The 51,186-nt window shown below is 40.8% G+C and overlaps 2 protein-coding genes across 3 annotated transcripts; one reads left to right on the plus strand and one right to left on the minus strand.

The window, feature by feature from the left end:
- Window positions 1-278: 278 nt before the first annotated feature.
- Gtf2e2 (general transcription factor IIE subunit 2) lies at window positions 279-49,821 on the minus strand. Of its 2 annotated transcripts, none has more exons than XM_041673488.1 (8): window positions 49,734-49,821; window positions 44,338-44,507; window positions 25,676-25,767; window positions 19,534-19,641; window positions 16,027-16,209; window positions 15,126-15,219; window positions 2,646-2,761; window positions 279-972 (listed from the first exon to the last, which is right to left on the minus strand). In XM_041673488.1, the coding sequence occupies exons 2-8, from the start codon at window positions 44,501-44,503 to the stop codon at window positions 853-855; spliced, it is 879 nt and encodes a 292-aa protein (XP_041529422.1). In that variant the 5' UTR covers window positions 44,504-44,507; window positions 49,734-49,821; the 3' UTR covers window positions 279-852. The 2 variants fall into 2 exon arrangements, with proteins under 2 accessions (XP_041529422.1, XP_041529423.1); XM_041673489.1 differs by lacking the exon at window positions 49,734-49,821 and adding an exon at window positions 49,577-49,697.
- On the plus strand, window positions 30,623-38,097 carry Smim18 (small integral membrane protein 18). The gene is made up of 2 exons (XM_041673490.1): window positions 30,623-30,728; window positions 37,504-38,097. Exon 2 carries the CDS (start codon window positions 37,535-37,537, stop codon window positions 37,820-37,822), a length of 288 nt encoding a protein of 95 aa, XP_041529424.1. The 5' UTR covers window positions 30,623-30,728; window positions 37,504-37,534; the 3' UTR covers window positions 37,823-38,097.
- Window positions 49,822-51,186: the final 1,365 nt, after the last annotated feature.

Here is a 51,186-nt window from a genome sequence, read left to right on the forward strand (position 1 = left end):
GCAAGTCATAGCAAAGGGCGCAAGAAAATGCCTTCTTTAGGAGTGAAAACCCTAAAACTGCACACATGCTTGATAATAAGGGTTCTCACTGAACTGGACCAGTAACAGGACAGAGGGTCCCTCCACCAGAATGGCCAGGAAAGCCACCTGAGAGCTGGGCTATGGTGAAGCTCATGTTCAGGCTGGCAAGAAGAGTCTCCTCATCCTTGTTCAAGATAGTAGCAAATCATGAATTCAACTTACTACTTATTTAGCCTTTTTAAAGAAAGCATTAACAATTATGTTTAGTGTAATTTTATTGCTTAGCTTATTCACCAGAGTCATACCCTGTGTTCCAAAGAGGATTCACACACTTGCCAGCAGTACTGACACCACTCTGAGACATCCCAAATGCCCACCCTAGCAATCAGTGACTGTGGCTGTTCCCTGCTATTTTCGCAAATTAAGAGAGACAAACTGAATTTCCTAACTTCTTAAAGATCCTCCTACAAACAAACTTTTATTATAAATATTTTCTCTTGGAATAAAGAAATATTGCATTCAGCACTACCTGCCAACTTGTTCTAAAGCAACAGAAAACATGGAGTCAAGATAAATAGCAAAGACACCCGCGTGCCATGCTAAGTGTCTTTCTAGAAAAATAAAACCAACCAACCCAGGAGTTAACAGGAACCGTTCCCACTAGCCTGCTGGGTGACAATAGCTGGGTTTGGTAATCTGCTCCTGTTGTGTAAACTGAACTGCTCCTCTCAGTCCCGAGGAGCAGATGAGAAGGCAGAAAGTCTTCAGATCCCAAGCATCACAAAAGATCTTGACTGTATCTGTAACCTTGTTTGAGGATAAAAACGTTCCCTATTTGCCAGGGGTAGTAATGTCCGAGTAATCCTTCAGCACTCCAGCCAAATGATCATTATGTGTCTTAAACCGTCGCTTCTTCTGTGAAGCAGGCTTTTTCCTTCTCTGAATAGAGGCCTGCAGAAAAAGGTAAGAGAGTAAACAACAGTGACTCCAGGAGACATGATGGTTAGGACTTACTGAACAAGTTCAGAGACCAGCAGCAAAGACCTATTCCTCACACACCCCAATCACAGCACTCCGAGTCTGATGCCCTCTGCAATGAACAGGCAGGGACCTAAAGTGTAACACAAGTATGGTGGCCATTAAGTCATTAAAATCAGAGGCAAGGAATGTCTGTACTTTGTCTCCACTACCATGTCTAAAAAGGACTTGCCACTTAGCGGTTTAAAAAATGAGCTTTAGAAAATATGGCAAAATATTGAAAAATGACAAAACTAGAAAAAGCATAGGCACAATGAAGTTTGCAATATTCTCTATTCTGTATACCTGAAACACTACGTTTTGAAAATTCAAAATTAGGGCTGGAGAGATGGCTCAGTGGTTAAGAGCATTGCCTGCTCTTCCAAAGGTCCTGAGTTCAATTCCCAGCAACCACATGGTGGCTCACAACCATCTATAATAAGGTCTTGTGCCCTCTTCTGGCCTGCAGGCATACATGTAGACAGAATATTGTATACATAATAAGTAAATAAATAAATATTTAAAAAAAAAAAGAAAAGAAAATTCAAAATTAACAATAATCAAGTATTAGGGGGTGGGGTGTGTGTGTGTGTGTGTGTGTGTGTGTGTGGTGTGTGTGTGTGTGTGTGTCCCCTCCCCACTACCCTGAGACAAGGTTTCTCTGTGTAGCCCTGGCTGTCATGGAACTCACTCTGTAGACCAGGCTGGCGTCAAATTCACATAGATTTGCCTGCTTCTGTCTCCCAAGTGATGGGATTATAGACATGTGCCACCACTGTCCAGCAACAATAAATCTTTTTATTCACTGACCCTTAGAGAGTCACTGTTTTTTTTTTAAAAAAAAAAAAAAAGGAAAAAAGCTACAAAGCATGCATGGCATGGGAAGGGGAGCGAGCAGAGCCCTAGAGCCCTAAGTCTAGAGTGCTGGTAATTCTGTCCTGGCTGTTCTTAGACTAAATTTAGTAGTTAACAGGTACAGGGGGATTTACCAGCCTTCATTTTAATATCCACTATGAGTAGAATTTAAGCACTATAAAGACTGTACATGGTTGCTAAAAAGGACAGTTCAGTATCATCAGGATATGATAGATCCATCTGGGCACAAACATGAAAGAACAGGGGAGGGACAACGAAGTCTAAGAAAGACCAACCAGATGAAGATGAAGCTCCCCTTTGAAATCAGGGACAGGACTGGGAGGTGGTGGTGCACACCTTTAATCCCAGGACTCGGGAGGCAGAGACAGGCGGATCTCTGAGCTGGAGGCCAGCCAAACACACAGGGTTTCTCTGTGTAACCCTCCAGGTCAGCCAGAGCTACACAGAGAAACCCTGTAGGGGGAGGAGGGGAGAAACCAGAGAAAGTGTATGGAGAATCAGAGATGAGAAATGTGGCTGGAACTCAAGTTGCTCTGCTGGGACGGCTGCAGGATGATGAGAAAGCTCTCCCATGCTGGGGCATCCCTATGGGTGGGTTCACTGGCTCTATCTGGCCAAGTCAATACATTAGGCCCAGAGAAAACCTGGCAGAGGTAACCAGTGCCTCATTTGTCAGAGAGCAGGATGAGGAGCAGAGAAGGGACTGAACTGCATGTCTAAAGATGACATACCACTTTCTTTGGTCCAGATTCCTGCATGGAAGAAATACCCTGTCGTTTCAGATACTCTTCAATTTTTTCCTCATCCATTGAATCCACAGTGACACTCCTCCACAGTTTCTGGAACTCTATAACAACAAGACAGTAGTTATTGTAGTCACTATCCATTTGACCATAGACATTTTATAGACCACTGCATCTTGGTAGGCAAAGCTCAGAGAGAGAGACAGAGAAGGCAAGACTACTCCAGTGCTGGGCACAGCAACAGAAGGGTCTGACCTGAAGGCAGCAGGACAGTCACCAGTGAGTCCAATCTCTTAGAACAGTAAGAGAAGCAGTAACACTCTTTAGTCCTAAACTCAGTTCCTCCTTTTGGGGCAAATTCTTCAAATACTGGCTCAAGGCCCTGAGCTCAATGTATTCCACCGCTGTACTGATATGAAAGAAGCATTTGGGGAGATGGGGCCCCCAAGCTTTACAACATCTTGTTTAAAAGTTTTCTTTTTTATTTTTTTTTAAATCTGCTAACTGAGGCATTGGTAAGTGACAAAAAGGAAAAGAAAAAAAAAAAAAACAAATCTAGGGTAGGTTGAGAAATAGCCCTTATGAAACAAAGGAGAAAGGCAGGTGACTAGCCTCAGTATCTTGTTCTTGTATTGAACATGTGTAAAACAAATTCTTTGCATCTTTAATTCCCCTTCTAAAGACAGCTTTAATACAAGCTTGGTAACAGCCGTGTCAGCATTCCTTTCATACACACAACCTGAGACGGTCAAGTCTTCCAGCGCGTACTCCGGGATCTAAGAAAGATTCCTTTCTGAATGCCGAGGTGGTTCACTAGGCTTCCCGCTCACCATGACACAGAGGCTGCTGTGCAGGCCTGACTGCCATCCCAATCCCTACACCAACATGCCTCTTCCGAGTCTTTCCATTAGCCTTCCCATAGGTTGTCACATGCTCCATCTGCAGGCTATATGACAGATCAGTAGGGAAGGCTATTCTTTCAGAAAAAACATGATTTCATTCCCAGTACCCACATGGCAGCTCACAACCATCTATAATTCAAATTCTGGGGACTCTGATGCCCTCTTCTGGCCTCCATGGCCCTGCCCAAATATGATGCATAGACATACATGTAGGCAAAACACCCATACAACAAAAACAGAACTGTGAAAAAATTCAATGTACAAGTAGAAAAGGCAGGCTCATCTCTTACCATATGCAACAGTCATTCAACATGGATTAAACACACATACACGCATGCATGCACACACATGCACATAGTTTATGGAACTCTGCTGTAATTATTTGTTCCTTTGTAATGACTCTTTCCCCTCACGGTCTTCAATATTTTCTCTTCACCTTCGGTCTGAACTATGTTGGATGTTTATTTTTTTTGCTTGTTTGGAGAGGGATGATATACCTTGTGTTCTCATGATTTAAATCCATCCTGGTTCGATGCTATTAATTCTGGAAAATCTTGGCCACTGATCTTAAAGTATTTCTTCCCTTCTCTCCTTCAGATGTAAATTATACATTAGGACCATCTGAGATTGTCCTACAACTCAGGGGTGCTCGTTTTTTGTGGGTCTTTGTTGCTGTTGTTTGGTCTCTTTCCTCCACTCTCTTCTGTTTCTATGTCAGCTTTCACCTCCCTTGGTCGCCGTGCACACTGACAGCCTAGCGGAGCCTCTCTTCAGCTGTCGCCACACTTCTCATTTGATGCTCTTAGTCTTTTCTACTAGACAGCATTAGCAGTTACTAAGGTTATCAGCTATTTTAAGTTATGTATCTTCTAGTTCAAATATGGGATCTTAAGAATTTGGTTCTAGCCAGTAAGTGGTAGTCCATGCCTTCAATCCCAGCACTCAGGAGGCGGAGGCCAGAGATTTCTTCATTTAAGGCCAGCTTGCTTTATATACTGAGCTCCAAGACAGCCAGAACTACACAGAGAAACTGTCTAGAAAGAAGGAAGGAGGAGGAAGAAAAGGATTCTGTCCTAGTTCTCAACAGTGTATTGATTTCTTTTGTCTTGTTATGGTTTTGTTGGTTTTTTTGTTTTTTGTTGTTTTTTTTTTTTTTTTATTAAGCAGGACATCCTCTGTGAGACAGTTGGAATCATAGATGAATAGGCTGTATGCCTGGAAATGGGAACGCCTTTCCTCCTGCCAAGCATGCAGAGATTGAGTCAATCTAGTCAGGATGTGAGCTTGGTCAGCAAACTCTTCTGCTACCATAATAAACCACTAGCTTCCAATTCCTTAAGCCATTCCGTGGGTTGCAGACAGTCTGGTTTTCCAGCAGTATCTGTCGGTGGCTGCTGATCTCCAATCCTAGAGCCTCCTTGCATATTCCTGAAACTCTCACAGAACTCAGTCACACTACCCCACTGTGGGAGGGGGTTGGGGGGGGCTAAGCCTCTGTTTTGGGCAAACACTGATTTCCAGAATGTCCTTCTCTGCTACTTCCTTTCCTCAAAGGTTAGGAACACACCATAATTCTTGTTCCTCCCTGAGGGTTAGGTTTCCTTGTGGTTCCATTCCCACACAATGTTTAAGGCTTTTGTCTGACAGAAAGGAGGAGGCTCTAGGTGTGGTGGTACACTCCCATAATCCCAGCCCGAGGACAGAGGAGGATATGAGAGGAGGGTTCCCAGATCAAGACCATCTATGGGTATACAGAGCTGAGATACAGTCTTAAAAATGATTAAGTAATAAAATAATCCAGACAGGGCTCTGGGCTTCCTAGCTTTCCTTAGCGGCTACTGTTCCTCTCCTCCAAGGCTATCCAATGAAGGAAGACATTTTCCCAGTATCTCCACACTGGCTCAACCTTCAGCCCTCAAACTCTGATGGAGTCTATGGAAAAGAGCTTGTCGGCGGGTAACTTGTACCCCTAAATCCACAACTCTTAAAAAGTCTATGACTTCATACTAATCTGAGCCAGGCCTTCGGCAATACGTTTACAATTTCAACTGCATTCACTGATTGGTGCTCATTTTGTCTGTCTTAGGTAAGCAAGTATTCATGCACACAGGAAAAAACTTACCCTGTACTGGTTAGTTTTATGTCAGCTTCACACAAGCTAGAGTCCTCTAAAAGGACAGAACCTCAACTGAGAAAATGCCTCCCTAACTGCCCAAGTGTAGGGAATTTTCTCAAGTAGTGATTTGGGGAAGTGTAAAGTCTACTGTTGGTGGTACCATCTTCGGCTGGTGGTCCTGGATTCTATAAGAAAGCAGGCTGAACAAGCCAGAGGAGCAAGTAAGTGTGAGCAGCACCCCTCCATGGCCTCTGCATCAGCCTCTGCCTCCAACTTCCTGCCCTGTTTGAGTTCCTGTCCTAACTGCCTTCAATGATAAACAGTGATACATAAGTATAAATAAGCTAAATAAACCCTTTCTTCCCCAACTTGCTTCGGTCATGGTGTTTCACTACAGCAACAGCTAAATAATCCTAAGACACACACTATAACTTTCATTCATTAAAACAAACAAAAAACCCAACTATTCCCTTTTTCTTATTTTATTTTGTTTTTGAGACATCATTCCTGTGTAGTCCTGGCTCTCCTGGAACTTGCTCTGCAGACCAGGCTGGCCTCTAACTCAGAGATCTGCTTCCAAGGTATGCACCACCACCACCTGACCCCATTCCCTTTTACTAAAAACAAGATACTAAACTATTTTCAAAGAAAGTTCATGACTTCTTTTTGCTCATTTACCTACTTTTTTAGCAGTACTAGTGATCAATCCCAGGGCCTTGCAGACTCTACAACTTAGCTGTATCTCCAGCTACTTTGTGCTTTAACCCAAGGTCTGCCTATCGAACTCATAAGCTGGCCTTAAGCTTTTAAGATCTCAATCCTCCTGCTGCCTCCCATGTGTCAGAATTACATGTACCAACAATGTCCAGTAATTTTTTAAATAAAATGTTTCTCTTGAAGCTTTGAGTTGCCCTGCAGCTGTTACAGGATTTGTTATCTACATAACTCTACAGATATAGTACAGCTACACATATATTTAAGATGAACATTAGATCACAAGGCAAAATTTCAATAGGGTTTGGAATGATCCCAAATTTAATTGTTTTTTAACTATGTGAGGAAGAAAACTATTCAACAAACAAGGGTACAAAGTGAAATAAACTTTTTAATTTTATAAAACTGATCTAAGAAACTACAATTAAAAGTAAAATAATCTTTATTTTCTTCTTGTTATTTAGTTTGGTCTGATTTCCTCCCAACAGACAGGTTTTCTCTCTCTGTAACCCTGGCTGTCCTGGAACTTTGTAAGTCAGGGTAGCCTTGAACTCACAAATACACTTGTCTACTCCAAGTGCTGGGACTAATGGCATGCACCACCACACCTTGCTTATTCTTTATTTTCTTTAATATTGTCAAGTCACTTAAAAACTCATTAAGCTGTATACAGTATTTCATCATCATAATACTGGGATTCGGGAGACTAAGTGCAGACCAGCCTGGGATACTGAGTTATACCCTTCTCTCAGATAGGTAAGTAGGTGGACAATCTGCACTGTCGGTCTGACTAAGGTTGGAGTCATCTATAAAACAGACCTCTGGTCATACTGTGAAGGCGTTTCTAAAGAAAAGGTATTCTGGTTTGCTTTCTGTTACTGTGATGAACACTGTCAGGGAGGAAAGATTTATTTCTGCTTACAGGTTACAGTTCAACAACTGTGGGAAGCCAAGGCAAGACTCTGCTTACTGGCTTGCTCCCTGCCACTTATGTTCAACTAGCTTTCTTATACAACCCAGGAATACAACCCAGGACCACCACCTGGATCCAAGGATGACAGTGCTCACAGCAAGCGACTCTCTCCTCCAGCAATCACTGACGTGCAATCCCTCAAACTGAAGTGCCCTTTCTCAGTGTGTCAAGGTGACAGCTGAGACCGGCTACAAGGTAAGACCCACACTGAATGTAGACAGTTCCTTATCTTGAAGGGCTGAGGTAAGAGGTTGAATAACAAAGCCTTTTTCTGCTTCCTAGCTGCTAGCAGGACGTGACAAGCTGTCTCCAAGTCCTGGTGTGCTGCCTCCCCTGTCATGATGGCCTTCAACTATCTGCCTGTCTGTGCCTGTCTCTTTCTTAATTTGTGAACCAAAATAAATCCTTCCTAAACTGCTTCTAGCTGCTGTTAGGTGTCTGGTCACAGCAAAGAAAGAGGAACTGGTGCAGGTGGAATGCAGGTAGACAAACACCACCTACTATTGATGAAATACAAGGAAATGGATGTCTTCTTACAAATGCTACAAATATCTACGTCTGTCCAAAGTTCACCATGGACATTTTGCAAGATATTGAGATTGAGATCTGTTCACGTAGGCCTTTTGACATAGTAAGATTCCTTTTCAAGAAAATGGGCATATGTAAGTCAGGCACTGGGCACACACTTTTAACCTCAGAACTCAAGAGAGAAGCAGGTGGATCTCTGAGTTCCAGGTCAGCCAGGGCTATGAAGAGTGTCTGTCTCAAACAAACAAAATGGGCATGTGTGTGCATGACACCAAATATCACTTATAATAAATAGCACATGACAAAGTAAGTTAAACTTTCTATCTGCAGAGATACATAAAAATTGTGCTGAAGTACGTGCATGAAACAAAATGCTACCAAGCCATCGAAAATAGTGCTCTGGTCTGGGGATGACGTTTTGTGGCAAAAAAACAAACAAACAAACAAAAAACCCTACCCAGCATGCTCAAGCCCTTAGGTTCCATCCACAGCACTGTAAAATAAAACTAACCACTGAAAAGAACAACAGAGTCCAAAAGTAAGGACTCAAAAGTGACAGCTATTAGAAGGAATACTGAACTCTTAAGAAGAAACAGTTTAAGCTTCCAATTAAAAACAAAAATTACCAGTTGTGCTAGTTTGAATGTGATTGGCCCCATAATCTCATAGGGAGTGGCACTATTAGGAGGTGTGTCTTTGTTGGAGTGGGTGTGATCTTGTTGGAGGAAGTGTGTTACTGTGAGGGAGGGCTTTGAGGTTTCCTAAGCTCAGGATACCAGCCAGCATCTCAATCAACTTCCTAATGCCTTCTGCCCACATCTGCCTGCACACCACCACGCTCTCTGCCATGATAATGGACTGAACCTCTGAAGCTGTGAGGCACCCCAATTAAATGTTTTTCTTACAAGATTTTCAGTGGTCATGGTGTCTTTTCACAGCAATAAAAACCTTAATAAAAATAAAAACTAATAAAATAAAAACCCTACTAAAGACACCAGCAATGGAAAGAGTCCGTCAGATACTGGGATTCTCATCAGGAACACTATGCCACTATGCTATGTAGCTGCAGAAGATGGTTGTGACTGCATCCACAGACTACTACAATTGATCTATTACTTTCCTGACTAACCAAACACAAAACTAAAAACACTGAGTCAAGATAACAAGTGGACAGATAGATATGACTAAACAACCTGTATCTTAGACACTGAAATTTTCAGTATGACTACTAGCAGCTAGCAATCCCTATGTGCTACCTGGGTGCCAGGTTCCCTTTTATTTACTTAATACATTAACCTTCATACAGTCACAGCTTACAGAGAGGGGAGCTTCCCTAAGCTACAGTTTGATTCCTTGGACTGTTCTCTTGACCACTGACATTCATATTACATCTAAATGAGTAAGAGCCTGGTTTAAGGAAATAAATGCCTTTAGGAAATAAATTACATGCTTTGGTCCAAATGCTGTTTACTTTTCTGATTAAGACAATTACTACAGAACAAACTATAGGACATGTGCTTTTATCAGGCAAAATGAAGGGTGATCTTTATCTTGCTTGAAACTTTTCATTCAAGAGCATTTCTGCTCTACATCGGAGGCTGACATCTAGTGGGCTAAAGCAAACATCACCATTGATGCAACCATATCAAAGACAGTATCAAAATGTGCCATGAATGAGGAGTGGGTACAGGCTAGGCTTTGAACTCAGAGCTAGCAAACACTTTATTACTATACCCCAGATCCAAAATCTACAGATTTTCAATTGGTTTTACATGGAAATACACATTTACATCATCAACAAAAACTGTTTTTCAAAATAATTTTACATCATTGATTCACACTGACCTTAACCGAAAACCAGTCTGTTATCCTTGGGGCTCCTGTCCATGACTGCCCCTACAATGTCTCCAGAGCACTGTGTGACTAAACTATACTGCATCATGCTACACCTATAGACGTCTGACTCAGAGTGGGGTTATGTCTTGATAAGCCCATTGTACGTTCAACACATAAATCAAAATACACCTTATCTACTGAACAGCACAGCTCAGAAAAATGGTATTATGTATTGTCGTGTATAGGCTCGATGGCAAAGACCTTATTTACTCTATCCCAACAGCACTGTGCTAAATGACTGAACCCATGAAAAAGGGAGCTAAAGGTAATGAACACATCTCAATCTACTTTTCTCTTTTATAAACATGAACTGAACCTTTAACCCAGTCTTCAACCAGAGTAAGTCTGTCTCCCGAAGGACATTTGGTAATGTATGAGGGCAGCTATGGCTTCACACCATAGGGAAGCTGTGTATCTGAAAGCTACACAGCCAGAAATGCTGATAAATGTTCTACACTGCATAGCAACAACAAAAATTTCGGTCTCCAATGTCAATACTGCCAAAATTGAAAATTCTGCTGCCAGTATCTTTCCTAGGTGTTATTGACTGAAAAATACCAGTTTATATTAAACTGCATTTATAATCCAATACTGTCCACAAGTATTTTGTGTTGCTTTAATACTTCATCCTCTACATTGTATATTGTGTATAGAATGGCTTACCTTTGTAAACCACAGAAAAGCTGCACTTTTCACTTTCGAGAACCTCACAAATATTCTGAAGCACTTAAGGAAACCACAAGTTACAGCACAAATGCCTGCCCAGGCATCAAACATCTACTGCTTATTTATAAGTATCATGATCATGGTGACTCCGCATTTAAAGGCATAAACATATTACATTTCTGGCATAACTATGCCTGATTACTTATAAATATTCGAAGAAAAAATTTAAATATGGTAATTTACATTTAGGGTATTCTACTGACTTGGAAAGAAATTATACATTTATGCTGGGGCTAGAGAAACGACCCAGTAGTTAGGAGCACCGACTGCTCTTCCAGAGAACTAACCCACGTGATAGCTCATCTGAGACTCTACTTCCAGGACATCCAAAGCCGCCTTCTGGCCTCCATGGGTACCACAAATTCATGTGATACAGACCAAACAACCATATACATATGTTTTAAAAAGAAGCTCAAATAATGTTATGCATAAATTTCCAAACAGAAAAAGGATTACAAAACCTATCATAAAGAGTTCACTGACTCTGACTAGAAAAGCACCATTAGCATTAGACTAGCGTTTCTCTGCACAATAGGAAACATGGACGCCACTCAAGGCTGGCTCCATCTAGCTCAGGTTTTCAGCTTGACCTCATCTTTTCTCACAGAAGTCATCTCAACACTTCACCTGCCCCCTTAAACAAGCGTAACAAAAACTTGTTTATGGCCTTCCTTGTATTTTAAAAACTATAGTCTTCTCTCTCAGAATGTAAACTTCGTGGGCTGAAAAAGACCCGAGGTGGCTCAGCTTACCAATAAAACAAGCCTGATGACCTGCGTTCCATTTTCAGGACCCACATAGTAAAAGGAAAGAACTGACTCCTGCAGCGCCACTACACTGCAAATAATGTATAAAAAGAAAGAAAACAGCTTCATACACACACACACGAGAATGTAAGCTTCATGAAAATACAGTGGTCCATATTGTTCACGTCTGAATCCCCTACAATTAGCAAAATGACTGCAGCACATACAGCAAATTATTTAGTAGGGTCTGTAAATAAGCGTTTATAGAGGCAAACCCCCAGAACCTGTCAAAAACAGAATATAAAGTTAGAAGAAGGCTGGGTGTGCTGGCATATGCCTTTTATCCTAACACACTTCAAGAAACCATGAGTTAAGAGGTCAGCCTGATCTACACATCCAGGGAGCCAGGACAACATTTTGAGACTCTTGACACACAAAAAAAGTCTTAAAAGCTAAGGATAACCATAGGCCACCACAAAAGAAATATCTAAAAACACATGGATACAAGTGAAAGTGAAAGATGGGCAAAAGTGTATCCGGCAAATAAAGGGGGAAGAGTTATTACACAGGATCTGGACTGCAGTGAGTGAGGTAACAAGGCAACCGAGGGGACCCTCTATGGTGAGTATGAATATAGTCTTTTACTGTGACAGTCGGGGACATATGCAGATGAACTGCATGAAAACATGTAACAACAATTACACAAAGCACTGAAGGAAACCATTAAAACCTTAATGCCTGCTTAGTTCAGATTAAGAGGTCAAAAGTTTAATAGGGGGCTGGAGAGATAGCTCAGAGGTTAAGAGCACTGACTGTTCTTCCAGAGGTCCTGAGTTCAATTCCCAGCAACCACATGGTGGCTCACAGTCATCTGCAATGAGATCTGGTGCCCACTTCTGGCCTGCAAGCATACAGACAGACAGAACACTGTATAGATAATAAATAAATAAATCTAAAAAAAAAATAAAGGTCTTACGAACTTTAAAAAAAAAAAAGCTTAATAGGTAGCAAATGATCTGATAGATTATATGTTACAAAAATAAAAACACTGCCAGGCAGTGGTAGCACATGCCTTTTATTGCAGCACTCAGGAGACAGAGGCAGGCAGATAGAACTCTGTGAGTTCAAGACCAGCCTGGTCTACAGAGTGAGTTCCAAAACACCCAGGATGGTTGTTACACAGAGAAATTCTGTCTCTAAAAACCAAAATTAAATAAAAATAAAAACAAAACACAATAAGCAACAAAAGTAAAATAATAGTTTGGTAAAGAAGAAAACACCGGGCGGTGGTGGCGCACACCTTTAATCCCAGCACTCGGGAGGCAGAGGCAGGCAGGTGGATCTGAGTACGAGGCCAGCCTGGTCTACAAGAGCTAGTACCAGGACAGAAACCTAAAAAGCTACGGAGAAACCCTGTCTCGAAAAATCAAGAAAAAAAAAAAAAAAAAAAAGAAGAAAACCATACCAAGTATAAGTTGGCAATTAAGAAGTGAAATAACAAAAAAATTAAAAGGGTTCTTCTAGAAACCATCTTCTGCAAAGCTGTCTGCCATTATATATGCGATCTGTGAATGGATGACTTTGAAAGAAATGAGTTTATTGGGACTGACTCACTAGGCAGAAAACTTAAAGCCAAAGATGCTGCTAAGAATAGAATAACAGTAAAAAGCAGCCAGTCCAATACCCTTAGTGAATGCTTTCAAGTATTCAGGGAATCTAATACTTTAATAAAAGAAGGAGAAAAGGGCAGGGAAGAACCAACACTTTTACTTTTTATGAATCCAGCAAAACACCCATCAACAACACCCCACAAAGCACCAAGAAGAAAATTGAGCAAACTGAAGTAGAAATCTGAGCAATAGGTCTGGAGAGATGGCCCCGTGGTTAAGAGTGCACACTGCTCTTGCAGAGAACCCAGGTAGGTTCCCAATACCCATTATCAGGTATCTCACACCACCGGCACCTCCAGCTCCAGGGGAACAGATACCTCTGGCTTCCTAACATACCTGCACTCACGTCCACAGGTATAAGCCCACAGGCACATACATATTAAAAATCTGAGCTATGTCACTATGAAGAATCCAGAAATAGGCAGTTGTTTCCAGATCTTAACCTCTAAACCTGCCTGCCTACCTTCCTAAATACTAATTCAAAAGCATAATTTTGCTTGTCTCTTTCCTAGCTTACAGAACTGTAAGCATGCTTGCTAGCCCTGATACTCTGGGCTTTCTCACTGTTTTTGTTGTTGTTTGGTTGGTTTTTGGTTTTTTTTGTGTGTGTGTGTGTGTGTGTGTGTGTGTGTGTGTTTTGAGACAGGGTTTCTCAGTAGTTATGAAGCCAGTCCCGAAACTCGCTCTGTAGACCAGACTGGCCTCAAACTCTCAGAGATTCACCTGCCTCTGCCTCCCGAGCCCTGGGATTAAAGGCGTGCGCCACATTCTCACTGTTTTCCTTAGACTGCTCCCAAGCCCATACAGACACCTGAGCAGTGGTTCAGCTGCGCAGGATCATACTCCAGCTCTGGGAGACAAAAAGACAGAGACAAATACCTGACAGCAATCAAAGGTTAATCCATTCTAGAAGTGGTAAGCACGGCTCAGTACTAAGAAATCTAGGGAAACATTTCACAGTATATCGAATAAATAAGCAATAGCAAAGATCTTAAAAGAAGCAAATCTTTTTCTCAGTCTGCCTCTTGTTTTTAATAAAATCTCAGTCGTTTGATTTTACCAATAAAGACTCGGGAGGCAGATGCTGGGGTGAAAGCCAGCTATCTCAGAGAGGCAGACAAAAAAAGACTCCTCAAAACTCAATGTTCCTCTCTTCGCATCTGTGAATCTCCCTCCAACCTCCCGACTCTTATTCTCTATAGTTTTCTCTTGTTCTCTTCCTGTCAACTGGCTGCTTGCTCTGCCTCTTGGCCTATGGTTGATTTTATTTAATCCTCTTTACAATAAGCAGAAAGCTCTTGGATTATATGTGTATGCAAGGGCTGAACCACCAACTAGAAAACAGGTTTTTCCAGTAAATACCATCTTCTGGACTCAGACATACAAGTGATGCAAAACCATACATGTCAGCAAAAACATTGAAAATAAAAAAATTTTAAAAATTAAATATAAATCACAAGCTGCTACATTGTAATTTCATATACAAATGACATAAAACCTTTCAAGACAGCATAAGATGTGACATAATAGATGTGAGTCTTTTAGCTATGAGCTAAGAGGTGCTAAATACCAACACAACATTAAATTACAACTAAGTATTGCAAGCTTTATCACCTTTAAACTGTGATATACTGAGCCAGGTGGTTGATGTGTGATTCCCCTTTATATACTGTGAATACCATTTGGTTAATAAAGAAGCTGCTTTCGGCCAATGGCTTAGTAAAATAAAGCGAGACTGGAAATCCAAACAGATATATAGAGAGAGTAGGCGGAGTCAGAGAGAGGCCATGTAGCTGCCAGAGGGGAAAGACGCCAGATGTCACCTGGAACCTTGCTGGTAGGCCTCAACCTCGTGGTGATGCACAAATTAATAGAGATGGGTTAATTTAAGATGTAAGAGCTAGCTAGAAATATGCTTAAACTACTAGCCAAACAGTACTGCAATTAATGTAGTTTCTGTGTAATCATTTCGGGTCTGGGCAGCTGGAAACAAACAAGCAGCCTCTGCCAAGTAGTGGTGGTGGCACACATCTTTAATCCCAGCACTTAGGAGAGAGGCAGGCATATTTCTGTGAGTTCAAGGCCAGACTGGTCTACAGATCAAGGTCCAGAACATCCACGGAGAAATCTTGTCTCAACAAACAAACAACAACAAAAACTTCGATATACTTAGAAGCATCTGCACAAAATGGCTCACCTTCATCCACAGAAAACTGACAGCTTTTATCATTGAAGAAAAGTATTTTCTTCTTATCAGGACGATTTACGAAAAGTATCTGGTCCCCTAAAGCCTTAAAGAAAAAAATTACCATCAAATTACTCATTTAAAATATATACTGTATATATGATACATATGCTACACACACGAGGGAGGGAGAGAACAAGGCTTCTTGTCTTTATCCTACAATGTATCACTAGAGTCTACAATGCCTCCCACGTTTCAGCTGAATTTTTTTTTTCAGCAATCCTATCTTTAAGGATACTTTCAGACTTAAGACTTCTGTCAAAGAACACAAAGGGGTGTGTGTGTGTGTGACACAGCACTGACTGCCTAACATACAATGGCAACAAGCAGTTTTTGCAAAAGATTCTCAAAATTAATGGGAAAATGTAACAAATTTCATGACCATAACTTTACTGCAAACTCCTTCATGTATATACATGTATATAATTCAATTTTGTTTTTTAAATGTTTAAAATTTCAAAGAGGTACTGGAGATGACTCAGTGGGTAAGAGCCCTTGCTGCTCTTCCAAAGGATCCAAGTTCAGTTCCCTGCACCAACATCAGGCAGCTCACACTGCCTGTAGCAGCTTCAGCTCCACAGCATCCAACGCCATCTTTTCTTCTTGAGCACCCACACATACGTGGGCAGATACACACAGACACATGCATAAAAACATAAGAAACAAGGCATGGTGGCACATTTTAGTCCCAGCGTTCAGGATGTGGAGGCAGACAGATTTCTGTGAGTTCAGGACAACCAGGACTACACAGTGAGACCATGTCTCAAAAAAAAAAAAAAAAAAGAGAGAGAGAGAGACAACATTATTAATTCAAATTGTAGTAACAATATAGGAGTAAAAAGAGAAAGATTACCTTGACAGCTTTCTGGGAATTAGGAAGCCCTTCTTCTATGTCTTCTAATAGGATCCCTCCTAACCCTCGCTGGTCATGGTTATCCAGAAGCCTGAGGAGGGCCTTCTTATCTTTCAGGTTGTACTTTGGCTTGAAAGCGTATTTCCCATCTATTACTTCAATTTTGGGATTGTTGACTAAAGCCTGTAATAACACCACTGTCAGGTTATATTTACTAAAGGAAACCTCATGCGTATGTTCTTAAATTCTAACACTACCCTACACAGGGGCAAACTGAATTATCTTCAGAACATAAACTAGCACCTAAAATAGACATCTAGGATCCCAGAACAGGTCATCAGCATAGTGCTTACTTCTTATTTATTTATTTATTTAATTTGTGGTTTTTCGAGACAGGGTTTCTCTGTGGTTTTGGAGCCTGTCCTGGAACTAGCTCTTGTAGACCAGGCTGGTCTCGAACTCACAGAGATCCGCCTCCCTCTGCCTCCCGAGTGCTGGGATTAAAGGCATGCGCCACCACCGCCCGGCTTACTTCTTATTTAAGAACACACAAAAAAAGCTGTGCTGTTGTGGGATATTTGTACACCGTGTGAAGACACACTGCTGTGATTGGTGTGAACAGAAAGCAGCTAGGCAGAAGGATGGGTGGGATTCCTGGGAGAAAGAGGAGGAGGAATCTGCGAGTGCTAACGAGACACGGGAGTTGGATGTACAGAATAGAAGAAAGGTAAAAAGCCACGTGGTAAACGTAGATTAGTAGGAGCAGGGAATTTTAAGTTGTAAGAGCTAGTGGGCAAGCCTTAGCTAAGGTCAAACTCATGAGTCGTTATTTGTGAGCTGGCGCCCCAAAGAAAAATCCCACTACACTGGACATTATTTGCATACTTTTTTAAAGAGAGAAACACACTTTATCACAACTGCTTTGAAGAACCTTTATTCTTTTAGAAGACAAACTGGTAAGAATCAGTAAGATGGCCTATTAATAGACACTTGGTTTGCCCATCCCTCCTCTATGATATACTGGCTCTATAATGGGAGAATCCTCCTCTCCTGGTATCATCTGGCTAGAGCGGCTGTGGAAAGAACTCAAGAGGACCATTCTAAAGCACATGGGAACTTCCCTGGATCATCAAGAGAACAGAGAATGAACTCAAGTTTTGTTGTGCAGCTAATAGAAGGAAAGCATGGTGGTAGGCCTGCAATCCCAGCTACCTGAGAAGTTGAGGCAGGAAGATTACACACTCGGACTACCTAGGTTACAGAGGTAGCTCGGGCCAGCATGTGCACTACGTGAGAACTGTCTGGCTCAAAGCAAACAGGAAAACTACACAGGCAGCTCAGTGAGTGCTCGTCTCACGTCTCACATGTTTACGTCTTTCTTCAGTGCCAAGGCACATGAGCGCTTTATCTCTAATGTAAAAGAGGTCAGAGGATGAAGAATAGAAATAGTCTTTGGCTGGCAACAAGGTTCAGAGGTTAAAGGCACTGGCCACAAAAGCTTCATGACCCAAGTTTAATCCCTGGTAAAGGTGGGAAGTAGATAACAAACTCTACCCAACCTATACTAATAATAATGATAGATAGAATTTTTAAAAATTAAAAACTTTAATGTTGCTAAATATATAAAATATGAATATTACATACACCAGCATATTTAAATGTGAATTATTATCTGTGTATCACTAAGATTTAATACCTGCAACATCTATGTTTAAACATTTTCAAGTTAAAAATCTTAGGTATAAACTGGCTGTGGTGACCTATACCTGAGGCAGAAGACTGCTGCCAATGTGAGCCCAGCCTGTACTACAGAGTAAGATTTAAACCAGAGTAGTCACACACCCTTGATTCCAGTACTCAGGAGACAGAGACATTCTGGTCTACACAGTTGAGTTCCAAGATAGTTAGGGCTACACAGTGATACCCTGTCTCAATAAAACAAACAACAAAAACATCCAAAAAAACAAGATAAAACCCAATGATCTTATGCAGGTTCTGCTCTAGCAACTGCCAAGTAACTGATAGAAGACCATGACCTTCAATGATTCAGGCTCAAGTTCCAATCATTTTATAGTCCAAAAATCAAGAACTCCACCCTGCTTGGTAAAATAAATTAACTAAATTAGGCCAGTCATGGTGCCACCTACCTTTAATTCCAGTATTTGGAAGCAAAGGCAGGAGGACCACTGCGAATGTGACTCTTCCTCAAATCAATGAGATTACTACATCTAGTGATTTAGGGGGTATTCTGTGCGAGTTTGTTTATGTGTTTTTTATTTTAGCTGTAGCCTAGACCACGCTCTGACCTCACTGCGGAGTTAATGATGCCCTTCAACGTTTGGTCCTCCTGCCTTTACCTCTCAAGTGCTCAGAATACAGGCGTGTGCCACTACATCCTGGCTCACATCTGATCCTCAGATTCATCACGGGCCCTGAAAAGTAGTAGTCTTCAGCATCCATTTAAAGAAGCACACCCCCAAATAGATGAGATGCCATTCATTTGCAAACTGGCATGGTCGGTGACTGTTTCAGACTTTCTTTACATGGTACGTATTTAAGCATAACATTTGTGATCATTTTTCTAAGAAACTAGAGATAACTCACTTATCAAACTGTACAGTGATAATAATGCAATAAGATGTTTTATTGTCCCTAACATTATAGGCTTTTAAATTTTCTAAAGGATGTATACAATATATAATTTATGAGCACATAAAGTTTTGAGTTTAACAATTCAAAATACTATTTATAAAAACAAAATTTGGTACACTGACTTCACAACTTTAATGTAGTCTTAAAAGACATTTTAAAGCCAGGTGGTGGTGATGCATGCCTTTAATCCCAGCACTTGGGAGGCAGAGGCAGGTAGATCTGAGTTTAAGGACTAGTCTACAAAGTGAATTCCAGTGTGTACTATTACACAGAGAGATCCTGCCTCAAAAAAAAAAAGACATTTTAAAACAATATTATAAAAACTGTATCAAAATAGCTAAACAAATTATAGGAATGTGTATGTTTAAATTAAACAAAGGCTCTACATCAAGTCTTTTAAGAAAAATTAAAATATTATCAGATCACAGTATTTATTAAAAAAAAAAAAAAAAAAAAAACTCTGAGCCAGGCATGATAACTCATGAAGCTAAAGCAGGAAAACTGTCCTGAGTTTGAAGTCAGCTTGGACTTCAAAAATTAGACCCTGACTCCTGCCCATCTTTCTCCCTGCTCTCTCTCACACACACTTATCCCCCAGTCTTCCTCTCCAAAAACAAAACAAAACAAAACAAAAACCCAATAAAACATGTCTACGGTTGGAGATGACACAATGGTAGAGTATTCTATCAGTAGTGGAATGTCCCGACACATGCTGGCCCTGGGCCCCTTCTCCAGCACCACCCCCACCATGCAAAAAAAAAAAAAAAAGAAGAAGAAGAAGAAGAAGAAGCAACTCTAGATAGCTGCAGCACATATCCCTTTTTGTAATTAACTATTTTTAAAGTCTGTTCTTACCTCAGTCATTAGCCATTGTTTCTGCTTTAGTCCAATATCTAAGTGTTGTGTCTCATCCAAAATCTCTTCTAAAGTTAAAGGATGTGTGTCTCCTCGCTGATGCCGGGTCTATTGAGGGAAGTTTTCAAGTGTTAAGTGCATGAAGTCAAAGTCACAAATCTTTTCATAAACTATCTTTTCAGGAACGTAAGCACATATTCTCTGCAGTAGTTAAGTATGTATACCAGGATCAAGAACATGAAATCATACAAAACCAGAATAATAAAAATCAAATGATAAACTGAGACGGAAAACAAAAACCACAAACTAACCATAAACCATGAGTGGGGACACACACCTGTAACACCAGCAAGTAGAAAGCTGAGGCAGGAGAATCACAAGTTCAAGACCATCCTAGGCTACATGACGAGTTCAAGTTCAGCCTGATCTACATAATGAATTCAAAACTAATAGAGGCTACACAAGATGAAATGTGTTCAGATGGGGGAGGACAACAGCAACAAATTCTTGTAGTCACTGCAAGAAAAAAAACTTGTAGGGAAACACAGATTAAGAGAAAAAGAAATTCAAATGTCCTAAAATATGCAAAGACACTCAACTGCCACCAGGATGCTTCTCACCTATCAGATCAGCAGAGTGCAAATGTCCTGTCACTGGTAAAGAAACACGGAAACAGGCCTTCTCACTGACAGAACATAAAGTGTTGTAACCCTTGAAGACAAGATGCACTTTAACGGCCTGACCAGCAGTAAGAACTAGTTAAACTGCAGCACAATACAAGGTATATACAGATGTTTTCTGTTAAGCAAAAAGTTCTCTATGCAGCCCTTTCACCGCTGGACCACAGTCATACATATGCTCACACTTCAAAAATGGTTGCCTCTAGTGTCCTCCACTGTGGCAAAAAAGGTCAGGGTGAACACAAACAATATCACCACCAACTCAGAGATATGCTGATACCTGAAAACTTGTCTATTCTGGGGTTTGATGTCAAAAAACACCTACACTTATTAAAGGAGCAGGTACAGGGACATGGGTAAGGAGAAGGGTACTGCAGATTCATGAATGCCAAAGGAGGTGGCCCAGTGGCAGATGTGGCTCCTGAACAGGCTTCTCAGAAGATACTGTGATTCTAAGATTAACGACCACATTCACGGCAGTGTGTACCTAGAGATGAAAAAGATGTGTTAAAAGGTGGCTTCTCATGGAACGTCCACGATCTAAAGGTGGACAGGGTACCACTAGGGAGGGTTAAGACAGTAGGATTAGGAATGAGAATGACCTCTGTGTGTGAACCTCTCTATACTCTAGATTTTATATTGAAAGATATATTTATTATTCAAAACAAAAATAACTACAAGACTCTACCTCAAGTAGGCAACAGAACTTCTTTGATCCTGTAAAACTCGAATTCGCAACTTTCAAAACTAAGATGGGATGGGGGGGGTGGGGGCATAAAATCCAACGTATCACAAACAGAAAGCATTTCCTGAGCATTTGCTCTTCATTCATTCATCTTTAGTACTGACTACTACAGGCTAAAGATGCAGAGACGACACAATGAAATGCAAACTATACCTACATTTTCACAAGCTCCCAATTGTGGGGCCAAGTTAGACACGTATCTATAAAATTTAGGTTAAAGAACATTTCCTAAAGGTTTTTTTTTTTTTTTTTTTTTTTAATTTGAGACAGGGTTTCTCCGCAGCTTTTTGGTTCCTGTCCTGGAACTAGCTCTTGCCAGGCTGGCCTCGAACTCACAGAGATCCGCTTCCCTCTGCCTCCCGAGTGCTGGGATTAAAGGCGTGCGCCACCACCGCCCGGCTAGAACATTTCTTTTTTTTGTTTTGTTTTGTTTTTTTTTTTTTTTTCGAGACAGGGTTTCTCTGTGGTTTTGGAGCCTGTCCTGGAACTAGCTCTGTAGACCAGGCTGGTCTCGAAGTCACAGAGATCCGCCTGCCTCTGCCTCCCGAGTGCTGGGATTAAAGGCGTGCGCCACCACCGCCCGGCTTAGAACATTTCTTAAAAGACAAAATCGGGGCTGGAACAATGGCTCAGAGGTCAGGAGCACTGTCTGTTCTTTAGAAGGTCCTGAGTTTAATTCCCAGCAACCACATGGTGGCTCACAACCATCTATAATGAGATCTGGTGCCCTCTTCTGGCCTGAAGGCATACATGCAGGCAGAACACAGTATACATAATATATAAATCTTAAAAAAAAAAAAAAAGACAAATTCAAGGGGCTAAAGAAAAGGCTAAGAGGTTAAGAGCTCTCCCAGAGGTCCTGAGTTCAATTCCCAGCAAATACATGATGGCTCACACTCATCTATAATGACATCTGATTCCCTCTTCTGGTGTGCAAGCAAACATGCAGACAGAATACTGCATAAATAAATAAATCTTGAATTAAAAAAAAAAAAGACAAATTTAAGCCAGGCTTGCTGGTATAAGCCTACCATAGGTACTTGGTAGGCTAAAGCGGGAGAATCAGGTTCAATGCTAGTCTGGACAACTTAATTGAGACCTTATAATAAAAGGTAGAAAGTGTGGAGATACAGCTCAGTGTAGAAGTGCTTTCTGCTCAATCCCCAGACCTGGGCAGACACAGATACAGACAAGCAGGATGACAGGCAGACACACAGACACGTCTTTTAGTCAGAAAAAAATCAAAGAGAAAGCTGCATATGGGCAGTCCTTGTACTGCTCACTAGTTTGGGAGAGAGATTCAGCAGCTGAAGAACAGCAGTGGCCTTTAGGGTACCCGGAATCTCATGGAGAGGGCATCCTTCAGGATACCCGGGATCTCATGGAGTAGGCATCCTTCAGGGTACCCAGAATGAAGAATGTATCCTTCACAGCACCCAGAATCTCATGGAGAAGACATCCTTCACAAGGCAATCTTCAGAAAAGCTCCAAGTACTTTTAAGACTTACTTAAACAATAAAAATGTTTCATATTTACTACCTTTTTGATTCTTCTAAAATGGGTCACAAAGTTCCTCTATTTTCATAAGCAGCTCCAATAATAGTGTAACCCTCTTGTCTCAGTTTTTATCTTAAATACCAGGTTATGACATAATAAACACATCTAGATCTCATATACTTGACAGTCTAACCCTATGCTTCATGCTCTTAGGTTATGATCTCAAAGTTCTCATATATGTCTTTATGGTATCTTTTATGTGTGCGCACATGTGTGTGTGCACATGCATGTACTTAGCGGTTTTCATTTGCTGTAAAATCGCTATGTCTATCTCAGTTTTTTAAATCTCCTTGAACTTTTCCACAATTTCTGGTGAGCAACTAAAGATGTCCATTGTAAGTATTTCTGTTGTTGTCCTTGGTTTCTGAAGACAGGGTTTCTTTGTGTGGCCCTGGAATTAGCTCTTGTTGACCAGGCTGGCCTGGAACTCAGAAATCCTCCTGTCTCTGCCTCCCGAGTGCTGGGATTATAGGTGTGCACCACCACTGCTCGGCAATTACAAGTATTTTTGATATTATGTTTACTTATTTTGCTTTTGAAGTTCCTTTTATCAAATCTTCCAAAATGGAAGGGAGAGGTCAGCTGACTACACTCATCTTCTATTAGATAAGCATACTTCCCCTTTCAAAACAGGCCTTCGGGAAAGGATGCTGAGAGGGAGGACAAAGATATAACTGACTTCCACTCACATCTTGCAATGTTTCTTGCTTCATTTCAAACATGTCCTACCTTTTGACATTAATACAGTTGTCACCTACAAAATACATACACCAGACAACAAAGGTAAAATAATTGTCACAATGAAGCTGGGATATAGCTCAGGGAGCAGAGTGCTTGCTTAGCACACACACAGCCTCAACCAGCATGCCACTACACCAATAATCCTAGCACTGGAGGTGGGGACAGGAGGGTCAAAAGTCATCCTCAAAACAGTACATCTGAGACCAGCCTAAGTGTAGCTCAATAATAGTAGGTGATTGTGTAGAACACCAAAGCCCCGAGTTTGATCCCCAACATTGCCCTCCCATACCTGACACACACACACAAGAATATGTTGGCCCCACCTAGAACATTCCAAATTGATATAATTTGTAAAACTGATCAGTTTCCCTTTACACACTCTCTCCTCTTCCCATCCTAACACCTAACTCCCAATTCAATATTATCCACGAGCACACTGTCCTCAGAAGAGTGTGATAAAAAAGATTTTTTTCCCCCAAAAGTTTAAATCTAAGTAATTCTCTTCAGGATTCCCAAGTTCATTCCTTAACTATTAGCTTAGGGAAAAACAAAAACAAAAACAGTTTAAAATGCGTACTTAAAGAGCTAAAGCAGTATCAACTGGGAGCCATTTCCTTTAGGTAACAAGTATTTTCCAAGACTAGCAAGTTTTTCTAACTATGCTACATAAAATCCACAAGTGGCATATACATTTATCCCAGATGCAGGCATATCCGAGTTCCAAGTCAGCCAGAGCTATATTATAAGGTCGTGTCTTCAAGAAAAAGAAAGAAAAAAAAGGGGGGCAGCAAAATGGCTTAGTAGGTAAAGGTACCTGATGTCAAACCCGATGACCTGAGTTTGATCCCCAGAACCCACAATGTAGAAGGAAAAAAACAACTTCTCAGAACTGTCCTCTGACCGCACAAGCACTGGCCTTGAAACTTCCAATATCCCAATCTTACAGCGCTAGGGACAGAACCCAGCATCTTACACATACATGCACACTATCACTGAGCTACACAGCTCTAGGTCCTGCCCTTTGGACTCATCTTCTAAAGGCTGAGAAAGTCAATAGTTAATGACCAGACACCAAGTCCGTTGACAAGTTAGGTATTTTCCATTGTTTTGTTTTCAACAAAACAACGTGTCAAACAATGGCTGCCTGAAGGACGAAGTTCCAAGTATTTTTTTGACACGTAACTGTACTTATCACAAAATGTTCATTAGAACTAACGTAGCTTCATGAACATTTATTTCTCTGCACTTAAATCTACAAAATCTAAAAACAGCAGCAGAGTTGTTGCCAAATTCTACTTTATCCTACCAATAAACTAACAAGAATCTTCAGATGCAGTAACTACCAAAAAAAAGAAGATTCCATTCATTTCCTTGATGGGTGAATTACCGTTACATACAAAGCAAACTGAATCAACCTATCTCAATCAACCCTTTATCAGTAATTGCAAAGCAACTCAAATCAGAAGCCTTGTGATCACAAGAAAAATGTTAACTTTATTTGTACACTTGCTTATTAAGGAAAATAAAATTAAGAGCTAAATATATTTTAAAACACTGTCAATTTCCTTCAACTGACTGACAGCCCTTTCTTGTTATCCCAACATCAGTAGTAGATGTTAATAATTGTTTAACACACAGGGCAAGAGGTAAACAGAACAAACAATCAGAATCCTCTGGTGCTGAGAAATATAAATATAAATGTTTGTACTCGAAATCAAATACAAACTACACAATTCAGACACAGCCAGACACCAGCTTCTTATGCTTTTGAGTCAACGTTTCCTAAGATCTTCGGTGATTCTCTTAACCTCCAAGCAGAGAAATTTGCCATCAACTGCTTGAACTGTGCAATTTTTATTTCTCATATGAATGAAGGAACTATCTTGAAAAGCTACCCCATCATTGGTTTTCCCAGGAAATGTATCTACTCCTTGGGAGGCCTCTTATTGAGTCAAATGGTGAGCATAAGTTGTACACTTGACTATAATGTAAATTAAATTAAACATAATTGAATGCCCACTGTAATGCCAGTTTAACAGAGGGCAAAAGGCTGGAAACATTAAATATTTAAGGGTTTCTTGAAGTATAATCAACATATAATAAGCTACACATACTAAAATGAGTAATTAGATAAATCTTGACATATTTATATAAATATCTAACTTCAGCAAACCCAGATCTCTTTAATATTTATTTATTCATTATGTATACAACATACTGTCTGTGTGTATGCCTGCACAGACCCCATTACAGATGGTTGTGAGCCACCATGCAGTTGCTGGGAAGTGAACTCAGGACCTTTGGAAGAGCAGGCAATGCTCTTAACCTCTGAGCCATCTCTCCAGCCCAAACCCAGATCTCTTAACTCCTTTTGTCAAAAAAAAAAATCAAAGTGGACTTTTGGTATGTGAGTACTTACTTTCATGTAATTCACGATCTTAGCAAGAACACCAAACTTATATCCAGAGCTTCCAGATAGTGCTTTCAAGTTAAATGATCCATTGTTATGATCTGGAAATGAAGTTCAAAAGATTATAACAAATTCATATAATGTGCTATTATGACTTAGGAATAAAAATGATTTTAACTTTGATAAAATACTTCCCTTTGACTTTTTTCATCTAATGAAGTGTACCCTGTAATATTTTGGCAAAACTCACAAAATCAATGTATATTTATTGAATTGTCAAGCCCACCACCCACCCACCCTTCTTCAGAAAGAGGGTCTCACTCTAGTACACTCAAACTCACCATCCTCCACCTTAGCCTCCAAAATGCTGGGATTAGAAGATTATGACATATTTTAAGCTAAATATAATTTAAAAGCATTAAAATATAGTTTGGGGAAGGAGAGTGCTGGAGATCTAATTCAAGGCCTGTGAGGGTTAGGCAAGTATGTTGCCGCTTGTATTTTGTAAAAAAACCACACTAACCTCCAACTCCGAAATCCACCTGCCTCAGTCTCCTTGGCTGGAATGAAAGGCCTGTGCCCCCATACCCATCTCAAAACACAATTCTTTTACAAGTACCTTTATTTCTTTCTACTCCTACCTTCAACTTGATTAGAGTCCTCCAATAATTAGACAACATTATAAACACAAGAAATGAGTAAAGGATGGATGGATACCTATTGCCCCTATATAATGTCCTCTTTACCTCCCCTTCTTCCTCCCTCATCCTCTTTCAAAAGTATTTATTGTTCCAAAACATCTACCATTTTACCGCCTCCCTCCAGATAATGTTGTCAATGTATCTCAAATGCATTTGAGCCACAGACAAAAGAGATTACAAAATTCACTAAAAATACAAGAAAAGCATCTCCGTAGCACACATTCTATTAGAAAGGCATCAGGTCAGATATCAACTTCCCACACAGTTGATACACAAATAGAGTGGCTAAATAAAAAAGAAGGGAAAGCCATCTCTGGCATCAGCTTGGTAATAACCATTTAAACAGAAGACTGCATTAGCACAACCACAAGTCAAACAAAACAACTGTCAGAGATCCAAACCAACAATTTCAGATGCAACATAATACTCCTTTGAAATTGGACAGTGAAAAGTCTTTATTGAATGTTTTCTTTCCTATGATATTAAAATGCAATGTCCTGAGGATCATGGGAGAAGGTAGAAAGGGAGGGAGAAAAAAGGGAGGGGAGCGAAGAAAAATACATAGTTCAATAAAAAAATCAATAAATAAAATGCAATGTTCTTTGGAACTTTCCCTTAGAAATAGTTTATAATTTTGAAAAGTAACTCAATTGGCACATTAAAGTCTACTATGCTTCCAAAACTAAATATCAAAAATGACATACTGATAGTCTTTACATAAATGATTTCAAAGAGCAGGGGTGGTGGCATAATCTATAATCTTAAGACTTGGTAGGCTGAGAATCACAAAAGACGAGGCACATGGGAGGGGTCAGAGGGAGGAAATGGTAGAAGGGAAATGCCATAATTATTTTATACTTAATGTTTATATTAATATGTATATTATTTTATATTTTATTTATATTATTTTGTATTTCATTAAAATTAAAAACTCTGTTTTTTCCCAGAGGCCATGTTCAATTTTCAACACTTACATCTGGCGGTTCACAATTACCTGCAACTCTAGCTCCAGGGAATCCAATACCCTCTTCTCAACTCCAAGGGCACCAAGCACACAGCCACACACAAAGTAATATACAATACTTATTGTTTTTTTTAATTTTAAGGTCATGTTATGCTACATAGCAAGTTTAGGATGAGCCTGAGTTACAGAAGACCCTGTCTCAACAATAATAGCACATTTGTTTCAATTATGAAATACTAACCTTATGGTTATTTTTCCCCAAGATGTTCAAAACACTTTTTAATAACAGTTACTAACCTTTATTGAACTGAGCATCACACTACATGATCTCCTCATTTAGTCCTTATAAAAAAAAAATCCTGTTTAAGATTTTACTAAATTCAGGAAAATGGATTGAGCTAGAAAACATTATTTTGAGGTAACCCAGACACAGAAAGACAATTATCACAGGTACTCACTCATAGGTTTTTAAACATAAAGCAAAGAAAGCCAGCCTACAAACCACAATCCCAGAGAACTTAAGACAACAATGCAGACACTAAGAGAGATTTACATAGATCTAATCTACATGGGAAGTAGAAAGTAGAAAAAGACAAGATCTCCTGAGTAAATTGGGAGCATGGGGACTTTGGGGGAAGGTTGAAGGGGGGAGGGGAGAGGCAAGGAGGGGAGCAGAGAAAAATGTAGAGCTCAATAAATATCAATAAAAAAGATTTCATTAAAGTTTATTAAGATTCTACTGTTCTCTTTGATTTAGTGTGTGGAGGGAGAGGTTGCATGTGTACATGTAGGCCAGTTTGAAGTTTTCAATTGTTTCTCCATTTTTTTAAAAATTTTATCTTACACATATGGGTGTTTTGCCTATATGTAGGTCTGTGTACCCCACGAATACCCTGGTACCTATAGAAGCCAAAACAGGGTGTCAGATGCCCTGGAACTGGGGTTACAGACAGTTGTGAGTGTCCATGTGGCTCCTGGAAATCAAACCGAGGTTCTTTGGAAGAGCAGCTAGTATTCTTAACAGCTGAGCCATCTCTCCTGCCCCTCCATCGTATTTTTCAGTCTCCCTGAACCTGAAACTCACCAAGTGGCCACAAACCCAGTAATCTTTCTGTACCAGCCTGTCCAGCAATGGGGTTCCAGGTGCAAACTCCTGTGCCAGGCTCTCTGACATGGGTGCTGGGAATCTCAAGTCAGGGTCTCCTGCTTGCACAATCAGTGCCTCACAACTAGGCCATCTCCCCAGCTCCAACTGTCCTCTTTTAAACATAAAAATTTGAGGGTTTTAACAAGGCTAAGATTTTTTTTTTTTTTTGGATTTTCGAGACAGGGTTTCTCCATAGCTTTTTGGTTCCTATCCTGGAACTAGCTCTTGTAGACCAGGCTGGCCTCGAACTCACAGAGATCCGCCGCCTGCCTCTGCCTCCCAAGTGCTGAGATTAAAGGCATGCGCCACCACCGCCTAGCTAACAAGGCAAAGATTTAAATCAAGCTGTAAACCCTGTAATAATGCCCTGTACAAGAAGCTCTACCCACACATTATTATTAATTACCACACATTATTATTCCGTCTAACATGGGCCATTTTGTCAGAACATAGACACCCATAAATACACACGAACCTAGGACCTCATGAATGCTAGGCAATGGTCTACCACTGAACTTCAGTGTAGTCCACTAACTCTCTAAGTTACTTAGACTGGCCTTAAACCTGTGGTGTTACCTCCCAGACTCCTGAGTAGCTGGGATGATAGGGCTGTACCATCAAACCCAGAATTTTAACCAGTATTATTAAATTTATCCTATAATACTGTGCACGTATGTATCTATGTGTATATATGTAAAACTGAAGAGAAATCACAGTATATTAAGAACAAACTTCAAACAATCAACTATGAACCACATAGTCTGCTTACCACAATGTCCCTAGTACTAACTCAAAGCCAACTGAAGCCAACATTCAAGTATCTATTGAATGATTAAAGCAATGTAATAAGGGTATTTCCATGTACTCCTTTACAGTGCCAGAGACTAATGGAATGATTTATCTAAATATTTTTTTAGTCTATGTAGCAAGGATTTACCCAGTCTCCCACTGTTTTTGTTTGTTTGATTGATTTTTGCTGATTTATTGTTGTTGTTTAAGACAGTGTGTCATTATGTAGTCTAGAACTCACTAAGCAGACTGGGCCAGCCTCTGCTTCTAAAGTGCTGGGATTAAAAGTGTGCACCACCATGCCCAGCTCTCCCACTTTTATTTATTTTTTAAAGAATAAACTATTTTATTTTTATTTATTTATTATATTATGTGTATAGCATTCCTTCCACGTGTGCCTGCAAGCCAGAAGGGGGTGCCAGGTCTCATTACAGATGGCTGTAAGCCACCATGTGGTTGCTGGGAATTGAACTCAGGACCTCTGGAAGAGCAGTCAGTGCTCTTAACCTCTGAGCCATCTCTCCAGCCCAGCTCTCCCACTTTTAAAAGCTATTCCTTAGGCTGGAGAATGGCTCAGAGGATAAGAGCATTGGCTGTTCTTCCAAAGGACCTGAGTTCAATTCCCAGCATCCATCCACATGGCAGCTCACAACTATCTGTAACTCCAAATCTAGGGGATTCTACAACCTCGCAGTCAAAACACCAGTACGCATAAAATTTTTTTTTAATTTTTAAAAATTAAAAAAGGATCACTCCTTGAATTAAAAATAAATCTTGATTCTGCTTTGATTAGGCCAAATTCCTATCACCATAACTAAAATAACAATGAACAGACAGTTGCACTAGACCCAACTAAAACATAAAAGTTGTATCTTAAAATTTAGAAAAAAAGCCTGCCCACCTAAACTAACTCTAACTTAAAGAACTAAAACATTATTTCTGTTCCCTCAAGATTTCTCCCAAATATAAGCACTATGTGTCCATAATCCCAGAAATCAAGACTTGAGAATATACTGAGAAAAAAAATGTTAATTTTAAACTTATTTATGAGATTTTACATACATTTCCTTGTTAACATTTTACCAACATGCTTAACCTGGGCTGCGTTTCCTAGGTAACTGCCTCTGGAGACCATATTCTTGCTCTGGCACTGAACTACTAACAGAGGGATGTGAAATTTTATAGAAAAAAAAAAACCAATCTGTTTCTATGTGAAAAATCAGCGAAAAGACAAAAGAAATTTTAAAAAGGAGGTGGCAGCTGATACCCCAGATGGCTCTATCCAGTTTATGAATGACCTGTTCCTCGGGGTGGCAGGTCTTTATGCAAATGAGCACGGAGGAAACTGTCAGCTGCTTTACGCGTCCAACCAATAGAAGCACAGCTCCATCTTGGCTGTGCACTAGACTGCATTACAAACAGACGATACCATCGCTTCCACAGCATCCTTCCAGAAGAGAGGTAGGCTTATTTGATCCTTTTTATTCAGTAGTCCATATCCTTACGAAGCAGCAGGAAAATATTTTACCATGAAAATAAAACAGAAAGCATTATGCCTTCAGAAAATGTAAAAGCAATGTATTAACCCATTATTTGGTAGGATTTTATCATGAAAATGACGGCTGCCCTATGCTATTTGATAAGCATCCTTACCATCTGTATCTTAATGGAAAATTCATTACATTTTCTACTAATCTGATCTATCCAGACCTTAAGTAAGACAAAAGCATTTGATGTTAACCTGGGCCTTTGCTAATTTTATTTTCTAAAAGCAAATTCATTTCAGAAGTCCGGTCTGTCTTAACAAAGGATGTTTCTCAAAAGAAAAAAATAGCAAATCTTTGGCTAAAGCTTTCTGATTATATGTACAAATTATATCAGCTGGTAAAAAGCAGTTATAAAGAAGCATATGCTTTAACAAATGAGAAGATAATTCTAATTTTTTATACTTGACTTTGAGTACTAATGCAGAGAATGCCAAGAAAAAACCAGTTATAATTTTTATATAAAAACACTTTAACATGTATCATTATGTGTTGTATTATACTATAAGCAGAGATAAATTATAGAACATCAGATTTCCCCAAATCTATCCTATCATAAAATACAAACCATGTTATTACACAAAAATCTTTTAAATATCCTTTCATTATAAGCCACACAAAAATTTTTAATTAGTTATTCTTAAGCTGGTATTGAGATACATACAAATTCAATCTTTTTGTTAAACTATATCTTAAAATTAAATGTGTCCTAAGACGAGCTGGTTAAGGAAAAACAGTAATTTTAGGTAGTAAAATTATTCTCCTGGCTCAGAGTAATCAACCAAATTTCTGTAAATAATATCTGAAGATGAAAACCTTTAGTAGATGCTAGCTCTCCATGATACACTGTACTCAACTACCTAAATATCCAACTTTCACTTTTTACCTTGTTAAGTATATTTACTACTAAGGCTTAGTTTTTTTTTCTTCTGCTTTTCATAATTTCTATTCCTTTGTTTCTTCATCAGCATTCAGGTTACACAAACAGTGTCTTTGGAAAACTCAAAAGGCTGCTGTAACAAGATACTAGATCTCAGGTTCAGCACAGCAGGGTTAATTACCTAGAAGCCTTTCTTGCTTACTCTACAAAAGATGGGAGCCAAATAATATAAAAACAATGTCAAATAACCGTTAACTTACACCCTAAAATTTCAAATTGTTTTAACACTCATAGCAGCCTACATCTTTGTAGAGTAGATCTATAATTAGCATAAGTGGAGGTCTATTACTGTTCACCAAACCATCCCTCAAGTGCACCCTACCTCAGAGCCTCAGAGCACAAATCAATGAGCTGCTCTCTCCAGCTAACAGCTCTTATGATCAACAGATCGTATTTCACAGTGATGTACTTAAGGGAACCAGAGAAAAGAATTCAGTTTACAAGTTTTTACCATAAATAGAGCTAAATCATAATTTCTAATCTGGTGATCCAGGGTCCCCAAACCACAAGACTATCCCCATAAATACGCCACTGGGACCTTTTGTAAAAAGCAAATAGGGAAAGGGAACCTAGAAAAACAAAAATAAAACCTACCTAAAAATTATGTGATTTTAAGGTTTCCCATTCTTGTAATAAAATTATAAAGGGAAGATCTACCAAGTACAAATCCCTTACTGTTTCTATTTTTAATCATTTTCTGTTTTCTCTATTTTTAATCATTTTCTGTTTTCTAACATGTTTACAGCATTTCCTTGATACAAATTTAATTTTAATTGGGAAAATTTCATCTAGAATAGGAAATCTTGATGGTGTACTTTTTTTAGGGTACTTAATTACACCAAATCCACTACCAATAAATTTAGTCTTTACCTGAAATTGAACAAACAAAAATTACTAGAGCTCTTCTATACTCAGAAAGAATACACATCAAACTGAAGGTGGGAAGTGATGTCTATCACACAGGTTTACTTGTTCCAGACATGTATAGACGCTAACTAAAGCATGAATGTTTTTACTTCAGTTTCATCTCTGTCAAAAGTGGCAAAAATGCAAAAATGTCGTAACATACAACATAAGCCTGGAACATACTATCTTAGTCTCTGTTGCTGGGGAGAGAGACATTTCATGGCAACTCTGGTGCACTGGAGCAGGAGCTGAGAGCTACATCCTGATCCTGGGCCTCGCATGGGTTTTTGAAACTCCCAGTGACACATTTCCTCAAATAAGGCCACACCTCCTAAACTTTTCAAATAGTGCCACTCCCTAGGGACTGAACATTCAAATATATGAGGCTATGTGGACCATTCTTATTCAAAGCACCACTCAGATACTCCTTTCTAAACTGCTTAGACACATGCCTTTGGTAAACACACTGCTATTCCATGGTCACTTAGACACATGCCTTTGGTAAACACACTGCTATTCCATGGTCACTGCAGGCACAATCACTCTATGAATTTTCACAAGTAAATAAGGTACACTGCCAGGGTGGGATATAGAGCAGTGGCAGAGTGCTCGCTCTCCTGGCACAAACAACTCCTCCGGTTTTAGTTTCCTCAAGTCTGGGTCTTCTTTCCATCACTATTACCTCTGCTCTTCAAAGAGAATCTGAAGTCTGGTGGCGGTGGTGCATACCTTTAATTCCAACACTGCCGAGTTACACACAGAAACCTTGTCTCGAAAAACCAAGAATGTGAAAACTCATTCATGTTAACATCAAAGCAACACGTTTACCAAGTCCTCACACTGAAACCAGAGAAAATGCTCCTTTGTCCAGGTAAATATTTTAATTTCAACATGATTTCAAAATGCATTTTGTTCAAAAGACAACCTAAGTAAAATTTAAGCATCTGGCTCGATAAGTTTCTAAGTAATCGTAGGGATGAAAAAGGACCTGGCTTTGTAGTTCACTGATCCTAAATTTTCTACCTCCTACCTCAGCCCCATGAATGCTGGGATCCCAGGCATCTCCTTGCATAAATATTCACATTAAACTAGTGTCATAAATCTTAAAGATGCAGCAAAAGATGAGGATTTTAAAGTTACATGGGAGCATGCTCATACTTCACGCGCTTTTATTAAAGAAGAGGCAAAAGAACCTAGCCATGACACATATATCCCACAGCTACCCACACCCCTAAATTTTGTCTCTAACCACATTTCAGAGTACTTGTACATTTGTGTTCACGGTGTTTAGACTAAGAATCATCGACAACACAAAAGTTGGATTAGTCTATCAGGGCAGCCACATCACAGCATAAAAGGTATCACTTAACACCGGCTCATATGGCAATGGTACCATAAAGTACAAGGCAGTTTTTTCCCCGTAAGAATGCGCTCTGCAGGGTGCGCATCAGATGAGGGCCTAGAACTGGCAGGAGAAATGGACATACACTCTTATCCCTATCCCAGAAGCTATCTCCAACTGATTGCCACTTGCAAATGAAAAATTAGTTTTCTCCAAAGGAGTCTCACTGGGGAAACAAACCACTGTTTAAGCTAGGCATGTCAAGTCACAGCAGTTTTTGAACCTTGCAAGTCCTTAGCATATACATTATAGCTCCCAATTTTGTTCTATGGGATCCCTGTGTGTGCACATGGATGTGTCTCTGCATCTATGCTTCTTGTGCTTTCCTTTGGCTCTTTTTAGTTTGGTTTTTGTATTATTCCTATTTGTTTTTATCTTATTTTATTATTTTATTGTTATTCCAGAGATGCCTAATTGTTTTCTAAGGAGAAACAGGAAGGGTGTGAATCAAGATGGGAGGGGAGGTGGGGAAGAACTAGGGAGAATATGGGAAAGAGAAACCATAACCAGAATATATGAAAAAAATCTATTTTTAATAAAAAAAAGAATGTAATCTAAAGAGAACATTCCAAGGATAAGGTAATTTTGATTTTTATTTTGTGTGCATTGGAGTTTTGTCTGCATCTATTCTGTATGAGGGTGTCAAGTCACTTGATCTGATTACAGCAGTCGTGAGATGCCATCTGAGTGCTGGGAACTCAACCCAGGTCCTCTGGAAGAGCAGTCAGTGCTCTTAACAACTGAACCATCTCTCCAGCTCTGTTAAGGTAATTTTGAAATCCTAGGTCTAGTGACATAGCTTACATGAAGTGTAGTATGAAATACACCTCACCTACCAACAATGTAACTTCATATGGCCCTCAGCTAATAGAAGTAACTCAATTACACACCGCCCATTAGGTCTGCTGTCTCTCACTGAAGAACGAAGAGTGGTCAAGCACCGTGACACAGAAGCTTTAAGTCCAAACAAAACAGATGTAAGCCTTTACTTCTGGCTTTAGATAATACATCTAACCTTCAAAATACAGGAAGTAAGCAAGTGGACAGAGGTGGGATTTTATAAAACAAACTTGATTTACAACAGAAACTAAAACCTCAGAAAACATAACTTTGGTAAAAGTTATAATATTCTGTTTAAGTAGGAAGACAAATTTAACCAATGACTTCAGTTTGAGTGTGGAAATAACGCCATGCTTGTATTCAGAAATACGGTCTTCATCTTTTTAGAAATCAGCACTGAGATATTTCTAGATTACATCACGTCTAGGAGTTGACTGCACATGTGACAGAAGCAAGTGGGTAAGGCACAAAGGGCAGCAACTGATAATGAAGATGGAACGACGAGCACACGAGTTTATTACATGTTCTTTGCTTTCCTGAGATAAAGTCTCACGGTACAGCTGACACCCATCCGGAACTCCCAAAGGAGCCTTGGCAGGCCTCAAACTCATATCCTCCTACACCTGTGTCCCAAGTACAGGATCACAGGCATATACCATAATGCCAAGGTTATTATTTAGCCTTCATGTGCTATGTTGAAGTTTTCTTTACACATAAAAGACATCTCTACAATTTAGATAACCACACAGTGCACTGGGTGATATTTGTTGTGAATACACACGAAACCCTGTTTATAAGAATATATAACAAAGGAAAAGCATAAAAATATCAGCAAAGTAAAGAAATAGAACCATGTGTTTATTTCCTTTTCTTTTTCCTTTTTTAAACTGGATAGGTATTTAATGACTCTTTAAAATATTTTTTAAAAATCAAAATAATGGGGGCTGGGTGTGGTAGCACTAATCTCAGCACTTGGGAATCAGATAGGCAGACCTCTGAGTTTGAGGACAGCCTGATCTGTGGAGTGACTTCCAGATCAGCCAAGGCTACATAGTCAGACCCTATCTCAAAAAAGAAAAGAAAAATTAATTACAATATTTCTATACTAACAAATTTCCAATCCTCACATTCTCATATAAGGTATAACAAGTATTAGGTCAACAGAATTACAAAAATACTAAAATTAGCAAGGATAGTAATGCACTTTATTATAGTCCCAGCTCTAAGGAGGCAAAGAAATCATACAATAATCAATCTCAACTACATAACAAATTTAAGACCACCATGAACTATAAAAGTTTAAAAACAAAACAAAAACAAAAATAGGGGTCAAGGAAGGAGCCCAGCAGTATAAAAACAAATTTAAATCACTAGCTTACTTGAAGAAATTAATAATTCACACTTTTTTTTTTGTTTGTTTGTTTTTCGAGACAGGGTTTCTCTGTGGTTTTTGGAGCCTGTCCTGGAACTAGCTCTTGTAGACCAGGCTGGTCTCGAACTCAGAGATCCGCCTGCCTCTGCCTCCCGAGTGCTGGGATTAAAGGCATGCGCCACCACCACCCGGCTAATTCACACTTCTTAAAGAGTTAAATTTATCTGCTTTTTAAAAATTGATTACATTTTCATGGGTGCACTTCACAAGCCATGGAGGTCCAGTTCTATTCACCACACAGATCCTGGAGATCACACTCAGGTCACTAGGCTTAAGCAGCAAGCATCTTTACCTCCTCGGCCATCCCGCCAGCACTAAATGTATCCACTTTAAACATTACTATCCATGGGTCACTTATCTTACTTGAAGAAATTAACCATATATAGACTATTATATACAGAACTAATTAACATTTTTTAAATATTTATTTATTTATTTATTATATATACAATATTCTGTCTGTGTGTATGCCTGCAGGCCAGAAGAGGGCACCAGACCTCATTACAGATGGTTGTGAGCCACCATGTGGTTGCTGGGAATTGAACTCAGGACCTTTGGAAGAGCAGGCGATGCTCCTAACCTCTGAGCCATCTCTCCAGCCCCCAGAACTAATTAACATTAGTAATAACCAACAGTAACATCACCTCACAGGCTACTTAAGTCTAAAACTTTATTTTATCCTCATACTGAAAACTGTCAGTATGGGCTTTTCTTTTTGTTATTTTGTATTCAGCTACAATTTCTAGATTCAGATCGAAGTTGACAGAGTGACAATAGGAGACAGAAACACCCTAAACCAAAAGGCAAGAAGCACCTGAAGGGTAATGACAAGCCTTCCCACAGGTACTTGCTCACCACTGTTTCAGTCAAGCTCCAAGCTGGCAGTTGCTTACCCTTCATCAGCAGTGAATTCCATATGTAAATTTTTTTCTGTGTGTGTGTGTATGTGTGTGTGTGTGTGTGTTAAGTATTATCTAATAAGAGAAATACACAAAAGCTAGGGTATAATTTACTAGTTAGCATAAACACAAAAAAATTAACTGTAATTCAATCATTAATTTTGTTAGATCATAACTAAAGTCCAAGTTACTATAAAGTTACTAAGGAACTTTAGTGTTGAGATCTGAGCGCACGAATCTGTATTTGGCTAATTCACTTTCTCCCTTTGGCAGACTCCAAACACCCATAAAGGAGGCCTCGAGGATGGCTTCTAGCCACTGGAATGAGACCACCACCTCCGTTTATCAGTACCTCGGCTTTCAAGTCCAAACCATCTACCCTTTCCACGACAGTTGGAACACGGCCTGCTTTGTCATCCTGCTCGTGTTCACCTTCACCGTGGTGTCCCTAGTCGTGCTGGCTTTCCTCTACGAAGCACTCGACTGCTGCTGCTGCGCGAAGAACAAAACCGTGAAGGACTTGAAGAGCGAGCCGAACCCTCTCAGGAGTATGATGAACAACATCAGAAAACGTGACAATGAGGTGGTCTAGCCCTTCTCAGAAGAGGAACAAAAGCTTTAAGAACAGCCTTCTGCCTCATCTGAGGAAAATGAAAATTTCCTGAAGCCAATCGTTTCAATAAAATTGTTTCTGACTTTTAATGTCCACAAGATTTCTAGTAGAAAGCAAGTGTGCATTTTTGTGTGTGTGTCCTTCATTAAATACAGTTCATAACAGGAACTTACCAGTCTACTTAATACAGCATCTCAAAACTAGACGAACTATTCCCAGCATGCACTACTGGGAACATTGTGCAGCAGTGTTCCCATTTCCAGGCAAACTAAAAACTAAGAGCTAACTGCTAAAATAAGTAACTTATGCCTGGTCACATAGGTTTTAAAAAGTGCTTCAGTAGCAAAATCCTACTTAAAATGTGCCTCTAAGTCAAGAGTAAAACATTCCTGGGTCAGCAACGGTGGTGCACACCTTTAATCCCAGGACAGCCTGGTCCACAGTGAGTTCTGGAACAGCCTGAGCTGTTCCAGAAACCCTGTCTGGGGTGGGGGTTGGGAGGACATTTCCACTCCAGAGCCCCTTTGTTATGGCAGGAGAAGGGATGAGAGAGTCTTGATATGCAGTCCACCCCACCTTAGTCTTCAAAATGATGGGATTACAGGCTTGTGCCACCATGGCACAGAGCCCCTACTTTTTAGAAGTCTAGTGCTTTAAAACTGACTAAGGACATATATTTACTTTAGTTATTTACTTTTGGTTTTTTTGAGTTAGGGTTTCTCTATGTACACCAGGCTGTCCTTAACCTCAGATCCACCTGCCTCTGCCTCCCGAGTGCTGGGATTAAAGAGGTGAACCACCACCACCACCCAGCTGATTATTTTTACTTCTGCTATTCATGCTATCAAGACCTAAAGATACTCAATGCAGAAAGGTGAAAAGCTTTTGTTAGAGCTGACAGAGTACTATGTGTACTGGGGATTTGAGGTTTTTATTTTGTTCATTTTGAAATGCAGCCCAAGCTGACCTCCATCCCCAATACTGAGACTCAGGTTTACACTACCCACCCACCCCCACTCAACACCTACAGAACTGAGGCAGTGTGGGGTCCCCTGAACCCACAGAAAGCCAGCAGCTCAAGGCTGCACTGCAGCACTCGTATAGCAAAGACAGAACGCCCTCCTGAAGTTCATGGGTTGGCTAGCTGGGCTACGACACTGTTTCTAGAAGGAAGGCAATGAAAGACACCTGCAGTTGACTTTTGGCCTCTATACACATTCCATGGCACAAGTGTGCGCACACACTCTTTAAAACAGTGTGATAGTTTTATGCCAGGTGTGGTGCACATGCCTGTAATCCCAGCAGAGGCAGAAAGACTGCCACAAGACCAAGGCCAGCAGGACCTGGCTAAGAAAAGAAAAGAAAAGAAGTTTCCTTTTATGTTCATTTTTTATTTTATGCGTATGGATGTTCAGCCTGTGTTTATGCACACTACCTATGTGCCTGCTGCCCATATAGGCCAGAAGAGGGCATAAGATGCTGTGGAACTAGAGTTAACTGTCATATGCATCCAGAGAATTAAGCCTGGCTCCTCTGCAAGAACAACAAGTGCTCTTAACAGATGATCCATCTCTCCAGACCATTTTATTTCTTGATATACCAATGGCTATGTAGATGATATATTTTACAATTTTAATACTGCTTTGCTATTACATATGAGGAAATCTTAAAAATCATTCAACTACTTTTAGGCTATAAACAACAGCTACAAATTTACTTCAGGTAATTATCTCAGAATAAATCATCCTTATCCGTGCATAAAAATGTAATAATGAAATCCATTATTCTAATGGACTAAATTAAAAATATAAGCTATTTTTAAAAACTACATTAGGGGCTGGAAAGATAGCTTAGTGGTTAAGAACATTTGTTGCTCCTCTAGAGGATCTAGGTTCAATTCCTAACACCCCAAGGGAAGCTCACATCTGTGACTACAGCTCAATCAAATGGCCTTTTCCAATCTCCACCAGCCACGAATGTAGTGCGTGGACATACATGAAGGCAGAACACCTATACACAAAAATAATCATTAAAAAGAGATTTAAGTAGATCTTAAAAAGCAAATGAAAAGGAGCTGGAGAGATGGCTAGGTCAAGAGCACTTGCTGCTCTCTCAAAGGATCTGCATTTAGTTCCCAGCATCTCCACGGTAGCTCACAACCATCTGTAACACTAGCTCCAGGAGACAAATCACCCTCTCTGTCCTCTGCAGACACTGCATGCATCTGATACATATACATATATACAGGCAAGACACTCATACACAGAAAATTTTTTTTTTATTTTACAGAAAAATGTTAAAAAAAAAAACCAGACTCACTCTGAAAAAGCAAGCAAGCAAGCAGCTAGGACCGAGAACCCCGCATACCCTGGGTTCAAACTCTATACTGCGATAAGGTAAAAAATAAAAAACAAAGAAGGTCAGTGGACAGAGATTATTTCCAATATTAACAAAAAATGAAAATACCTTTTACTAAATATACCAAGTCATTTTACTGGATTACAAGGCCACTTAATACTATTACCAAAACAAAATAGTGTTTTATATTTGAAGTGAAAAAAAAATCAATTCTGAACTTTTAACATTTTATTTTGTGCATGTGTTGGTAGAAGTGTGCATGCACGTGCAGAGGCCACAGGAGGACAGCAGATGTCGTCCTCTACCGCTCTTCACCTTTTTTTTTTAAATGATCTCACTGAACCTGGAGCTTGCTGATTGGCAAGAGTGGCTGGCCAGCAAGCCCTAGGGATCATCCTGTCTGTCTCCGCAGCACTGGCTGCACCCCGCTTTATATATGGGTGCTGGGAATCCAATCTTGGGTCTTCGTGACTACACAGAAAGCACTTTACCAACTGAGCCACCCCAGTTCTAATTAGTTAACATAACAGATGCTATTTTAAGTTTATACACACAAAGACTGAAGACAAATGCAGAATAACCAGCATGTTTAGAGGATCGTGGCTGAGCAGCAGTTTCCTAGAAGTTAAACATTCCATCCTGCAGGGAAGCTCAAGATAGGAAGCAAACAAACACAGCTTCACAAAGTCCCTGAAACTGACCAGATTCACTAGGCCTCTCCCTTCCCAAGAATATACAAACACATATATGCAGGCAAAACACTCATACACATAAAAATAAATGTTAAAAAGTAAAATCTCGGGGGCTGGAGAGATGGCTCAGTGGTTAAGAGCATTGCCTGCTCTTCCAAAGGTCCTGAGTTCAATTCCCAGCAACCACATGGTGGCTCACAACCATCTGTAATGAGGTCTGGTGCCCTCTTCTGGCCTGCAGACATACACACAGACAGAATATTGTATACATAATAAATAAATAAATATTTAAAAAAAAAAGTAAAATCTCAGATTCACTACGCCTCTCCCTCCCCCAAGAATATATAAGCACACCCATATATGCAGGCTGCTAAGTCACAGACAAACCTCTGGGAACAGAGAACAGCTGAGCCGTCTGGAAAGGACAATCCTCAGCCAGTGGAGGTGCCTACTAGGTGTCCAGCTTTGGTGATGCAGCTGCCTGAGTTCTTTCTGCTCCTGTAAATAACCCTAATAAAACTCCTTAGTTCACCAAGCAGGACTTTGATAGTATACGATAGTATACATTCTTTGTTCTGACAATCAGTTCCTTATTTAAATAAGTAGACGTGGGGGTGTGAGTGTCCTCCCTAGGAAGTCTGTTACACAATCGTGGAGAGTGCTAGGGTTTGCAGGGGCTGTTTCTTTTTTTTTTTTTTGTTTTATCTCCACTACTGATGGGATGACTTTTTGTACATAACTATGTAAAGAGAAGGGAGCAGAAATCTATTAATTTCAAAAAACACTAATTTGCAGCATAAAATCACTTCCACAAAGCATTACCTTTTTTTTTTTTTTTTTTTTTGGTTTTTTGAGATAGGGTTTCTCTGTAGCTTTGGAGCCTGTCCTGGAACTCCCTTTGTATACCAGGCTGGTCTCGAACTCACAGAGATCCGCCTGCCTCTGCCTCCCGAGTGCTGGGATTAAAGGTGTGCGCCACCGCCACCACCACCACCACCACCGGGCAAAGCATTACCTTTTTCACATTTTCCTAACTAACATAAATACAAAGCTGGACATGGTGGCTCATGTCTTCGCTCTCAGTCAGAAGACAGAGGCAGAAAGACTGTCATGTATCAAAAACCAGCCTTGGCTACACAGTAAGTTCTAGGCCAGCCTTGTACTACAGTAACATCATTTCTCAAAATAATGATAATACCAATAATAACCTAAGTATAAAAAATACTATGTAGCCAGGAACTGATGTGGGATTCCCCTCTGTATGCTGTGAATACCATTGGTTAATAAAGGACTGTCTTGGGCTAAGATTAAAGTTTTAAACTGACTACTATTCTGAATAAGATGATGAATCTTTGTCTTGCTCTGTCTGTCCTGGGTGATGGGTATCCATTCTGTATATACTTCCCATGTTAGGTATGAAGTAACTGCCTAGGTTATCAGATCCACTACCAAGATATTGCAGTTTTTGTATTCAAGTAACCCCTATATAGGGCCCAACACCACACAGGGGTTAAAGCATTCATAAGACTAAAATACTTTGATAGTTTTCTTAAAAGCTAAACATAAATTCACATTATCCAGAAATTCCATTCCTGAGTTCTGTATTCAATAGAAATAAAAGCACTTAGGAGGCAGAGGCAGGAGAATTATTGCATTTGAGACTACCCTGACCCACCTAGTGAACTTCAAAAGCCAGACTGGGCTACATAGCAAAATCCTATCTCACACCCCCTCAACCATTAAATAAACAAGTGGTGATACATCCATATAACAAAGAATACTCTTTGGCAATAAAGTACTGATTCACCCAATAAAATGGATAAACATAAAAAACATTAAGTAAAAGAAGTCACATATAAAAGATCACTGTCTATGTAAGTCTATGTATAGCAATTGTCCAGAAAAGACAAATATGTAGGCAGCAGGTATATTATTGGTTATCTGGGTCTGGGGTCAGAAGTCACTGTAAATGAGCACCTGCCAGTCCTTTGAGGGATGACGGAAATGGTCTAAAACAGGAGTGATAGTTGTTCCATATTTACTAAAAATATTTACACTATATCACTACAATTGTGGGTTATATAAGGCAAACCTCAATAAAGGAAGTTTCTGTTCTGTTTTTGCTTTACCCCTTCTCCCTGTACATAACTGTACGCGTTCTTCCTCTTTAGTTTTATGTGCACGGATGTTTTGCCTGCATGTATCTGTGTACTACTTGCATGCAGTGCCCCCGGAGGCCAGAAAAGGCTGTTAGATCCCCTGGAACCAGAGTTATAGGCAGTTGTGAGCTGCTTTGTGGGTTCTGGGAATCAAACCCAGGTCCACCTGAAGAGCAGCCAGTACTCCTAACCAATGAGCCATCTCTCCAGCCCTGATACTTTTATTTTTAAAAAGTTAATATCCTAATTTTTAAAATATGAGACTAATATAAACATAGTAAGGACTTAAATTTCATCCTTTATATTTAATGATGAATCTAAAACTCATTAAGAATATTAAACTTACTGGGTTATGTAATAGCACAAGTCTTAAATCTCAGCATTCAGGAGGCAGAGGCAGGCATCTCTGTGGGATTATCTACATAGAAGTTCCAGAGCAGCCAGAGCTCCACAGACACCCTGTCTCAAAAATAAACTGAACCTGAGAAATGCAAATCAAAACAACTCTGAGATTCCATCCTACACCTGTAAGAATAACCAAGATCAAAAACACTGATAACAATTTATACTGGAAAGCTGGAGGGAGTGCAAATTGGTACAGCCCCTGTAGATATCAGTATGGCGATTTCTCAGGAAATTGGAAACAGCCTTCCTCAAGACCCAGCAATACCACTTTTGGGTATATACCCAAAGGATGCTCAATCGTACCACAAGAACATGTGCTCAATTATGTTCATAGCTGCTTTGTTTGTCATAGCCAGAATCTGGAAACAACCTAAATGCCCCCGACCGAAGAATGGATAAGGAAAATGTGGTACATTTACATAATGGAGTACTACACAGCAGAAAAAAAACCGACATCTTGAAATTTGCTGGCAAAATCTAGAAATCATATTGAGTGTGGTAACCCAGACCCAGAAAGACAAATATCATGTACTCACTCATAAGTGGCTTTCAGATTTCAGACATAAAGCAAAGAAAACCAGCCTACAATTCACAATCCCAGAGAACTTAGACAACAACAAGGACCCAAAGATATACTGGATCTAATCTACATGGGAAGTAGAAAAAGACAAGATCTCCTGAGTAAATTGGGAGCATGGGGACCACGGGAGAGGGTTGAAGGGAAGGGGAGGGGAGAAGAAGGGAGAGGAGCAGAGAAAAATGCATAGCTCAATAAAGTCAACTAAAAAAAAGGATTAAAATAAACAGACAAATGAACTTAACTTGCTACTACTAGTTACCTGAAAAATGAAACCAACATTCCTAAGACAATTCTACTCACCTGCATTTTGTTTAGAGCTTGATGTCCCTCCATGTTCAACTTTTGCTTTCTTCTTCTTGGATGAGGCAGAGGGCAACTCAGAAGGCACAGAACGTTTTTCTACCACAGGGGTGGAAAGAGCTCTTTTTTTGAAGAGCTCTCGGTCTCTCAACAGGCTTGGATCCATAATGCTATAAAAACAAACACATTAATATAAATTCCGAAGACTCAAACCTGCATGCCAAGTCTACAGACCTTGGCAAGTTAGTCCCTACAAAATGATCTTTTATTTAATTTGCTAACATTTATATTTACTCACTCACTTTTTTTAAAAAAAATGATGCACTAGGCAGTAGTGAGGTCAGTAAAACATGACTATTCTCCAAAGCCCTGCAGTTATGCTGCCCAAGATAGCGGTTAACTATGACCTACAGGTGACATGTGCTAGTTAGACCTCACTTAAGTATATCAAGACTGCAGGGCTGGGGATGTAGCTGTTGGTTCAGTGCTAGCCTAGCACACACACAAGGTCCTGAATTAAATCCTTTTTTTTTTTGTTGTTTGGTTGGTTTTTTGTTTTTGTTTTTGATTTTCGAGACAGGGTTTCTCTGTAGTTTTTGGAGCCTGTCCTGGAACTAGTTCTTATAGACCAGGTTGGCCTGGAACTCAGAGATCCGCCTGCCTCTGCCTCCCGAGTACTGGAACTAAAGGCGTGCGACACCATCGCCAGCTTTAACAATGGCTGTAGTGATGCAGGTCAGTAACCCCAACACTCTTGAGGTGGACAGGAAGTTCAAGGTCATTCTCAGCTGGAGAGCCCAAGGCCATCATGGGCTAACACCAGGCCTTGTCTCCAAAACAGGCTCACACGCACACAAACCTTATGACCTGACACCTAAAGAACCCCGTAAGTGCAAAGGAGATGCCCTGTATTAATTGCATGTGTGAGTAGTATTTTTAGATCTTATTTTTAATAATATATTTCACTAATTATTTAAAAATGTATTGTTGTGTGTGCATGCCAGCTCATGTTCATAAATGTAAGAATGAGTACACAGCCTTCATTATGTGTGTGGAAGCCGAGGACAAGACAACTCTGAGGAATCTGCTCTTGCTTTCCACCTTTCTTGTTCCTTCCACTCTGTATACTTCACAGCAACTGCCTGGGCACTTCAGAGCAATCCTCCTGTCTCCACCTCTCGTCTTGATGTTGGAGTTAATAGGATTATAGATGATAGCCACCCAGACACAACATCCAGCTCTTTGCAGGTTCTAGGGAGTAAACTTAAGCCCCGAGACTTGCACTGCACACATTTTTACCTGCTGAGCCATCCCCTCAGTTCAAATTTTACTTTTTAAAGCAATATAGCAGCTATACCTTAAGTGCTACTCAGTCCAATTTCACCAATTTTTTCTTTTTAAAAATATATAGAGTGTCACTGGTCTGAAGAGCAGTGGCTGCACCTCTAGTGGCATGACCCCGGCTGGAGTAGAGGTGCACAAGTCCTTCCCAGACTATCTCACGAGTAAGCTGGAGGACCCAGCTGCCAACTGGGTCTCCCCATTCCGGCCATCAGTGACATTTAGAAGTCTCCAGAGATTATCAGTGGGTGAATGACTTTCATCCTGTTGCTATACTTTGAGATTCATGAGATTTGCCTACAAGGTACAACCTGGAACTTGGCTTCTGATTTTATGTCATGTAACAAATGTTTTAAGTTGATCAGTTTATCAACTAAAGAGGAACAGAGAGTACCCTCTCTAGCAAAGCAAGAGCCAGATCTGGAAGGGACAGTGTCCCAGCCACTTCTGCCAAGCCACAGATCAGCAGATAGTTTTGCTAAAAAACACAAAATGCTCTGTTTAATAACCTTGCCAACTTCGTAAAATGCCAAGAAATCACACACCAACTCTGCTGCCTTATCAGCACTAGCAGCTGTCTTTAGAGCAGTCCAAAATATGCGACTAATTTAATAATCTTAACTGATATTTTTATATGCAGTCATCTGTAGAAATATGTCTATTATCTATTGGGACTTGTACAATAAAAATCAAAGGGAACAAAATTTTGTAAATTAAGTACTAAACTTTGACTTTTTCCTTAATGACTGCAGTATATCCCTCAGTTAGCCACACGCCTACACATGACCTCCAGTGATGAAAATTACCAGTGTTCGCCACAGTGCATAAACTCAGATTTGTAATATAATGGCAATAAATAATTTGCACGCACACACAAACATATATTTATATAAACACACATCTGTGTCTTTGTCTCTGTTTCTCTGTCTCCATCTCTCGGTACATCTCCGTCACTGTCTCTGGCTGGGAATACAGTATAGTTGACAGAATACTTGCCTTGCTTGCATGGTGCACTGGGTTAAAATCCCAGCACCACAAACACGCAAATTTTAATTACAAATATGGCTCACACTTGGAGCTCACATTATTATTTCTGCTATGGACCAGTGCTCTAGAAACAAAAATCTGGACAGAACTAGGAAGCAAATTTAGGGAGGGGGGGCAGGAGGGAATCAGAGCTGCTATAAATAAAATGTTGTAGTTTAAAAACCAGTGTACTCTTACTAACTAAGGAAGCTGGGTTAAAGTATTTAAAACATCTACAGCAGCTAGGCACAGTGGTGCATGTCTTTAATCTCAGCACTCTGGAGGCAGAAGCAGGCAGAGTTCTAGCTAGTCTACATAGAGAATTCTAAGCAACTAGGACCAAGTTAGACACAGCGGGGGGGGGGGGTACACAGGGAATCCTTGGAAGAAATCTGGAAGAAAATCCTGATTTGGAAGGACATAAACCTAAATGATCATTTTGTTTTCCTCCTTCCCAGTTATAAAATTCTGCAATTTTACACAATCTCAACACAACCAGAAGAATCCCCAAGGATCTTTTTTTTTTTTTTGGGGGGGGGGTCGAGACAGGGTTTCTCTGTGGCTTTGGAGCCTGTCCTAAAACTACTTCTGTAGACCAGGCTGGCCTCGAACTCAGAAATCCGCCTGCCTCTGCCTCCCAAGTGCTGGGATTAAAGGCGTGCGCCACCAAGCCGCCTGGTTTAATCACCAAGAATCTTAGAAAAATTCTTTTCTCAGCTCTTCCTAGCACCCTGCAGAGGGTCTCAGAAAAGCTCATACCTGCCCCTATGACTGAATTTCACACTACTGAACTAGTGTTCAGAAAGGAAGAGAAAGACAGCTATACAGAGGACCCCTGACTTTCAGTGGGGTTATACCAGATAAGACATTTTTTAAGTTGAGAATGCATTTAATACATCCTTTCTACTGAACATAAATGCCTAGCAACCCAGTACACAATGCAGTACCAATGGTGCCCCTGTGATGTCATTAGGGATTGGGAGCTAGGCATCATACAACATAGTGCTAAGCCTGGGAACACATCATAACCCCAAATTCAGTTTTTACTGAATAACTATTGCTTCCACATCTTCAGGGAAGCTGAAGAATCCTAACTGGTTCCATATGCTGCACAGAGTACAAAACCAGGAAGATGTGCCACAGGCCTTTAATCTCAGCAAACAGAGGCAGAGCTACACACAGCAGAAGCCCCGCTTCAAAAAAAAAAAAAAAAAAAACCCGAAACAAACAGTAAGATGGAGACTGAAGAAACAGCTTAACAGTAGCTTATGATGGGCATTCATGAAGCCTCAGATTTAATCTTGATGAGAGAGAGAAGGGAGGGAGGGAGAAGGGAAAAGAATAAAGAAGGAAGGAAAAACACTTATAAGAAACATATCAGTTGACGATTTCCTGGTCTAAGTAAAACAGCTGCTTCTCTCAGGTTTAATTCCTAAATCTGGGCAGTTTCTTGCGGGGAGGGAGGCTGCCAATGTTGTACACGTTGGGCTCAACCGCACAAGTGAGAAAGTAGTTAGGAAAGTTTTTTTTTTCCCCCAAGAGTAATTGTTATTCTGGTTGTATTTGGTAAGAAATAACAACTATAAATATGCAAGTGAGGAAGGTAGGAGTCTTGGGAGGAGGAAAAGTGTGAAAACGAGAATAAGAAAAACTTCCCAAGTGAGACGACAGGAAACAGGCAGATTGCAACTCCTAAAACAGGACACATTTCTATTTTACTTAGTAAGGGCAGGTGATTTTAATAAAGACTTTAAGACAGCTCGAAGCTGTACAATTTACAAAAACTTAACATTACACAAAGCCCACAGCTCTAAAGACTGGGCATTAGTGCTATCCCTAACTTTAACAAATAAAACCTGAACTGAAGAAGCACAACTAAGATCACAGCTGGAAGAGATCAAGAGTTCGAAACCGGCCGGGCGGTGGTGGCGCACGCCTTTAATCCCAGCACTCGGGAGGCAGAGGCAGGCGGATCTCTGTGAGTTCGAGACCAGCCTGGTCTACAAGAGCTAGTTCCAGGACAGGCTCCAAAACCACAGAGAAACCCTGTCTCGAAAAACCAAAAAAAAAAAAAAAAAAAAAAAGAGTTCGAAACCACCCGGAAAGGACTCTAAGACAAAAGCGACCTATGTGGTACCAACAAAAGCACCCAGAACGAGCAGCTAACTCTTTCGTGTTCCAGCTAACTTTCCCTCCTTTTGCAGCATCTGCGAGCTAATCCGTGTGGCAGAGAAACTAAATTTCACGTCCACTTTTCATTATTTTGGGCTATCAAAAGCACCAAACAGGATACCCAACTGGAGTTGGGACGTTTCACAGGACACAGATACTGAGAAGGTAAAACTGAACATCTTCAGGCTCCACTGCCCAGTTCTTTCCACCCCAGAACCTGCCATCTTTCAGCCTATCTTTGCCTTCTCTGCTGGCCCGCGCCTCCCGGGTGTCCCTGGCACCAGCGCGCACCAAGAAAACGACCTAAGCGTTCCGATCTGGAAAATGCTTCCCGACTCCGCAGAAAACACCCAACTCAAGTTCAGCAGCATTAGAAAAGGCAGGGCAGACGCCAATCGGGAGGGGACGCCGTGGTCCCCCCACTTCTACTCTACACACGCCGCGCTCGCCTGCTAACGTAAACTTAGGGGGTCCAGGGGCCGCACAACTCGCTCGCCCACCGGGAATCTTCCCGCTTTCCAACCCAAAAGTTTGCCTTCTGGACCTCCGGCCTAAAAAGACAAAGCTGGCTGGAAGAGAGCCCCTTTCGGGGTGCTCGGCTTGGCGAACCGCTCGGCGGCGGTGTGGCGTCCACGCGCGTCCCTTCGGAAGCCGCGTCTCCCGGGGGACTCGCCGCTTCGCCCGCCGCCGCGGCTCCTACCTCAGCGCCCGCAGCCCGCGCCGCCTCCCGGCCTCCGCCTCGGCAGCACGCACACCCGCCCGGCAGCCCGGCAGCCCGGCCACCCACCGCGACTCCGCTTCCCGCCCCTCGTCCGCGGCCTCCGCCGCCGCCGCGCGCACGCCCAGCGCCGACCTACCGAGGGGCGTCCAGCCACTGGCCGCCGAGCCCGCTCCGCCCTCCACTTCCTGGTCTGGCGGCTGGACGCTCGCTCCCGGCAACCACCGCGTCGCCGCTCCGAAAACGCGGGTGCGTCACTGCGTGCCCCGCCCCGTGTCCCGATGAAAGGCGGAGCCCGCTGTGGCATGCCGAGTCTCCATGACGACCGGAGGCCGCTTGGAGGCTGCTGGCAACTTTCCCACTGCTCTCAGAGCGCGAAGACTCCTTTCTTGGCAGGAAGTCAGAGCTTAGGAACAAATCCTCCAACGGGCTCTGGAGTCTCATTCAGCTGGCCACATTATCAACATTTCCTTTGTGATTTTTTTGGGGGAGGGGGTTGTTTTGGGTTTTTTTTGTTGTTTTTTTTTTTTTTGGTGTTTTGAGGCAGGGTTTCTCTGTAGCTTTGTAGACCAGGCTGGCCTCGAACTCAGAGATCCTCCTGCCTCTGCCTCCCGAGTGCTGGGATCAAAGGCATGCGCCACCACCGCCCAGCTGTTTTGGTTTTTTTGAGATAAGGACTTACTCTGTTGCCTTGGTTGGTCTGGAACTTGAGTTGTAGACTATTTTGGCCTCAAAGTTAGAGTTCCTCCTGCCTCAGCCTCCCGAGTACTGAGTCTAAGTGTTACAGACGTGTGCTCCATGCCAGGCTTTTTGACTTTACCTTAAATGCCACTCACCAGCACCTAAATTTTAGAATCTCTTACTCCACTAATTTTTTAACAAGTGAAAAACAGAAACAAAACAGCCTAGCCAAAGCAAACTCAGACATAGAACTCGGCTTCTGCGCTTCGAACACGGGCTCTTTCCATACCTGTGAATTTTCTTAGAAAAAAATTTTTGAATTCAGAGACAATATGAGATGGGGGTGGGGGTAGGGAAGAACAAAATCTTTGGCCCATCCTGTACCTAGAACTATCCTTTCCCTTTCCCGTTCATACAGCCTTAGCTAGTGCTCACATATTCTGTAGCTGAAGTTTCCCTTGGCCTCAGTTGTCTCTACCAAGAGAGGATACTACTGACGGAGGAGCTAGCTTTTTTATACCTATGTCTTTGTCAGGTCCAAAGGAAACTCCAATTCCCCAAACTCTAAAAGATCGTTCAAAGATCCAGAAATGAACTCAGTCTGGACTATAGGAGGATTTCCGGGGATCAAACAGAAGCCAGCATTCCTCAGGAACTTGTCTAGCAAAACTTCATCCCCTTTGCTTCCAGCAAAAGTGGTCTATGGCTCTCCAATTAGCACACCTTAGCAGGCAGCCATCAGCACAAGGTCCACATTATCCTCCAGGCTCCCTCGGTCCCTACTCACAAGCACTTTGATACATTTCAAAGCCCCCACACCAGTCATCTGGCCCTCCCTGTCCACCAGTTACTCACTCTTATTAGGGGTGGGGAGATTCAAGACAGGACTTCTCTGTGTAACGTTGGCCATC

The sequence above is a fragment of the Microtus oregoni genome, unplaced genomic scaffold, assembly GCF_018167655.1.
Source record: "Microtus oregoni isolate MIOR12 unplaced genomic scaffold, Mior012 000024F_ref0000369, whole genome shotgun sequence".
NCBI classification, from domain to species: Eukaryota; Metazoa; Chordata; class Mammalia; order Rodentia; family Cricetidae; genus Microtus; species Microtus oregoni.

Coding starts and splice junctions, on each gene's coding strand:
- Gtf2e2 (XM_041673488.1), bottom strand. CDS start 44,503: ATGGATCCAAGCCTGTTGAGAGACCGAGAGCTCTTCAAAAAAAGAGCT. Junction 19,642..25,675: donor AGATCGTGAATTACATGAAA/GTAAGTACTCAC, acceptor TTCCCTCAATAG/ACCCGGCATCAGCGAGGAGA. Junction 973..2,645: donor AATCTGGACCAAAGAAAGTG/GTATGTCATCTT, acceptor CTTTTTCTGCAG/GCCTCTATTCAGAGAAGGAA.
- Smim18 (XM_041673490.1), top strand. CDS start 37,535: ATGGCTTCTAGCCACTGGAATGAGACCACCACCTCCGTTTATCAGTAC.